This window comes from Eschscholzia californica, unplaced genomic scaffold (assembly GCF_041429995.1).
Source record: "Eschscholzia californica isolate CP2 unplaced genomic scaffold, dmEscCali1.0.p SCAF_5, whole genome shotgun sequence".
Classification (NCBI taxonomy): Eukaryota; Viridiplantae; Streptophyta; class Magnoliopsida; order Ranunculales; family Papaveraceae; genus Eschscholzia; species Eschscholzia californica.
In genome coordinates, this window is record NW_028238472.1 from 13465842 (window position 1) to 13537442 (window position 71601).

Genomic DNA, 71601 nt, shown 5'->3' on the forward strand with positions numbered 1-71601 from the left:
CCAAACATACCAGTTACTGTTGTCTCTGCATAAAGAAGTTTTTTTAAATTGAAGTTAATTAAATCTTATATTCGATCTACTACGTCGCAAGAAAGGTTAAATAAGCTAGTTACATTATCTACTGAAAAGGATATGATCGACCGTCTTGATTATTTGATGATTATTACTGAATCTGCATCTAAAAGTGCAAGAAGAACAAAATTTTAGAAATTGTAGTTACCAAGAAAACTATTGTGTTATATAAATATGGTAAAAAAAACTTACCTACAATTTTCCCTGTAATTATACATTTTATGATATGGTAGAATATAAAGATTACATTTTCAGACTTCGCTTCAGACCACCTAAATATCAGGGTCGGCCCTGGTCAGACCGTGAGGAGAAAAACAAAAATCAAACCTGCTACATCATCCTTTGGTCCGCCCTAAAAAATCGGGAGCATTTTAGCACGGGAAATGATAAAGTTACAAAAGATTTTGATAAAAAAAAAGGTTCCCAGCTGATGTGGCGGGTGTGATTTCAAACTTTGACCAAATCTAAGCCGTTAAGAGATGAAAATCACAACCGCCAGAGGAAATTTTTTTGTCAAAATCTTTTGTGATTCATATAGCAGGTCAAACTTTGATCTAGATCTAATTTTAAACCAAATATAAAAAACATATATTATTACTCATATTCAGAATCAGTATAACAAGAACTTAACAAAAAAAAGAATCAGTACAATATAGATAAGTACATCCTCACACCAATTTCCATGAAATAACAAGTATCCTAATAACAGACACAAACACAAGAAATCTATAACTTAGAATAAAACTGATTACTCCCCACCATAGACTGAAATCCTATCTTCAGGAAAGAAAGAACTAAATAGTACTAGTTTTTCCACTTTCCAAGCAATCATCGTTTCTTCAATGCAGGAACTTGTTATACTGCAACTGCTACTTTCCCTCACTGCCTCCAAAAGAAGAACATAGATTGGAATCATAGGCGAAAGTTTTCTTCAAACGTGGCTTCAGATTTGAAGGTTTTCAGGCGGCGAAAATAGCTGGATCAGAGAGACCCCAATCCATCATGAGGGGGAATTTTCTACTCATCTTCAATATCTGAATGGGTTCCTTAAATAGAAAGACTCAGTGTGAGAATAATCCCACATGGGAGAATGGGTAACTAGCAACCAAGAATATAACCTATAGGCCCTCTCCACTCATTGCCAATTGGTTTTGAGTGATGACCACAAACTTAACATGGTATCAGAGCTAGGCCCACACGTGATAGGCTTAAAAGCCACACGTGCTCCACGTCACCCGTAAAGAAAAAAACACACGTGTTAGGCTCAAAGAACGCCACACGTGAGGGGGCGTGCATTCAATCATGTTCTCTGCAAAACAAATTTTTATATGTCCACTTGTTGGCCAGTCCTCTTAAGTAATTCAAATGAGAAAAACAAAGAAGCACGATATTATGTACCTAATAATGTGTATGCAAGTAATGTGTTTTCAAGTAAAAATCATTTCTTTATGGGAAGAAAAACTCAGGTCATATGTATAACTGGCCTAGATGGTAATTACTTATAATAACGAGATAGGGAGAACAAAGAAGGATAATATTTCGACATTACGCCTAAAGGTTGATTAGAAATCAAAGTATCTAGGAAGATCTTGTGTTAGTTCATATTTATCTAATCAATTCTCAAGTATTCTATGACGGCTGACCGAATTAACAAGGAAGAATGAAGGCTCTTGAGCCTGTGAAAGTCAACAAGAAATTATCAAAGAAAAAGTCGACAATAATGGAACAACTTGACTGATTTATACTTTCGTAACACGGGTTTTTGACCATATAGTAAAATGAGTTAAAGATCTTCATAATGGCAAGCTATCACCATAAAGAGAAAAACCCAACCAAAACATATACATACATGATTTATTGCAAATCGTAACAAGTCACATCCTCCCACGGACTAGCAGTCCTTTTGCCGTTGTTCAGATATTTACTGCATATTAAAATTTTAATCAGTTAGTATCAAGAATAAAAACATTATTTTCTACTTCAAAGTCCAGACGATTCCTTCAATTTTTTAATGTGATTGGAATCCCTAGTTCCATTACTACAGGAATTAGGATTACACATACATCTCCAACATAGTATGGATACGACAGTTGTTGCCCCCTTTTAATTCAGAGGACTTACAGTTACAGTATAACCTCTAAGATTCCAAGTTCAAAACTTTCTTCTTCAACTATAGGCTACTTGTTAACACATCCATTACTGGAAGTTCACAACAATGTTTAAGAGAACTAGAAACATAGGCTTCCACTACTCTCTAAATCCAAATCGATATAGAGGACACAAGAATATTGACGAAGAGGCAATGTCCTTCACCTTTGGCTCATTGACCATAAACTGAGCCGTTTATCTACTAACGTTCTAAGCAGATAAGAACTGATAATTTCCAAACCAACTACCGAATAAATGGTCAAAGAAATTAACGAATAGCATTTCTATTATATATCAATAATTGAGTTAAACCAACCACAGCCAGTATCTGCTAAGAACTTCAACTGGATTAGCTAGTATATCGAAGGAAGTTAAAAAAAAATGAAGCAAGTAGTTATATACTACTTGCCTTATCTCTTAAAAATTCACAACGCAAAATTTGTTACCTTTTTCATTTCTACGACTAACCGAGAGTCCCACGTGCTATGGTTCACAAGGGGAAGAGTGTAAAGACTCCAAAAATTACAATATAAGTAGGGTGTTTTGCACTCTCCAAGAAGCCTTATCTATATTTTGTACGAGCAACAATATGGAATACATAAACAAGGTGGATTCAAATTGGGAATATAATATGAAAGCTTGAAGTCCGTTTTAAGAGGGCAATGTGCTGGCACGAGGTCCCTAGGCGCGAACCACCCTACCAAACTTTCTTTGCAGGAGTTCGAGCTCAACTCTTCGTCAAACATTTAGATAACAATAGCGATATAGAATTGAAGAAAACCCATCCAGACACAAATTGTACCCATCCACATACAGTTTCAAAATCCCATAAATCTCATGTCCCATTTCTACCATGTCGTCTTTTAGACAAATAGCTAAATTACATTTTCACGAGCAACCTACATTTCTGCCTAATATCTCATCAATAAAAAGACACAAAGGGGATCTCAAGAAAAAGAGATAAAACTTCAATCTTGATTTAGAAGGAAGACCTACGTTGTTTAAGGCATGCAGCAAAAGCAGTGGTTGAAAAGGGGATTGCATCACCTTGTTGAGACCTTCCTTGGGGTTTTCTTTACGCACTTTAGCACGCTTAGCTAGACTAGCCTCATTACAATACCCCTAGTCAACGTCATTGTTGTTGTTGAAGAAAAGTAGAAAACATTATTTAGAAGGAACGCTAACCTATTGCCATAAAAGTGAGAGAAAAGGCTTACCACGATTTTTAACAAAAAAATTTGAGATCTATACGCTCCAAGGCAAATGTATTTCTTCTCCGTTATCGTATTTCTTAAGAATCTACTTGAAAGCCTAATTTCTCTTGAAGAAATTCTAATCGATACTTACGACAAACATCGTAAGTCGTAACAAATATCACAGATGAATATCTCACACTACCATCTTTCATATTTGTAACCGTCTTGGTTGCCTTCTTGGCTTAATAACATATTTTGCCTTCATTCAAAAAAATAATATCTCAAACTACACTTTAATTGTCAATTGAAAAGATAGAAACATTCCTCAAGCCTCTCCTAAAAGTGACATAATCTGTAGTTTGAATGCACATAGGTTTTGAACATAGCGAGACTATTTGCTCTAGCACATCAACAGATTATTCGATGGGAAGGTTAGTATAGGCATTAGTAATACTAACAATTCAATTGTCATAAACTATTTGCTCTAGCATAATACATTCTACGTTTGAATTCCACTCCATATTGAATTGGTTTTTAATAAAACGCGGTATCAATTATCAAACCTCTAATTAGACTCAAACAATTTGAAATGTAAACCTATAACATTTTTTTTGAAGAGGGAACATTCAATTGATTAGGGAACAAAAACAATGGCACATAATACCTTTATAGACAAATGTTCAATAACTACCTGACCCATCTCATTTGTGCTTCCTCCAAATAAAAGAAAAAACCTAAGATAATGAAGAAAGGAAATGAGCATAAATTAGAACTGCATTCGAAGAGAATAAGAACCGACAAAACATTTATGCAACTTATGAATCTAAATTCGTATATTCTAATGTCTCCTGTTGGACTGAAACAAGACTTTAGGATGAAAATACTTAAACACATGCATTCACTTAAACATAATTGAGATAGTATTCCATGAAATACCCACCAAAATCTACACAAGAAAAGGCATATCATCCCAAAACTCATTTAAATTATTTATAAATGCTTAGTTTCGCGAGAGAATAAGGTTTACAACTTGAAAACACTCAACATCAACTCGTAAAGCCAACTTTAGTTGCGTGGTAACGTATGTGTTTCTGCAATGGGGAGACTAGATTTCGAATCTTACTGTATCCAAAATAAATTAATGGTGATACATATATATGGTTTTAATTTGAGAAAAAAAATATCACTAGTAAGTATTACCTTCTCTCTGTCACCTTTATCTTGTTCCCCAACAAGTTTTCATCATTTTAGCCCCATCTACGAAAAAAAACAAACAGTTACTAGTAACATAACTCTATAAATAACAAATCAAAGAAAAATATTTCAAAAAAACCCTAATTTTATGCAATATTTTTGTTCCCCTCATGGTTCAACAGCGAATAGTGACTCCCTTCTTTCAACCTCCAACTAGATGATACTTAAACAGACAGAAAGAGAGTGGGGAATTGGTGAGAGTGACGGGGAAGAGATTGAGATTCCGGCCACCACCGAAGACTGACAGAAAGAGAAATGAGCACACACCAACAACTGTATACCCTTATAACAATTGCTTGAGTGAGCCCCCTCTCTTCTGTCAATCTTTAAACAAAGGAGAAACAATCAGATCTGAACAACACAAACACCCCATTATATAGAGAACTCTCTCTATCTCTTCTAACTCATCTATTCAAGAAACAAAACTCTTGAAAGAAGAGGATGATGACTTATAACTAAACTAGGGTTTGTATATAATAAAACTGAAACCCCTTTTCACATCTTTTTACTTCTTCATTGTTTTTACAGTTGTAATTATAGACTCTTTCTCTCTATATCTGAAAAAATATCTTATCTCTATCTTTCACCACCACTAGCAGCAGTACTATAGATAGATCAAAGAGATTTACTTCATGCAAAAAAAGCAAACGACGTGTCGGTCTCACGTACCTTGTCTGTACTTGATCGAATCGAGATGTTTAGGGTTTGAAGGTGCCTTGGGACAGGAAGGAGTAGGACTCCATTTTTACTCTTGGTCTTCAAGGGGAAGACGAGTGTGGAGTGGGTAGGAGAGAGAAAGTCCAAGTCAAGAATTTAGGCTGGATAGGGACTGATCAGGTCATCGGGAAGTGGGATGAAATGTGTGGGCTTTCACCGGATTTGATTGATATACGGATTACCAACAACCGTTAGATTTCTTAAGTGGATAAGAATCTTTGATCCAACAGAAGATATTGCTGCTCACACCCATGCCTAGACAAGAGTGGCAAGATAAACTTGAAAATACAAAAGCAAAGAAAAAGAGAAAAAGCACTATCTCTTTGGAGGAAACCAGTGGCGAGGGTGGTGGTTAATGGATGGTGGTGGTAATGGATTATTTTTACTTTTTTTGATGAGATTGGTGGTAGTGGATTATGAGTGACTGAAATTTGTTCCGAAAGAGAGAATCTCAACCAGAAATAAAATATTATTAATATATTTTCTTTTGTAATATTCATTACGGTCCAATCCAAATGTTTTTAAGAGAAATATGTTTAAACTAAATATAGGTGTCATTCAGGTTTTGTTTGGCAAAACTAAAATAAGTTACTTTTTTACTTATTTAAATAGAAAAGTCAAAAAGTTAGTTTGGTACGTAAAAATTACCGACTTCATTTAAGTTAAAATTCGACTTTGTATTAAAGTTAAAACTTTTAGCTTTTAACTTCGAAGTAAAGTAATTTTTTTTTAAACATACATGAATTTTACTTGACGATTTCTTTTTGTCTATCTTCGCTCTACTACCACAACTAAACTTCTACCATACCATTCTACCCCCACCACCACCACAACAAGCATTGCACCTCCCCCACCACCCTACCTCAACTACCACCACCACACCTTAACCACCACCACCACCACCATACACCACAACACCTCGACAACAACCACCTCGTAGCTCCACCACCACCACGGTACATTCACTACCACCACCGCCACCACCACGGTACATTCACTACCACCACCACCACCATACCTTCACCGTCACGGTACCTTCATCACCACCACCACCATACCTCCATCATTACCAACTAAATATCTTATCCATCACCATACCACCACCACCATAGCTCCGTCACTATCACTCACGTACTTTATCCACCACCGTATCCCAACCACCACCGTACTTCCACCACCACCATCTCCACCATCATACCTCCACCACCACCCATACCTCCACCACCACCCATACCTCCACCACAACCACCACCATTGCCACCATCATACCTCTACCACTACCATCATCAAACCTCAACCACCACCACACCCCATAACCATACCTTCATCGAACCACCACTACTTCGTATACGAGAGTAATCGTGGAAATCATAAACAAATTCAATTAAAATCAAGTATCTCTATGAGAAAGAAAAATAAAATTATCAAAAGTAAATTGTTACCAAACTAATTTTTTGACTTATAAGTAACATTTTTGCAAAATATAATTTTGAAACTTTTTTACTTTTTTAAAGCAAAAGAACTTTTACTAGAAGCAAAAGTACTTCTACTTTTGGTTGACAAAGGACACCTTAACAACACTAAAATAAGTTATTTTTTTACTAATTTAAGTAGAAAACTAAAATAGTTAGTTTGGTAAAGTGAAAACTTCTGGTTCCACTTAAGTTAAAAGGGTGCCTCTATAGGCGCCTCCTCGAATTGCTATAGGGGCCTCCCACTGTTAGCGCCTTGCATACGGTTCTCTCCATCCCCGCGCCCCTCTTCTTCTTTTCTTCTTCAACTTCTTTCTCTCTCTACTTTCTTAAGTTTGGGTCTTCAAATCTGAAACTCAACCAACAAATATTAAGCAGAAAAAGATCCATTACGTCAATTTCTTTCTTGCTCTACTTTCTCTCTCAATTCTCAGTCCCAAAATCAATCAAAGATCAAACCTAACAAAATCCATTAATCTATTAACAAAAACTCATTAACCAATAAAAGATTAAACCTCATGAAGGATATAAAAAACTTAGACTTCTTTTCAGATCTTGAAGCTTAAAGGAAATACAAAAACCATTGATTATCAAACTTAAGATTCTAGATTTTGTTGAGATGATTAAACACTAGATAGGGGATGAAGAAACCAACCTAGATTTGGAGATGAAGAAACCAACCTAGATTTGGGGATTAAATATCAACTTCTTCCATTTTTTTTGCCTGAAATCGAAATTCAACTAAAATAATAACAAATGAAAATCAAACCCAACAAGAATCAGTAAATTATACTTTGAATCAGAAAAAAAATACAAAATGAGTAGCTGAATCGTTAAGTCTCTCTATATATATATATAAAATAATGGTGATATTTCATCCCTCAGTCTGAGACCTAATGCATGGTTTCGGACTGGGCCCCAGTCCGAACACAGTCAGCCTGGACAATCCGACTCATTTTGACTGGGCCAGTCTGAGATGAGGCTTTGGACCTCGGACTGATTCGCTCAAGGAGAGGCGCCTACAGTTGTCGGGCATTTGACCACGGTCAACCCCTTTGAGGAGGCGTCTGCAGCAATTTGGGGAGGCCCCTTTAGACGCGCCGAAGTTAAAATTTGAGTTTCTTTTATAACTCATACTATATTTTTAAATTTTGACTTTAAAGTTAAGTAATTTTTCTTCAACATATGCACAAATTTTACTTTACCAAATTTTTTTCTTGGTTTATTTCCGCTCCACCACCACAATTAAACTTCTCGCAAACCGTTGTACCACCACCAACCATCACTATACACCTCCAACACCACCACACCTCAAACCTCCACCTCAAACCTCCACCTCCACCTCCACCACCACAACCATAACACCTTTACTACCACCGTACCTCCACTACTACCACTGTATTTCAAGAACCACCACCACTACTCTATTTCAAGCACCACCACCATTTGTATCTCAACCACCACCATTATACATCCACTACCATTATCCCATACATCCACCACCACCATCACCACCATCGTACCTACACCAAAACCATCCCTATAATCATGAAAATCATAAAGAAATTTAATTGAAATCAAGTATCTTTACGAGAAAAAGAAAGAAAATACATTACCAAACTAACGTTTTGATTTTTTTACTTATAAGTAACATTTTTGCCAAGCACACTTGTAATAATTTTTTACTTTTTTAAAGCAAAATAACTTCTACTACAAACAAAAGAACTTTACTTTTGGTTGTCAAACGACACCTTAGAGAATAAATGTCATTATTTTGAAGAGCTATTTCCCTAGAGGGTCCCTACTTTGTGACCAGCTTCCCGCGAAGCCCCCTACTTTGTGACCAGCTTCTCGCGAAGCCCCCTACTTTATCAATAATACCGAGAGGGCCCCCTTTTCTGTTAAAATTAAGTGTCAGTTATTCCTCTCGTCCATCTCATCACCTTTTTCTACCACGCAACTCTCTCACCACATCACCATATTCCCAATAAGTCGCCGGCCGGCCAAAAATACCGGCGAACTTCATACTTAAAAAGAAATTCTCTCTCCTCTCTTTCTAAACACTCCGGCGAAGGGGTTTAGAGAGAGAGATAAGAGAAAAAAATAATTTTTTTTAAGTTGAAGGTTGCCGGCGTTTTGGCCGACCGACGACTCTGTCGGAGAAGACGATGATGTGGCGAGAGAGTTGACGTGGTAGATAGAGGCGATGAGATGGAAGAGAGAGGGTAACGGACACTTAACTTTAACGGAAAAGAGGGGGTCTTCTCGATATTATTGATAAAGTAGGGGGCTTTGCGGGAAGCTGGTCACAAAGTAAGGGTCTCTAGGGAAATAACCCTATTTTGAACAAAAAAAAATGTCATTATTGGTTAAAAACAAGCATACGGAATTTCTTTTTTGATTTTTTTTTTCAGCGGTCAATATATGGACAACCAAATATCTTATGTGGACAACTATTTTATATGGACAAATGGAAAATTTTTAAATCATATACGAACAATAATTTTTATCACTAATATATTTAACTCGTGCCCTTTAAAAATCAGATTTATATTTTAAGTCCTTCCATTTTATTTTTTCTTCCGTAAACCCTACGTTTTTTATTCTTCTTCATTAACGACAAATTTCGTAGAGAGGGAAATTTTGGAGACAATGTTAACCATGACGAGACCAAGAAAATCAAAAGAAATAGTTGAAAATTTTTACCAAAGAGAAAGATAACACATTATTCCAACATGAACTTTTATTTGAGATTTTTTCCATCAAATTTATTAGGTTTTGGTTTAAATCTTTCCCGAGTTTATAAACAAAACCAAGATTAGAAGATCCTAGACTAGAAATCGGTAAGAACCACTAATGTTATCTCTATAGCAAGGGATTTGCTTCTGTTTCGTGGAAAACCCACAAAAAAATATTAGATTTTTGTGGAAACCCCACGAAAAAATGCCAGATTTCCTCAAAATTGCATGAAAAAATCCCAAATTTTTCCTGGAAATCCCACAGTTGATCTCAACCGTGAATACGAGATAAACTCAAAGGAAATCCTAAACACGAAATAGTAGTTTCAGTACAACACTGTGGATCTCAATTGCCTCAATCTCACCGTTTATCACATTCGGTTCAAAACAACTTATAAAAGGCCATCAAATCACCTTCAACAAGTTAAGCTCATTACGCTCCGTAAGGACCAATTAATACTCAATACTTTAACTACAAAGAGCAATCTAACTGTCTTGAGCGTCAGAGAAATTTCTGAGCTCTTACAGGCTCCCCGAGGTTCCTAGGAGCTGGAGCTAATTGGTTAGGTCGCGAGAAGAAAGGAACACAAATTGAACCTGTTAATATATGCAAAACAGAAAAACTTTTTGTTGCTACTAATTCTCAATTAGTTCATAACCTGCCTACTATAACTCAGGCTGCACCTCCTTGGAAATGTCTATTTTTGTTGAAGTCTATTAAACAACTGATGGGACAATTTGTTGAGTGCTCTTTTGAGCATGCATACAGAGACACAAATAAAGTTGCTGACCACTTGGCCAAGAGAAAACTCAATGCACCTGAAGTAGTGTTGTTGCCACTGGATTTTGATGCCCGGATGCAAAGACTAATGAAGGAAGATAAGGAAGGAGTTCTTCAGATTAGAGTTAATAATGAGGGTCTTGTTGTATAGTTTTGATTCTTTCTTATCGTAGGACGGTTGAGTTGCCTTCGGGTATACTTTGTAATAGGCATTGTGTGAGACCTTGTGGGCTTTTGTTAGTTTTGTGTTTGTATGAGCAGGCCTTTGAGTTTTTGTATAGTCTTTTGAACTCTTTGTAATTGGGTCATGCACCCTTAGCCTGCTGATATTTGCGAAAAAAAACAGACCTGTTACATCATTCTTTGGTCCGTGGTCTGCCCTAAAAATCGGGGCCGTTTTAGCATTCATATATGTTCAAACTGAATTTCCTTACTATATCCATATAGCAGGTCAAACTTTGATCTAGATATAGTTTACACCAGATATACAAAAACATATATTATTACTCATATCCAGAATCAGTGTAATATAGATAAGTACATCCCCACACCAATTTCCATGAAATAACAAGTATCCTAATAACAGACACAAACACAAGAAATCTATAACTTAAAATAAAACCGATTATTCCCCTCCATAGACTGAAATACAATCTTCATGAAAGAAAGAACTAACCAGTACAAGTTCTTCCAGTTTCCAACCAACCGGCGTTTTTTCCATTCAGAAACTTCTTATAATGCTAGTCTGCTACTTTCCTTCACTATCTCAAAAAGAACTTAGATTGGAATCATAGGCGAAGGTTTTCTTCAAACTTTCCCTAAGATTCGAAGGCTTTTAAGCGGCGAAAATAGTTGGACCAGAGAGACCCCAATCCATCATGAGGGAGGTTTTTCAACTCATCTTCAGTATCTGATTGGGTTCCTAAAAAAAGGACTCAGACTAATCAGATTAGGATACATAAAGAAACAAACACTATCAAAATGCATAGTGCTGAATCAATGGTACTGATTCAAGCTACGAAGTCCAACCTTTTAAGTATAAAAAAAAAGCGAACCCTAAAAAACCCATTACATTTCAGTTTGAAGTCACTGACTAAAGTCGCTTGAACCCTAAAGAAGAGTCTTTTCATACTAATACCATTGGTTTTGCCGGTCGGAGTGTGAAGCGTAGAACATTATGGTGCATGCATTCAAGTTTTATAGTTCACATGTACCTGGCCAGTCCTCTTAAGTGATTCAAACGAGAAAAACAAAGAAGCACGATATGTACCTAATAATGTGTATGCAAGTAATGTGTTTTCAGGTAAAAGTCATTTCTTTATGGGAAGAAAAACTCAGGTCATATGTATATCTGGCGTAGATGGTAATTACATATAATAACGAGATAGGGAGAATAAAGAAGGATAATATTTCGACAAAATTTTAGAAGTTGATTAGAAATCAAAGTACCTAGGAAGATCTTGTGTTAGTTCATATTTATCTAATCAATTCTCAAATATTCTATGACGGCTGACGGAATTAACAAGGAAGAACGAAGGTTCTTGTGCCTGTGAAAGTCGACAATAATGGAACAACTTGACTGCTTTATACTTTTTGTAATACGGGTTTTAGAACCTTAAAGAGAAAATCCCAACAAAAAACATATACATACATGATTTATTGCAAATCCTAACAGATCACATCCTCCCACAGACTAGCAGTCCTTTTGCCGTTGTTCAGATATTTACAGCATATTAAAATTTTAATCAATTAGTATCAAGAATAACAACATTATTTTCTACTTCAAAGTCCAGACGACTCCTTCAATTTTTTAATGTGATTGGAATTCCTAGTTCGATTACTACAGGAATTAGGGTTGCACATATATCTCCAACATTGATATGGATACGAAAATCGTTGCCCCCTTTTAATTTGGAGGACTTGCCGTATAACCTCTATGAGTCCAAGTTCAAAATTTTCTTCTTCAACTATAGGCTACTTGTTAACCCATCTGTCACTGGAAGTTCACAACAATGTTTAAGGGAACTAGAACGATAGGCTTCCACTACTCTCTAAATGCAAATCGATATAGAGGACACAAGAATCTTGACGAAGAGGCAATGCCCTTCATGTTTGGCCCGTTGACCATAAACTGAGCCGTTTATCTACCAGCATTCTAAGCAGATAAGAACTGATAATTTCCAAACCAACTACCGAATAAATGGTCAAAGAAATTAACGAAAGGGATTTCCATTATATATCAATAATTGAGTTACCAACCGCAGCTTTTTCAGTTGGTGCACAAAGATAGAAAGGAACTTCAACTGCACTAGCTAGTATCTCGAAGGAATTAGAAGCAAGTAGTTATAGACTACTTGCCCTATCTCTTGAAACTTCACCAGGCCAAATTTGTTACCTTTTTCATTTGTTCGACTAACCGAGAGTACCATGTGCTATGGTTCACACGGGGAAGAGTGTAAAGACTCCAAAAATTACTATAAAAGTAGGGTGTTTTGCACTCTCCAAGAAGCCTCATCTAAATTTTGTACGAGCAACAATATGGAATATATAAACAAGGTGGATTGAAATTGGGAATATGATATGAAAGTTTAAAATCCATTTTAAGAGGACACGCATTGTGCTGGCACGAGCTCGCCATGCGCGATTCACTCTACCGAACTTTCTTTGCAGGAGTTCGAGCTCAACTCTTCGTCAAATATTTAGATAACAATACCGATATAGAATTAAAGAGAACCCATCCAGACCCAAATTGTACCCATCCATATACAGTTCCAAAATCCCATAAATCTTGTGTCCCATTTCTACCATCTCGCCTTTTAGACAAATAGCTAAATTATATTTTCACAAGCTACCTACATTGTTGCCTAATATCTCATCAATAAAAATAGATAAAGTGCATCTCAAGAAAAAGAGATAAAATTTTAATAAGGGTAATATATAAATCAAGAAAAATCTTCTTATGAATACCTCCAAGATATGAAAGGATTTAATACACTAATGATTTGGGTCGTTTCCATAGTTATGTTATTTCGATCCTTTTTAACTTCTGCTTAACCGGCGGCGGTAGTCGCTCCTATGACTTACCTTCCGCTGGAATCATAGTTATTTTTTTTTCTCCTTTATTTTTTTTCAAAATTTTAATTAGCTTAGTTCATACTTCTCAATAAATTTTATCAAGGTTTACCTTCGAAGTTTTTTTTTTATGTTTTTCAATAATATTCAATGGTGGCGACTCTAGCTACTAATATTATAGTATTCAACTGTGAATTTTAAGGTTTTTATTATCAAGAAAGAAAGTGCATCCACAATGACAAATCTTTTATGTGCTTGGAGTATATAATAATGATGGATAGGCTATTTATAATGGGAAAGGGATTCATGGATGCTTTGAGAGTTAAATTGGTGTTGAAATAAGTTTGAAGTTAATTCAATATTGGTGCAAGTTCGATATCCATAAAGGGAAGATTTCGCCGATCGATAATATCGGCTATAATTGTTATCGTTGTTTGGAGTGCAAGGTTGATGCCTCCCCGTTTGTATTTTTGCTTGCTTTATCAGCAAAAATTAGTTGTGTTTTTGCCGCGAGACTCTGAATCCGTTGTGATTAAGTTCATTAAGTGCAAAGGGTTTTGAATCTAGTATGGTTTAGCCCGTGTCTTTTAAATGGTCTCTGAATCCAGTGTGATTATGTCATGTTTGTTCGATATTACAGCCGTAATATTAATACCGATCTACACTAAATAAAAGTTTGTTCATCAATGTATTCCATGATTGCCTTACTGAAGAATTAGTAGAAGAATGGTTTCATCAAGTTTCGTCTCATGGATTTATTTTCCAAATTGAACTTTCTCTTTGATCCTCTGTTCAATTTGCGGGAGGGTAATAAAGATAATATATAAATCAAGGGAAATCTTCTTATGAATATCTCCAAGATACAAAAGGATTTGATAAACTAAGGATTTGGGTCATTTCCATAGTTATGTTATTTTTCCTTATTTGTTTCTATCTATTGTAGTGTTACTCTATTATACATAAACACGGAGGTATATGGTTTTCCTCACCCAAAACCTAAATCTTTCAAATTTCAATCTTGATTAAGAAGGAAGACCTAAACTGTTTAATGTATGCAGTGGTTAAAAAGGGGATGGCATCGCTTTGTTGAGGCCTCCCTAGGGTTTTTCTTTACACACTTCAGCACGATTAATTAGCTAGACTCGTCTCATTACTACTCAACTCCATTGTTGTTGAAGACAACATTATTAACGTGAATGCTAACCTGTTGCTATGAAAAGTGAGAGAAAAGCTTTATCACAATTTTTAACAAAAAATATTGAGATCTTCACGCTCAAGGCAAATGTATTTCTTCTCCGTTATTGTATTTCATAAGAATCTCCCCGAATGCCTAATTTCTCCTGAAGAAATTCTAATCGTTACTTACAACAAATATCGTAAGTCGCAACAAATATCATAGATGGATATCTCACACTACCATCTTTCATATTTGCAACCGTCTTGGTTGCCTTCTTGGCTTATTAACTTATTTGGCTTCATTCAAGAAAATAATATCTCAAACTACCCTTTTAATTGTCAATTCAGAAGATAGGAAACATTCCTAAAGCCTCTCCTCAACGTAACATAATTTGTAGTTTGAATGCACATAGGTTTTGAACATAGCAAGACTATTTGCTCTAGCGCATCAACACATTATTCGACGGGAAAGTTAGTATAGGCATTAGTAATACCAACAATTCAATCGTCATAAACTTCTAACCTAAATATTTCTTATTTAATTTTATTGTTTAGCATATTACACTCTATGTTTGAATTCCACTCCATATTCCATTGGTTTTTAGTAAAACGCGGTATCAAACCTCTAATTAGAACTTAAACAATTTGAAACGTAAACCTATAAAATCATAATAGATCAAAAATGTTGGAACATTCAATTGATTAGGAAACAAAAACAATGGCACATAATACCTTTATATATAAATGTTCAATAACTACCTGACCCGTCTCATTTGTGCTTCCTCCAAATAAAAGAAAAACCTAAGATAATGAAGAAAGGAAATGAGCATAAATTAGAACTGCTTTCAAAGAAATAAGATCCTAGAAAACATTTATGCAACTTATGAATCCGAATTCATATATTCTAATGTCTCATGTTGGACTGAAACAATACTTGAGGATGAAAATACTTAAAAACATGCATTCACTTAAACATAATTTAGATAATATTCCATGAAAACCCCACCAAAATCTACACAAGAAAAGGCAGATCTTCCCAAAACTCATCTAAATTATTTATAAATGCCTAGTTTCGCGAGAGAATAGGGTTTACAACTTAAAACTCAACATCAATGTGTGAAGGCAAATTTAGTTGGGTGGTAGTGTATGTGTTTGTGTTTTAGGAAAACTAGATTTCGAACCTTACTATATCCTAAAGAAACAAACAGTAAGTATTACCTTCTCCCTATCACCTTCATCTTGTTTCCCAACAAGTTTTCATCATCTTACCCCCATCTACAAAAACAACAAACAGTTACTAGTAACAAAGCTCTATAAAATAACAAATCAAAGATAAATATTTGGAAAAAACCCTAATTTTATGCAATATTTTTGTTTCCTCTCATGGTTCAACAGCAAATAGTGACTCCCTTCTTCAACCTCCTACTAGTTGATACTTAAGAAAGAGAGTGGGGAATTGGTGAGAGTGAAGAGATTGAGATTCCGAAGACTGACAGAAAGAGAAATGAGCACACACCAACAACTGTATACCCTTATAACAATTGGTTGTGTGAGCTCTTTCTCTTCTGTCAGTCTCTAAATAAAGGAGAAACAATCAGATCTGAACAACACAAACACCCCATTATATAGAAAATCTACTTTCTCTATCTCTTCTAAATCATCTTTTCAAGAAACAAAACCCTTTAAAGAAGAGGATGATGACTTATAACTAAACTAGGGTTTGTATATAAATAAACTGAAACCCCTCTTCAAATCTTTTTTTACTTTTTCATTATTTTTACAGTTGTAATTATAGACTTTTTCTCTCTATATCTGAAAAAAATATCTTATCTCTATCTTTCACCACCAACTAGCAGCAGTACTATTGATAGATCAAAGAGATTTACTTCATGCAAAAAAGCAAACGACGTGTCTGTACTTGATGGAATCCAGATGTTTAGGGTTTGAAGGTGCCTTGGGACAGGAAGGAGTAGGACTCCATTTTTACTCTTGGTCTTCAAGGGGGAGACGAGTGTGGGTAGGAGAGAGAAAGTCAGTCAAGAATTTAGGAAGGATAGGGACTGATCAGGTCATTGGGAAGCGGAAGAAATCTGTGGGCTTTCACCCGATTTGATTGATATAAGGATTACTCACAACCTTTAGATTTCTTAAGTGGATTAGAATCTTTGGATCCAACAGAAGATATTGCTGCTCACCAGAACCCATGCTAGACAAAAGAAAAGAAAAAGAGAAAAAGCACCATCTCTTTGGAGGAAACCAGTGGCGAGGGTGGTGGGAGATAGTTGTGAATGGATGGTGGTGGTGGTGGTGGTGGTGGTGGTGGATTATGGGTGACTGAAATTTGCTCCAAAAGAGAGAATCTCAACTAGGGAAAATATTTTATGTGAAGAACTATTTTATATGAACAAATGGAAAAATTAAAAATCGTATGCACACTTTTTATCACTAATATTTTATTCATGTCCTCTAAAACTTTAAGTCCTTCCATTTTTTTTTTTCCATAAATCTTAGACTTCTTCTTCTTCTTCATCACCAACAAAATTTGTAGAGAGAAATTTCAGAGACATTGTTGATCATGGCAAGACCAAGAAAATCAAAGGAAATAGTTGAAGAATCTTCCCAAAGAAAAAACCTTGATTTGAAAGAGAAAACCTTGATTTGAGATTTTTTTTTTTCCCTTAAATTTGTCACGTTTTGGTTTAAATCTTTCCCAAATTAGAAAACGCATAGAAACCACAAACATTATCTCTATAGCAAGATATTTGCTCGTGGGAACCCCGCGAAAAAATGCCAGATTTCGTGGGAATCCCACGGAAAGACAAATTTCAATCATAAAGATACGGTTTATTTAAAAAATAACTAACGTGGAAAAACATTATTCAATGACTATGACGATGGATTTGTCGACACTCTTGTTTGACATCATTTCTTTGAAGCTTTGAAATTGTCCTTCAAACTTGTTGTACCATGGATCATTATTTAGACCTTTCATCTTCTCATAATAATGCGATTGTAGACGGGAGGAATTGGACTCTGTGGATTGAGCTTAACTAAAACGTAGTGGTTATGATTGTGAGACACATTACTAATATGTCATTGAAGCAAGATTATTTGGGTTATGTTTTTTGAGAAACAAAAAAAGTTCTTTGGGTCTAGAAAAAGTTCTTTAAGTGGAGATTGAAGGATTTTATATTCCTCGTCCATCTAGGGGTTGAGAAATAAAATAGTGAAGTGGTAGAAGTTGTAGTTTACTTGTAGTAGTTGTAAAAGAATAAGATAAGAAGAATGACAATTAGATTTTCTATAGCATATGTTTATGGTCCTCAAGTTAATTATTGTTTTAATATTTAAGGTCTTACAGAGTTATCCTCCTATTAAAATCAAAGTCAATTATGTCAAACATAGTTGACTTGCATCGGACCCGAAATAGATGTTCACATAAGATATTTGGTTGTCCATATATTGGTCACCTTTCGTTCTAGGTCCAAAAAACATATTCCAAATTAAAACCAAAGAGGGAGTGTCCAAAGGCGCCTCCTACCTTGCTATAGGGGTCTCTCAAAAGGTTTTGATGCCCGTAGTCAAACCGCTTCCTTCTCCGACTGACAAGTCTGAGGCCCACAAAAAAGGTTATCACTTGGATTTTAGGATTATTCGCGAGCACAATTAGAGCTAATATTGAACATCAACATGGAGGCACATGGAGGAATAGATCTAGATCCCTTTTGGTGATTTCTTTTCATTTATCTTTTGTAATTCCATTTATTTTGTAATTTCAATGAATATTTCTTTAGATTCCATGTTTAGCTAATTCTTCATCTAGGGTTGTAGATGAAGCTCATATTTGATCTTTTTGAGACATGTTATTCAGTAATTAATCTTTTGGTTGTGTTTTAATGTCTATAAATACATGATTGTAAATGATTTTATCAAGAATATATCTGCAATTTAAATAGTTCATTATATCAAATTTCTAGTTATAACAAAAGAGGTTTAGTTGATTAAATGTTGTATTCAAAAGTCAATTTATGTATTGGATTTTAAAATCCTAGATCTTTTCTCATCTTGTTCCCTTTCTCTTTGGTTTGTTATTGTTTTCTCATTAAAATCATTTAAAAACGAATAAATTTTAAGAATATTTATGGATTATTTTGTAAGCAAATTGATTTATTTTTCTCTGTACCCAAAACACCACTCTCTATTATATCCGTAAATCTTTTAAAAAAAAATCGGAGATTCCATATGAACTTTTGTGAAAAATGGTTTTACAATCAATTTACCCAAATACCATACTTTACAAGTAAAATCCTTACTTATCAGAAACTTTTGGTTCTGTAATGGGTGTCCATGAGAGTTCTGAATTCTACTCATAATGGTAGATCCAAGGTGTACCAAACAGTGATGCCAAAGTGTCACCACACTACGGTCGTAAAGCTTCTAGTTTACTACAACATAAAATTTAACCGTTGTTATCTTTACAAGATACAATCCACAAAAAAGAGTCAACAATCTCGCTAGATTATGCTCATAGCCAGAAGCATTGGAAGTAATATATAAATATTCTTAGTTTCCTCGTTCCGATCAAGTAATGTGTAAATTACACCTTGACAAAAATATGACTTGTAATCAATAGGATCTTCCATAGCCAATTCTTGATAAATTTTCAATGCCTCCTCAAAATTCTTCTTAAGAAACTGTAATTGAGCAAATACAAACCTAATATCACGATCTTCGACCTTATCGTTGATTTCTATTTCATGTGGTAATATTATACTACCAGAACCCTCAATAACGCTAGATGAACCAACGATAACCTCAAGATCGCAAATTACTTGTTATTTTGAAAGATAGAGTTAGTAGTTCTGCATACCTTGTGTATCTATTATATAAAATAGAATGGTGAGTGTTGACTGGGACAAACTCAAAGACAAACTCAAGACAAACATTGAGATAAATCTAACCGTACGTTATCTCGTGATAAATCTTGACTCTCAATTTAACAAAGAAAATATACGCGTATAGCTCTAATTTATTGCTAATAACATTGACTATTTTAATTTAGCCATCCATTTTGTTTCTTCTACTACATTAACTTTTTGATTTCTCACCTACCTAAAAACAAAGATAATTCCTTCACCAACTCAAAATATAACAAAAACCGTCATCTTCAATGCTATTTATTCCTATTCATCCTCTTAAATGTCTTTCCCTCTCTCTACAAACATGGAATATCAAAGGTTGAATACAACTTTCAACAAAAAAAAAAAGTTGAATACAAAGGGGCTACAGTTACCAAACACTTCCTCTAAAACGATTCTTTCTACAATATTTTCCATTACTCCCCCTTTCTATAAAACCCACACCTCCTATTGAGTTTTCAGTCGTCATCCAAATTTGCTCTCAAGCAAGTCTCCCATATTGTTGTTATTATAAATATTGAGTTTCTCTAATCCAAATTTACAGTGATATCTCTAGAGTAAGATTTCTTTACTTTTGTTGTATTAATAGTTAATTGGTTTGTATGAATTGTTCTAACATAAAGTGATACGGTTTGTATCAATGGCTCATGCAAAACTACAATAGTTTTGGTTATATAGATCTCGAGTCCGAATTTTATTTGGTATCTGTTTTGTTTTTATGCGAAAGAAATAATTATGTTCATATTATCCTGCTCTCTGTTTTATTTTTATGCGAAAGAAATAATTATGTTCATATTATCCTGGTCACTGTTTTATTTTTATGCGAAGGAAATAATTATGTTCTTATTATCCCAACTTACTACTATAGCTCTTCCTTTCCTTCATATACCAATCTCAGTACTCGGCTACTTGTACTTGCAGGTTGTGCATCGAAGTAGGGATATTTGCTCTTAGTGAAAGGAGAGTTCATGTAACATACGAAGACTTCTATATGGCTATGCGGAAGGTGATGAAGAAAGAAATAGAGTACATGTCATTACATATTCTATAATTAATTAGTTTCTATCACTGTGTTCTGTGTTGCATTCTATGCGTGGAAATAAGAAAAAAGTTCTCAGTTTCTCTCTATATGATGTTGCGGGGTTACCCTATTTAGTAATTTGTACTCCCCAATTTATTTTAATGATTTCTAAAATTAAGGGTAAGATATCAAAATTGACCCTACAAATTCATGTCAACAACTTATCTAAAATATTTTCATTGGGAAATTCTTATAGGTTCATAATTTTATAATATTCTCCCTCCACTCGGTTGTGTTTGATATAGTATTCATCGTCACTGGAATATTTACCCATTAACATAATTATATTATATATCATTTCCTATTTCTATTATACATATTCTTCTTCCCCAAATTAATTGTTTTACAAAAAAACCTAATAAAAAATCAGGCCCATAATCTTTTCCTTTGTTCAATCCCTTTGATTCCAGAGGTCTAATAACAAAAAAAAGCCACTCGATCCAATAACCAAGTCCAAAATATGTTAAAAAGCGTAAAATTCTCCACAAAGGCCTTTGTGTTGGAGACGCATGCTAATTATATGGTTATTATTATGCATTATACATATTCTTCTTCCCCAAATTAATTGTTTTACAAGAAAACTTAATGAAAAATCAGGTCCATAATCTTTTCCCTTGTTCAATCCCTTTGATTCAAAAGGTCTAATAACGAAAAAAAAGCCACTCGATGCAATAACCAAGTCCAAAATATGTTTAAAAGCGTAAAATTCTCCACAAAGGCCTTTGTGTTGGAGACGCGTGCTAATTATATAGTTATTATTATGTACTTTACTGATTAGCAATTCAATATGTATTTTTTTTCTCTTTATCTCTTTATTTCTATATATAATTATTTCCTTCATCTTTCGATTGATATCTAATTCATTAAAGTTTGAATTTATATAATCAATAGTGAAGACACACAAGTTCACATTTTAAGATAACTAAGATAAAAATGTTTATTTTCGATGACTCTTTGTATATAACATATGAATGATAAGAAATCTTTAAAATAATTTTCTTACTTTACCAGTTCAATATTTAATTTCCAAAAATCGTTCGTGTCGTAGGTACGGGTTATACCTAGTAATAAATAAGACATAAGATAAGTTATAAAATATTTATACTACGTGAACTAATATTATACTATTTAAAATAAACAGAACAATATTTAAAATATAACATTATTTTGAAAAGCCTTAAGTTTGACTAAACACTTTGTCAATTTCTCCATCAAGTAATCATGCAAATTGTGCGGAAGATAAATGACCAAATCAACCATCTCTTTTACTTTCTGGGAACCAATCTTTTGGACTTTCACATAACATTCTTAGGTATTAAATGTACTTTGATATTTTTAGATATTTTAAACATCTATGTATATATTGGCACCCGAAGTGTCATTTTCTTAAACAGTGAAAAGTCGACCTCCGACCGCCTAATATCCGATAAATTCGAAAACACTTGGATGGTTTTGGACACTAGGACTTTTAAAACAACCCGCCCGACTAAACTCAAGAGCTCAAATGAACATGGAGAATCAAAGCCCTATTAATCCGACCAGGTGTAGATATAACCCATTATCCGGACCGATTCCCATCCCCCGACTTATGTCGGTAGAGTCAATAAACAGTGATTTTGAAGGAAGATCAAGTGCAACCAATTTCACATGGTGCTTTTGAGAGGGCAGCGGCTTTGGGGCATAAAAAATAATCTCTGGGGAATAAATTCTCTAAGGAATCCATGTTTTTATGTACATTCTCGGGGGAATATTATTTTTTTACCCAAAAATGTACTTGATTAAACATTGCCCCCTAATCTTCATCTTCTTTATCACCATCACCACCACAACTTTCCACTACCACCATTTTGACTACCATTTCCTCATCTTCTCTCTCCTTTCTTCTCATCTTTCACTTACTCTTACCCTCTCTCTCACTATCTCTCTCTCTCACTATCTCTCTTTATTGCTCTCCCTATCTATGTCTTTCGGTTTCTCGTTGTTTCTCTCTCAATCTTTCATTGTTTCTTGATTGATCTCTCATTGTTTTTCTCTATCTCACACACACACAGACATTATTCCGACAAAGGAAGTGTTCCCTTCGCCAGAAACAGACCTCGAAGAGGGTGTTTGGCGAAACCCTTCGAGTATTTCTTTGCCACGAAACATTTTGTGGACACAAAACGTTTTGTGACCCTGACCATTTCGTGGCTGCAAAATGTTTCGTGGCCAGAAACTCTATAATCTCCACAAAGAGATCTATACATACTGCAAGAGAGAGAGGACGAGATAGAGGTTGCGAGAAAGAAAGATAAGGACTGCTAGAAAAAAAATGAAAAAGTAATCTACAAGATATGTCTACAACGAGAGAGATGAGAGTGATCTACAGAGAGAAATCTAGAGTGAGAACGACAAAGAGATGGTGAGAGAGAGTGAAAGAGATGGTGAGAGAGAAAGAGAGAGGACGAGGGAGAGAAGATGAAGATTAGGGGGGCAATGTTTGATCAAGTGAATTTTTCGATTAAAAGAAGAATATGTTTTCTAAATCAATTTTTATTGACCAGTTCTTTATTCCCAGAGAATTTTCTTTATTCCCCAAAGCCGCAACCTTTGAGTGAGAGGAAGCTCTTTGGGTTCTAATGGAACTCTCCTCCACCTTTGAGTGAGAGGAAGCTCTTTGGGTTCTAATGGAACTCTCGTCCATCCCCTGTGACAGACACCAACTCTTTCCTAAAAGTCATACTGATTTTGGTTCATTTAAACCCGACAAAACAAACATGTAATATTTTAAACGAACAATGTGTTCTTAGAGAGGTAAATTCTTACTTCTTAGATGTAAGAACCGATTCAAGTCATACTGATTTTTGGTTCAATTAACACTACAAAACAAACATGTACTTTAAACGAACAATGTGTTCCTTAGAGAGGGGCAAATTCTTATTCCTTTGATGTAAGAACTGATTCACTAAACTATAAATTTCTGTCTCTCTCTAAACATCATTCATTCAAATTATCACAGCTTCTTAGTACCAAGTTTCTAATATAAAATGCGGAGGGTGGAGCCGGATTTTTTGCGTAATAGTAAGTAGATCAGTCGGTAATTACATCCTTCTCATTACTAAATAATATATAAAAGAAAAAGAAAAGTACAACTAAACCTACCAAATCCTGATTACAACAAGAATCAAGTGAATAAAACTAATTAGATAAATTTTTACAAAACTTCTGTAACTGAATAGTTAACAAGCAGGTCACCAAAAGGAGTAAGCTATATCACCGCAACTGTGTTCAACAACATTAATGGAATGATTAAGTGAACCAGGTAAGCGTGTAACGCAACGGAAGCTTCATGTGCAATGCACTTGGTCTGACATGGCTTAGGAAGACCTTCTACACCTGGACTGTGATATAACACCTATCTTTAAGTTTCAGTTGGATCTTTTGGGTAGGTTTGGCACCTAAAAAGGGCAGGTTAAGAAGACCGGTAGACATGTGGAACTAGCAGTGGGTGTGGTAATACCTAAATCAAGGACAATATGGTTGGTATCGGGGGTGTTACATCAGTGAAGTACACTAGAAACAAATAGAAAATATGCCAGAAAGTTGCAGAAAGAGAAACAGAAGGCATACTGATTAAAGTGCAGGTTCAACCGAGCTTGAGTTTACGAAGCTTCTTCGTAAAATTTCGGCTTGGGATGCTTGAAATGCTCTTCAATAACGATCCTTCTATTTGCTACTAAATAAAAAACATATCCATTCTCCTTCTGATCAATCTGAATTGCTATTTGAACTGATCTCTTCAGTTCATAACATACCTTATTCAATTCAGAAGTGGATAGAAGTTCGTGCTGATCAAACGGAAGACGGGCCACAAACAAGGAAATTATTTAATATTGGCATTCTTGATTCGAGTCTGTCCAAAAATTTCTGATTCTTTTTTTGGAGGACCGATCTTCACCTTTTCACTTTCACCTTTCTTCATTTTCTCAATATCTGCTCCGATCTGTGTTCTCTTCAGCATAGCTTGCTCATATTTTTCAAAATCCTTTTTTGGTGTACCTATATTGATTTTCTCACTCTCTGCTTCCTTCTGTGTTTGTTTCAACAAAGTCCGGTCAATTTCACCGGATTCCTTTTCCCTACTACCAATATTTATCTTCTCACTATCTTTTTCCTTTAGTGTTTTCTTCAATAAAACCTGTCCAAAATCTTCGGTTTCTTTTTTTGGAGTACCAACTTTCATCTTCTCACTCTCGGCTTCCTTCTGTGCTTTTCTCTTTTCAAGCTCTATTTGCTTGCAGTTCTCTTCATGAGCCTTCGCGAACATTTTTACAAAGTTGAGAAGAGTAGTTACAACTGCATCAAGAAAATTCCAACCGAAGATGATTAAAGATCTAAAAGGAACGAAATTGCGTAGTAGGTTTAAAAGTTGCTTTATACCTACTATTTTTAGCACTTATAAGTGATGATACTTCCAAAGTGCAATCACTCGTATGCAACCTCGTTTGTTTTTCATCACTCACTAGTAGTTGGGTTAGGGACCCAGACTCGCGTTGGGGGACTTACGCGTGACTCATGCCCGGACCAAGTCAAGTGACTCAGGAGTCACTTGGCTAAGGGATTCTTTCAATTAATTGGACTTACATAAACGTAATACTTCTTGTGAAAAAAGAGCTTCGCTTACTACGACTTTGAAGTTGACCCAGAGGGAAAAGGGGGGAAACAAAGAGGAGAAGAGAAAGGGGATTTATAGTCGATTTCTCACACTAGAGAGGGCCAGCTCAGGCGCGGCCTGGTGGGTCACTTGTCAGCCCGACTACTAGCCATACTCTAGGCATTTGAGGTGAATGATATACCCTTAGTGAGTAAAGAACTAGAGGCAGTGTAGGTACCTTGTTCGAAGGGACAACGTGCAGGATCTTCTCCAAAATAAAGGGCCAATGCATCTGCAGATCTACCCTGTAAAATTTCAGAAAGGGTTCAGGTAACTTATTCCTATATAAAAAACATCTTGATTGACGTTTAAAGCCCACAAAAGAAAGAAAAGACATACCACACCAGAATATAGTGATGCCAAAGACCTCACATCAGCTTCAGCGACGACAAGAAAATCATTCAAAGTCTAGAAAAAGGAACGAACTAGATCTGATTAGAGAGGAAAATGATTACATCGAGATTTGCAAATAGTTGTTATGGTATTGTTAGTTTCACATGACTAAATGAATTCACATTTCAATGTCATCTAATAATCAAAACAATAGTTCTCTTGAAAAATGGAGGATCCCTGAAATTATCAACTCTAGCATCTTAAATATAACAAACGTTAAATTTTAGCTTCAAACTGAATCTCTTGATACATGCAGGTTTTACTTTTATATCTTCCACTACGACCTAAGAAGCTTTTCACTCAAGGGTAAGGCAGTTTCTTCAACGAAAACCCAAAGCTGTTTTATGATATTTCTGTTGGGGTCCCTCCTTATAATTAAAGGACTCCTAGTTGGAATAGGATTTCCCTTATTCCTTGTTTGGGGAAAAAATAGAAACTTCTATTTTTTCAAGCCTAAAAAGGAATTCCTATTTCTATTGGTAAACCTCCTTATTTATTATTATAAATAGGGAATGAAAGGGAAGAGATTATACACAACAACTTCCAGAACAAAGAGAAGCCAGAGAAAGAGAGATTTCTGAAGTGATTCTTTCAAGAGAGATTGAAAGAGCAGAATATTGGTTTGAAGAAAAGAAGATTATTAATCTTGTGAAGCAATTTAGTTTGTGGTTATCTTCTTCAACCTTTAGTAATCTAGGATTTGTTCAAATCCTAAGGAGTAAGAGATTTTATTTCTTTGTTTCTTTGTTCAGTTTATCCACCATAGGTTTGGTGAAGAGTTGTCCAAGAGTGTTTCTACACATCTTGAAGAATTGTGTAACCCATTATTTAATTATAGTGGAAGATTTCTGGACTAGGTCCCGTGGTTTTTTACCTTCTAGTTTGGAGGGGTTTTTTGCCACGTTAAATAATCTTGGTGTCTCTACTTTTACTTTCGCATCGTTTATCTTCATATTCCTGAACAAGTTAATTAGGTTATTTTTCCCAACAAGTGGTACCAGAGCTAAGGTTGGATTTATTGTTCAAAAATATGGAAGTGAATACTAATCGCATGATTAGTTTAGATGGAGAAAACTACTTGATGTGGAAAGCAAAAATGGAAGATTTGTTATACTGCAAAGACCTAGCTGCACCCATTGAAAATCACGGTACAAAACCGATGAAGATAGATGAAGAAGACTGGAAGGTATTAGATCGTAAGGTTGTTGGATTTATTCGACAATGGGTAGAACCCAGTGTTTTTCATCATGTATCGACGGAGACTTCCGCTTATAGTCTATGGAGGAAATTAGAAGAATTGTATGATCAGAAGACAGCTGCCAAAAAGGCTTACTTGTTCAGAAAGCTAGGAAAATTACAATATAAAGAAGGAACCTCAATTGCTCAACACTTGAATGAGATGAAAAGTCTAGTAAACCAGCTTTCTGCAATGAAGTTAGTTTTGGATGATGAGTTGCAGGCCTTACTTCTTCTAAATTCTTTACCAGATAGTTGGGAGACATTGGTGGTGTCTCTTAGCAATTCTGCTCCTGATGGCATAATGCGTATGAATCACGTAACAGGTAGTTTGTTGAATGAAGAAACAAGAAGGAAATCATCGTCAGACGAGTCTCATTCAGAGGCACTTGTTACAGAAAGACGGGGGAGAGGTAAAAGTAGAAAACCTCATAACCGTGATAAGTCAAGGGGGAGATCAAAACCAAAGAAAGAAGTTAGATGTTTTGGTTGTGGAAAAATGGGTCATTACAAGAGTGATTGCAGGAAACCAAAGAAGGAAAATAAAAAGGATGATGAAAAACAAGATAATGTTGCGGCAGTTGCCTCAGGTGATGACATTATCTTACTCTCAGGTTGTGGAGACACTTGCTTAAGTATGACTGAGTCAGAACCAGAAACAACATGGTTGGTTGACTCAGGTGCTTCGTATCATGCTATTCCATGTAAGGATTTCTTTAACTCTTACAGAACTGGTGACCTTGGCAAAGTCAGGATGGGAAACTTAGGTTTCTCAAAAATCGTAGGAATTGGAGAAGTGAAAATCGAGACGAGCACAGGGAGTACATTGATTCTTAAGAAAGTGAGGCATATACCAGATCTTCGATATAACCTAATCTCTACCGGAGTATTAGATGATGAAGGGTACCACAGTCACTTTGGTGATGGAAAGTGGAAGCTCACAAAAGGGTCAATGGTGATAGCAAGAGGGAAGAAGTGTTGTACTTTATACAGAACTCAAGTAAAACTGTGTAAAGGAGAATTGAATGCAGTTGAAAAAGATTCTTCCACTGATCTTTGGCATAGAAGACTCGGGCACATGAGCGAGAAGGGACTTCAAATCCTTGCTAAACGACAAGACTTACCGAACATAAAAGGTATAAATTTAAACACTTGTTCTCATTGTTTAGTAGGAAAGCAACATAGAGTTTCCTTTCAAAGGAATGCATCTGAAAGAAAATCCAGTGTTTTGGAGCTTGTTTATTCTGACGTTTGTGGACCTTTAAAGGTCAAAACACTTGGTGGTGCTTTGTATTTTGTTACTTTTATAGATGATGCTTCCAGGAAAGTTTGGGCATATGCCATAAAGACCAAAGATCAGGTACTTGCAGTTTTCAAGAATTTCCACAACATGGTAGAACGGGAGACAGGAAAATCATTGAAGTGCATTCGCACTGACAATGGAGGAGAATACATCGGGTCGTTTGAAGAGTATTGCAAAACCCATGGTATTCGACATGAACAGACAGTTCCCAAAACTCCACAACAAAATGGTGTAGCAGAACGCATGAACCGCACGATTGTGGAGAGGATCAGATGTATGCTCTCAGAAGCAAAGCTGCCTAAAAGCTTCTGGGGTGAAGCAATGCGTACTGCATGTTATCTGATAAATTTATCACCTTCAGCACCATTAGATGGAGATGTAGCTGAGAGAGTGTGGGCTGGGAAAGAAGTCAGTTATGAACACTTAAGGGTGTTTGGTTGCAGGGCTTTTGTGCATATACCTAAAGATCAAAGAGCAAAGCTTGATGATAAAGCCAAGCAATGCATCTTTTTAGGGTATGCAGATGAGAAGTTCGGATACAGGTTATGGGATCCAGTCGATAAGAAGATTATTAGAAGTAGAGATGTGGTCTTTCTTGAAAATCAAACTATTGAGGACTTTGGGAAAGTTGAGAAGCATGAGAATCATAGTAATGATCTCATTGATCTAGATCCACATATCTCTTCTAAGGTTATGCATGATAATGCAGGTGAAGAACAAAATCATGAAGATGAAGCTCATGAAGATGTTCCTATGGGTGATGATGTTGAGCAGGAAATGGAAGTTCAACATGAACCACCAGTTGAATTGAGAAGATCGACTAGAGAGAAAGTACCATCTACCAAGTATCCTCCACACGAGTATGTGATGGTTACAGATAGTGGAGAACCACAGTGTTATGAAGAAGCCATAGATGATGAACACAAGAAGGAGTGGTTGAAAGCTATGCAAGATGAGATTGAATCATTGCATAAGAACAACACTTTTAAGTTGGTTGAAAAACCTAAGAATAAGAAAATTCTTAAAAATAAGTGGGTTTTCAAAATCAAGACCGAAGAAAGAAATTCACAACCACGGTATAAGGCACGCCTAGTGGTGAAAGGATTTGGGCAGAAGAAGGGTATTGATTTTGATGAGATTTTCTCTCCGGTGGTGAAGATGTCCTCTATACGGTTAGTATTGGGATTGGCTGCAAGTATGAACCTAGAAATTGAACAACTAGATGTCAAGACCGCTTTCCTTCATGGTGACTTGGAGGAAGATGTATATATGGAACAACCAACAGGGTTTGAAGTTAAAGGTAAGGAACACTTGGTTTGTAAGTTAGAGAAGAGTTTATATGGGCTGAAACAAGCACCAAGACAGTGGTACAAAAAGTTTGAATCATTCATGAAGGATCAAGGGTATCACAGGACGGCTTCAGATCATTGTGTTTTCGTTCATAAATTTCTTGATGGAGATTTGATTATACTTCTACTTTATGTTGATGATATGTTGATTGTTGGTCAGGATGCTAATAAAATTAGCAGGTTAAAGAAGGAACTAAACAAGTATTTCGATATGAAAGACTTGGGTCCAGCAAAACAAATTCTTGGCATGCATATCTCTCGTGATAGGAAAGCTGGAAAACTTTGGCTATCACAAGAAAGATACATTGAGAAGGTTCTAGAAAGGTTCAATATGGACAAAACAAAACCAGTGAGTTGTCCATTAGCCAGTCACTTCAAGTTGACTCGTGATCAGTGTCCATCAACCAGAAGTGAGAAAGAAGAAATGGAGAAAATTCCTTATGCTTCAGCTGTAGGAAGCTTGATGTATGCAATGGTGTGTACAAGACCGGACATTGCATTTGCAGTTGGAGTAGTAAGCAGATTTCTTGCTAATCCAGGCAAAGAGCATTGGTCAGCAGTGAAGTGGATTCTGAAGTATCTTAGAGGTACGTCTAAAGCTCGTATATGTTTTGGTAATGATAAGCCAGTATTAGTCGGTTACACAGATGCAGACATGGCAGGAGATGTAGACTCTAAAAGGTCCACATCAGGCTACTTATTTACACTTTCAGGAGGAGCAGTGTCATGGCAATCTAAATTACAAAAGTGTGTAGCTTTATCTACTACAGAGGCAGAATATATTGCCATTACAGAATGTTGCAAGGAGATGTTATGGATGAAGAGACTGTTAGAAGAACTTGGTATGAAACAAGATAATTATGTTATTCATTGCGACAGTCAGAGTGCCATCCACCTCAGTAAGAATTCTAGTTTCCATTCCAAGTCCAAGCATATAAATGTGAGATACCAGTGGATCCAAGATGTTCTTGAAGAAAAGGTGTTGAAGATCGAGAAAATCCATACTGAAGACAATGGTTCAGATATGATGACAAAACCATTACCCAAAGGCAAACATGAGCTATGTAGCAGTGTTGCAGGTTTGGGGATGGTAGGTCCCTCTTCATAAGTCGGGAGGGGGAGTTTGTTGGGGTCCCTCCTTATAATTAAAGGACTCCTAGTTGGAATAGGATTTCCCTTATTCCTTGTTTGGGGAAAAAATAGAAACTTCTATTTTTTCAAGCCTAAAAAGGAATTCCTATTTCTATTGGTAAACCTCCTTATTTATTATTATAAATAGGGAATGAAAGGGAAGAGATTATACACAACAACTTCCAGAACAAAGAGAAGCCAGAGAAAGAGAGATTTCTGAAGTGATTCTTTCAAGAGAGATTGAAAGAGCAGAATATTGGTTTGAAGAAAAGAAGATTATTAATCTTGTGAAGCAATTTAGTTTGTGGTTATCTTCTTCAACCTTTAGTAATCTAGGATTTGTTCAAATCCTAAGGAGTAAGAGATTTTATTTCTTTGTTTCTTTGTTCAGTTTATCCACCATAGGTTTGGTGAAGAGTTGTCCAAGAGTGTTTCTACACATCTTGAAGAATTGTGTAACCCATTATTTAATTATAGTGGAAGATTTCTGGACTAGGTCCCGTGGTTTTTTACCTTCTAGTTTGGAGGGGTTTTTTGCCACGTTAAATAATCTTGGTGTCTCTACTTTTACTTTCGCATCGTTTATCTTCATATTCCTGAACAAGTTAATTAGGTTATTTTTCCCAACAATTTCAACATGACCTAGGAAAATTTCGAACTTGGGACAAACAGTTCTTGGAAGAAAAGCTAACGCCAATTAGCCCTATGTAGTAAATTATAGCTACAACTTAACCAGCAAGCTCAGCTTATAAAAAGGCAATCGACCGATGATAAACGTAAGAAATCTAGAAAAGAAATCTAATTGTCATATAAAGTACCTTGCAAAATGTTTTGGACACAGGGCCGTCGTTTTCAGAGGCAGTCAGTTCCTGCTCAACCTTTTCTAATCCTCTGCTAATGGCTTGCATCTCCTCTGCCAAGTATTTTAATTGTATCTGCATGAAGAACAATTGGAGTTCACAGTTTCAGGAACCTTCTCTAACCTATTATTAACTGCCAAAACTTATATAGCACAAATACCTTTGATGCAGCCTCCAAGCTCACAAGATCTTTTTGAAAATCTAGAAGTTCTGGTAGTTTATCAGCAAGCACCTACATTCACGAAAATTGAGAAAACGAACTCTTTGCCTTCTAGAACCATACAATAAAAAAATTGGTTAACTGTTCCCGAGAATCTTCTTCTAAGTGAAATATTTCACGTAGACCTCACTTCTTTTTTCCTAGTTACCCATCAAACAAGCGCCAGTTGTTACTTGTGAGTTGTGTCCTAGAAAATGATAGAGATTGAAAGAACATAACCGTGACGTTCGGATTAAGTTCCACCCTTCCACGGTATTTCTGTACAACTCGTTGTGTAGTATTCTTCACATAGAGAAAAGGATACGCGACAGTTATGAATTTCTGCTGAATATGTCTGTAGTGTACATAGCTTTAAGTTGCAAAATCAGATTGAAATATGCTTTTGTGTAAATGGATAAGCATGTCCACGGTGCAAAACAATTGGCCCTCATATTGCACAATACAGGAGAAAGCACAAGGTAAAGTAAATGCCAAGAAAGTTAAAAAGGAAATAATACCTTGCAAAGATAATGCATGAGAGTCATCTTGTTGTTCCTAGCACGCGTATCTGTTAACTTAAGGAGGCTATCCAGTCTGAATCCGATTGCGGAACCTATAGTTATGAGAATATCAAATAGTAGACATGGCCAAACTCAACAACAAAGAAACTTACATTAACAAAAACAGATGTTGTGATATCACTCAGTGCATGACACAAAAGCATGTTCTTTTGACGAACACTTGACACAACTTCACAAAACAAATCATCTACGTACATAATATAAGCTGGGTGCTCACTATCAAACATTAAAAATGTTTATATTCATTTCTTGTCAATGATAGACAGATATGCTTGCACCAATAAACAGCAAAAGCAAATAGCTAAAATTTCCTGTTAAGAGCATACTTGATACAAGTTTATGATTCTAGTTTTCAGTAGCCTCCTTACTTGAACCACAATAAATAGCAGATATTGAAAATCACGCACGATTCACAAAAGATTAGTTTTCATCATAATATGTGTGTAATTATCTGAAAACGTCTTATTACTTGCTACCGTATATTAACACTAGATATTATTTTTATTCCATGTATTTTTACAATATTACTTAATAGCATATATCTAAATCTCTTGTGCTTTGTAATCAAACAAAACAAACACATTTGATGCATACAACCGCAATAATATGCCACAGTCACCAGACAAAAACCAACTCACCCCTTGCTGTTCCCTGGTTCAATGCATTTCCAAGAGAAAGAATTGTCTGCATGATTCTCTTCAACTTGGCTGAGTTCCTAATCTGATATACACATAGTCAAATGTGTAAAAAATATTCGTATTCGTAAACGAAACAAGCACATGAGTCATTATAAGCAAGCACAGAACATGGAAATGTGATGTAGCCTAGGGTTTTGTGTGTGAGGTGTCTTACTTTATCTTGTTTGTACTCATGTGGTATTTAAAGTGATTTAGAGATTGTTTAGTGAACTTCGAATATGGGGGTTGTCCACATTATTTACCAAGGACTGCACAAAATAAATTGAGCACCAAATAAGAAACTTCTAGAAACCTGGGCAGCATGTTTTCGCTTCTAAATATACTACCTCATGCTCCAAAAATGGGCTGACTACAATGAAGAGTGATGTGATCCTTTGAAGAGAACCCTTAGCCCATGTTTGGGGCGCGGGAATACGTGGGAATGGAATGTGATTCCTTGGAATCACAATCCTACTATTTGGCTTGCGAGAATGCAGGGGGAATCCTATTCCCAGAGGAATAGGATTGCTCCTAAATGGGGTAATAGCAAACTCATGGAGGGGGGTCGGTTTGTGATTTCCATTCCCGGGAATGATTTATTCTAATATTTATGGAAAAAATTGTCCTTAAGAAAATATTAGAATGACTTGTATTAAAATCGTCCTTCACATAATATCACACTAAAAGAATTAAAAACTTAGGATTTTAGCCACCACCATAGCAACTCTCTCTCGTTCGACCGTAACTGTCTCTCCCTCTCTCTAGTTTTTATCCTTCTCTATTGTTCTTTTTTCATTCCAATCGATTTCATAACATTTAAAACGAAAAAAAATTAGCCGAGACCTTTGTTTGTTTTAAATAAATTTTTAAATACTACTTAAATTGGTGTATCACATTACTATTTCATATTTACAAATTTGAATAGATAAGACTGATTAAAAGTATATAACAAAGTTGATGTTTTATTTATATAATCTAAGTAAAAAGATATAACAGGACTTTTACAAAAATTTACGTTCTTATTTCTATACGAACCAAACACCAAGTTAGGAATCGAATTCCTATTCCTTGTCAAACCAAACATTAAATTGAAATATTTTGATTCCCAGGAATCGCGTTAGGGGAATGCGAATCACATCCCATTCCCGCGCGCCAAACATGACCTTAGGGTTCAGGCTGCTGTCTTCTCCTCCCTTTCTTTGCTATGTTCTTTTATTCCTTTTCTTTCTCTTTTAGACCCTCCATCTCCTTTTAATTAGTCTTTCTTCTTCTTCTTCTTCTCATTATCCTTGGATTAGGATAATCTCTTACCTATTTGCTCATGTTTGGTTCTCCCACGATCATTAGTCATTTCTCTTCAAATAAGTAGTTTACCTTTTGTCTCTTGGTAGCCTTCTTTGCTATTTTCCCACCCCCTCTATTTTTCTTGCTTTCTTTGAACCCTCTATATCTATCCGTTCCTAGATTCTCTTCTTTAGGGTGATAGTACTTGTTTGTTGGAAGTAACTAATGTGTAGTGGATCATCAAGTTTTGATTTTAAGGTGTTCCTTGGCCAAGTTTATTAATATTCAATTCTATGAGTTTCTGAATTTTGTCTATCTACTTCGGGTTATTCACACACACATCTGCCTAGGTATTTTGTTTCCTAAATTGGCTCCCAATCTTTTCTCTTGCCTCAAAATGGCAGGAGTTATTTCCATCTTAATGGTAACCAATTTGCATACACATGATATTTAACTACAAACAAATTAGTTTGGATTATTCGTGACTTTCACGTTCAAAAACAACATTTACAAAGAACCTGATTTTAGTCCATGGCACAGTTCACAAACGAAAAGTAGAAGTCTCAAAAAATGATTAGACCACAGTAGAAGAAATTTCTTGCATTTAACGCTTTCGGAATGTAAAAGAAGCAAAAGATATACACTTGCCTCTTCGGAAGCAGAATTTACAACATTCAGGTTCTTTCTGAGGTCAGAAACCTGAAGAAGCCATAAATGATTTGACAATAAGAGAATAGTCAGAATAGAGACAGAAAAGGATGATTAGAATACTATCCCCTAACCTGGGAACCGAGCTGTATCTTAAATGAAAAAACTCTGAGCTTAGATTCCACTCGAGGTACTTTCATCAACTCTAAGAAAAACTGTTGCAGGTTAGACAAGGACGAACATCCGAATTAGTAAAGCTATCTCAAAGAAAACGTAATAATGGGGATCTCAGTTCGCAAGCCAGGATGCCTTGATAAAATCATGGGTTGAGTAGAAATTCCACTAACCTGCTCACATTTTCCTAAGTTTTCCTTGTCTCCGTTGTATCCCTAAAACATGAAGTGCAACTGTAAGATGAAGGGAACATGATACTGAACTTCATATATGCAGTAGGTTTTCATCCCAAATAGCAAATCAAATAAAATAACTGGAAACACAAATGAGGCTCTCATAGAATCATGATTTTGTAGAAATATTACATATAAATAATAATGTGAGAACATATACAATTACCTTTAGTAGATCCATTTCTTCTTTAGTTGGGCAAAACTTGATAAGATTATCAACCTGATCAACATCTAATGCAGAATCATCCAAGGCAAGCAAGAAACCCTGACAATGGTCCATCATAGAACAAGAATGAGAGGAGAAATAAATCATTCCTTATCACAATATCGCAAAATATAATGAAGTAACCTAGGAAATCTGCAAGAATACAGCATAAATGCACTGAAAACGGGTGTTAGGATAATGAGTTTCTTTGAAAAACATCAACTGTAAAAACTATTTATTAGGACATTTTATACGCCTCTAGTAAGTGTTAAAGGCGCCTCCTTCCCTCACAAATCCCCCTCAAATTTGCCTTGAGGGAGACACCTTTTAACACTTAGAGCATCATGAACTTCCCCTATTTATTTTCCCGTTTGAGTCGTCATTAGAAAAGCATAAAATTTCTTATTTGGTGGTAAAAGGAGAATCCACCTGCAATATCAGAAGAGCATCATGAACTTACCATCAAATCAGGCAATGGAATCTTAACCTTTGTAAGCATTATTTCACAATTATAAGCCCGTCTTAGATCAACCTGCAAGATAGATACATTAATAGAAATGGGTTCAAGTTCAAATATCGAGTCTCGACAATTTTTTCTATTATTAAAACATGATAGGAATGTCCAAAAACACAATTAGTCATTGAAAAAGACATAATGTAACGAGAGAGGCCCCCTAAGCCCCCATAAATGCCTTATCCAAAGTGTGAGTGTTTATTCAAGAAAAAGGACGAGAACTAACATTTCACTTTTCTAATCTTCAAGTTTTAGGCACATAGGCAGATTCTTATGAGAAGGGCACTTAGTCCCAAGTCGCTTAAGAAGCCCTTCCACACCTAGGTTACAACATAACACCTTGTCATACAAATTGAGCGCCTAGATTGAATAGGTGAGAAGCCTGGGGTGGTCTAGGGCTGGCCCGTGCCAATGAAAACCTTGTACCATGTCGTACTCCGCTAATGGGCCTGGATGGTGCCTAATGAAGGACAACATGGTGTTCAGACAGGTGTTACATCCTATGTTGTCAAAAGCGCGCCTTGGCGACGCTTAGTCGACCAAGGCGCAAGGTTGAAAGAAGTCTCGCCTCGCCTGAGAAAAATGGAGGCGAGAAGAGGCGACAAGAGCTAGGTTTTTTTGTTTTAGGGTTTGGAATGAGGAAGATGAAGTTCTGGTTGAAGAAAGAGGAGAGAAAGAGAAAAGAAGGGGTTTTAGGGTTTCTTTTCAATCCAAGGGCCACGATTAGATAAAAATCTAATGGTCAAAGTTTACTTTGGTCCAGATTTGGTCAAAGTAACCAAAAAATTAAAAAACCCTTGACCAAATCTGAACCATTTATATGATCTAATCCAAGGGCCAACACTTGATGAACCCTTTTAGGGTTTTATATATCTTTCATCCTCTTCAGCAACAAGTTTGATATCTGTTTTCCTTCGTCTTCTTCCTCATCTTCTCTTCTTCATCTTCTTCCACACTCGTGTTCTTCACCATTTTCAGCATCTTGAAGCGCTCGCCAAAGCGCGCTATGGCGAGCAAGGCGCAGGCGACACCTTCGTCGCCTCGCCTCGCCTCTCGCCTAATACAACATAGGTTACATCAAATGGTATCAGAATCTACGAAGGCTCTCTCCTAGGTGTTGGTGGATGATGAGAAACGGAAGTTTCATGTGTAACTTAAGAACTTCCAGACCTTCGTATACATAACACCTTGTTACAAATCTGCTAGGCCTTTTCGGTGGGTTTGGCGTCTAGGTTGCCTAGGTGGGAAGCCTGGGATGATCTAGGGCCGACACATGCCAAGCAAAACCTTGTAACATGTGGACCTAGGCTAGTGGGCTTGGGTGGTGCCTAAATGGAGGACGGCATGGCTGGTATTGAGATAGGTGGCCAACAAAAACTTCGATGTTTTGGCATTCAATAATTCTATGCATAACACATATGAAATAGATACCTCACCATATATTTCTATATATGTGAGTGCCCCCACCTCAGCCCTCCTTCATCGGCACCACCCTCTTTAATTTAAGACTCATTTGCCTGGTGGCCTGACCCGTGTTTGCCCATGACAACCTCGTCTCGAACCGGAAATTACTAGTTTCATCAGCATACACCTAGTTTTTGTTTCCACAGTAAATTTGACTACAAAATTCAGGGTCTAAAATACCAGAATGTTTCAGTCTCGTGTTCCTGGTGAAACAAACGAGACAGTCATGCATCAGGATTCAGGACTGTTCAAGTATGATTTTAGTTCTTCATGTCTCAGTTTTCTTAACCGCTGCATTCAGTGCAAATAAGGTTCTCAAACCTTTATTATCTACTAATGACAGTTTGGAACAAAAGTTCCATTCAAGTTGGTGAGATAAATCATATTTCATATATAAAAACCCTAAGTAACTGGGGTGGATGGAAGTAACATTATGATGCATAACTTGAAAGGAAAACTTAAATTACCAGTTGGACTTTATCTGGTTTCAAACCAACCGATACACGCCTATTTGATTTAGCACTTGAATTTCCGCGATCAGAATTTGGACCTGCTGCTGAGAAAAGACTCTCAAGTTCTGACATGTCAAACTCCGGACCCCTAACATACATGAACAAAACAGACACGAATTTCAGAAACTGTACGAATGACCATTTAAAAAATTATCTGATAAATAAACCATTGTTCACAAAATTAAAGAAATCTCAAAGAAGGACAACAAAATAAAGGATGAGAATATGGTACTTGGAAGCTTCATCAGTTTTTTGAGCTTCAGCCCACAAGCTTCCCTGCATTGCTCTTGTTAACTTTAACCAGTGCAATGGTTTGAGGGAAGTCTTTTTGGGTTGAGCAGACTGCTGATTTCTTGGACTAGTAGTATGTAATCCATGTCCCTTTGAGTTAAATGGAGCACTAAGAGGAGGTGCAGGGGTTGGAGGTCTAACAGAATTACTTGGTCCAATACTGCCTGCGGATAGAGACACTGGAGATGAACCACCAGCTTTTGAAAGCCCTTTGGCAAAAGGGGCTGGGGGGGGAGGTGCAGGAGGAAGTGGAGAAATGTGAGATGCTGGACCACTAGAACTTTTTGACACAGTACGGAGTAGAGGTGGTGGTGGTGGTGGTGGTGGAGTTGAAGCTGCAATACTAGAACTTGGGGAAGACCCAATCCTTAATGGGGGAGGTGGAGGAGGAGGAGCGCCAGTTGAAACATTGAACCTTTTTGTAGGCTGAGGAGGTGGAGGTGGGGGTGCACCAAATGGTTTCAACTGATCTGTAGCAAGTTTCGAATCAGTAGAGTGATGAGGTTGTTGTGGTGGTGGTGGTGGTGGTGGTGGTGGAGTGGGAGGAGGCGTATTCACAGAAGTTATTGGTGTAGAAGCTACCAACCGTCGCGGCGGTGGTGGTGGTGGTTCAGGTCCTGGTAGTGGTGCGACTGAAACAATCTTCTCGCCTTTAGATTTAGAAAGTGGAACAGAAAGTGAAGGAGGAGAAAAGGAAGGAGCAGCAGTTGCATGATCATGCAAGAGAGCAGTGATGCCGAGAGCTGAGGGTGCACTGTGATATCTCGACAGAGTCATAGGTGAACTTTGAGGAGATTTACTCTCCGAAACCGGAGAGGAAAGAGGTATTCGTTGAGAAATGATCTTAGATTGAGGGGTTAATTGAAGCCCAATCTGTAACTCTTCCGGTTGGACCATCTTTTTTGTCACAAGTGATTCTGAAGATGGTTTTATGGACTGTTTTTCCACAGGCGAAATTGGGGAATTCTTGATGAGATTTTCTAATGCCGGCTTCAATTTCTCTTTAACTTTGTCGGGACTCAAGCCACCAGAATCCAACTTTTCTTGGATACTGTTTGATGCTTTTATTTTCTGAAGGACATTTAGAGCAATATCTCCTTTTGGATCTAGCCAATCAACACTATTAAATATTTCATTGACCATAGAAAATGCTTCCATTGGCAGGCCATCCTTCTCTTCATAGACAGGCGACTCCACCATAATATGAGAATCAACAGAATCCATCTCAGAGAGTAAAACCTACACCCACACAGAAAACAGATTCTTTTCTCACTAATGATTAAAAGTTAAAGGTTCGAGGAGAGGGCAGTCGATGAGAGGTGTGAAAGAGGTACATACTTCTGCCCTAAAATCCTTAGGAAATCGATCTTTTGTGTTCCATAAGATATCGATTTGATCGCGGTTAAGCATCAAAATATTTGATCTAATGAAGGCCGTGTTAAACATGACCCTGAACATCATCTCTTCACGTTCTAAATCTTCATCCAAGCTAACGCATTCCAGCACAACATCACCTTGAATGTGACAATTGATGTCAATTTTAACTAGCTCACAATCTGCCTGAAACAAAAAACTTCAAGGCTCATAATAAAATAACTAAATGATCCAGATAAACATTTTAGCATTTCCTGTCCTCTATCATACAAGTGAGCTTTCAATGTCAGGAATGATCCTGCTGTAAATAAATGAACTGGTAACAGATTATAGAGAGAATGATCTACGAAAAAGTTAACTTGGTTTTGCTTCGACCATAGAGATCTTCTAGTCCACCGGAATTGGAAGACAACAAACATCGAAAGAAAAACGCAACATCATTAATAATAAAAGAGTTTGTCGCTCACCTGCTTGTAAAGACGAACTATCTTGCTGGTTTTTGGTGTCGAGAATAGAACTTTTGGAGTCCTATCCGCGGCAAGGAAGGGATCTTGTCCATATATCCTAAATATGGGCCGGCAACCTCCTTCCCCATTAAAGTCGGGAAGAATTCTGAGAATGACACAGTCTAATGTAAGCGCCCTGTCTAAAGGTGGCCATTCGAAAGCCACATTTCTCCTCGAGACATAATGCAGATACCTCACCTGCGAAGGCAAGGGATCTAATGGTGATAATAACTGCATAAGCTCATGAGGGGCTTGCTTGTATATCATATCCAAGGTTCTCTGTTCCCCTGTATACTGCTTTCTATAAACCAAGAGGGCAGCAAGCATGAAAGCCAAGACAGGCCACCCACCTCGTTCACAATGCATCAACAAAACATTATGATGCCCTAGTGATAGCCAGCTTTCACTTGATCTCATAAAATGATGAATCACCTCCATTGTCAGTACTGGGCAACCTTCATAGTGCCGAGGATAGTCCATAACGGTCATATCATACTCAGACAAAAAGCTTGCTATCTGACTTTGCCTCTCTCCTTCTCGAAAATTAAAAACCATGAAAGAAGCTTCAGGGAGGTGTTCTCGGAGTTTCTCTACAATGCTTCCCATATAGACTTTATAGTTGTCTTCTTCCAAGACATCCGTGGAAAAGCAACAATCGAACACTATATGAAGTAATTAAGTCATCAATCAAATAGATGCTTTTATATGAAATCCAAACAATAGGATATGCTATTCCCTAAATTTTGACGCATACCTAAATTCAATTTCCTCCAGATAACACACATACATTGTTCAATGAAAATAATAAGCAGAAATTTCTTCATGATATAATGATAACCAGAATTCATTAAGTAAATTAGCCATTGTTTACATCAGAATCTAAGAAGGATCACACATTATCAATGAATTTAGGCAAATTAACCTAAGAACCAAATCAAATTCATGTAAACATTGAATTAAGCTAAAAAAAATTGATTCGACCAAATAAAATCAAGGAACACGTACCATAAACTCTTTCAGAGATCTCAAGAAGACCATCCGGTGGTTTCCTGTAGAAAAACTTCCTAAACAACGCCATATTCAAGATCTAAACGATTTAACAACCACAAACCCTAGAATAGAAACACATTTAGGTCAAAATCAAATTGTAAGTTAAGTAAAAGATAGAACTTCCTCTATAAAATAGGAGATAAAATTCGAAAAATCATCATCATCATCAGGATAATCATGATTTTGAGCAGAGAGTGTAGATTCAGGAACCAGAAGTATAAATTTCGCGACAACTTTAAGGAATCGTTTATATTTCCATTTCTAATTCTCTCTTCTCCTTTACACTTCTTCTTATCTCTCTTTCTCTCTCACTAGTTCTGAAGAGTTCGCTTTTAATGGAAGTTTTGAATTCTTTAGGTTTTTCAGGTGGTTAAGAGAGACGGTTTGTTAAGATCGTCACTTTCTCTCTCTAAAAAGATACCATTTTTTTCCCTTCGTTTGTTTTCTGCGTTTATCTTTCTCTCTCTCTACTTCGTGTTTATTTTTTTTGTTGCAAATCTCTCTCTACTTTGTTAGGTTTGTTATTTGAATGATGATGTTTGAACCAAATATTCGTCAGATGGTCAAGTATTTACATAGCTTTGGGCACGTGTGTTTCAGGTGACACCCGACAAAATATTATAATAAAATGAATTAGCCAATTTTCTCTTTTTTGGATAAGATTGATTTTTTTTCTTTTACTTGTTTGATATCATTGAAGTAATTCTATAGAATCGTATTATTTATTCCGTGGAATTACGAACCCGATATTTGGTTGCAACTAATTTATGCGAATATAATATTAACAGAAAAGAATTTTCATTTATTTTTTATGTACTCTATATCGTCGAAGTATATTTTCATCTTTAAGTTGTCCAAATTACATTTTTATTCTTAAAAAAAATCAAAATTTTATCACTATGATATAAAATTATTTAACCTTGTGTCACTTTGCTAACGTGAGAGTAAGAATGTCAAGCTGTTAATAAAACAAGATAAAAATGTAAATTTGATAACGTATGGATAAAAAAAATTTACTTATATAAACATGTAAACTTGTTATTTTAATATAAAAGTGCAAACATACCATTTTTACAAACTGAAGGTAAGAATATCATTCAAACTATGTAAGGGTAAAAATGTCATTTTGATATTATACGAGGATAAAAATGTCATTTTGGCAACTTGGTAAACATGTCATTTGGTTAGAAGGACAAAAATATCATTTTCCCAACCTATATAATAAAACAGAAGGGAAAACGATGACTGAGACAAACATCCTTTTTTAATAAAGGATATTGTCTACAAGCCCTTCTCAAAATTTAAAATATAGTCTTTCGTAGAAATAAAGTTACCTATTCAAAAAACAAGAATCTTTTCCTTCTTATATATAAAAATTCTAATTTAAGAAAAAAAAAAACAAAATAAATTTCAAGGGTTAAAAAAAGAAATTAATACTCTCTTTCAATAAAATAATAACTAATTTAAGAGAAAAGAAACAAAAAAAATAATACAGAAAAATAATAACTAATAAATATCTCTCTCTCTCTCTCTCTCAATAAAATATAACAATAAATTTGATAACATTTGATTGATACAAGTGTCTGTGCCCTAGGGCACGGGATATACCCTAGTATATAAGTAAAAGTGTATATTGATAAATTTTATGGGTTAAAATGTCATTTTGAACATATACAGAGATAAATATTAGGTTTGAAGCATCCTATTATATTAAAATAATTTTATTTTGATTTTTGACTTTCCATGGAAACTAATTTTTAGGAGGGTAAGGAATTGAAAGTGGATTATTTCATGGAAATAGATTTTCGAGGGAATTAAAAGGGTTATTTCCCTAATGGCCCCCAACTTTGTGACCAGCCTCCCGCCTGGCCCCCTACTTTACGAGAAATACCCATATGGCCCCCTTCCGTTATAACACCGTTAGTTTCTTTCTTCCATTTCTTTTCTCTATCCTCCAGCATGTTTTCTCTCTCTGCCACCTCGTTAAAACCAGCCACATCACCGGCAGGGTCGCCGGCCGGCCAAATTTCCGGCCGGCGACCTTCAAACTTTTTTCTCTCTCTCTAAAAAAAAAATTTTAGATTCTCTCCTCTCTCTCTCTAAACTCCGGCGATGGGGGTTTCCTTCGCCGGAGTAGGTCGAACAGACCTGTTCAAGGTCGACCTTGACCTACTCCGGCGAAGGGAAACCCCCTTCGCCGGAGTTTAGAGAGAGAGAGAGGAGAATTTAAAAAAAAAAAAAATTAGAGAGAGAGAAAAAAAAGTTTGAAGGTTGCCGGCCGGAAATTTGGCCGGCCGACGACCCCGCCGGTGAAGACGATGAGGTGGCTGGTTATAACGAGGTGGCAGAGAGAGAAAACATGCTGGAGGAGAGAGAAAAGAAATGGAAGAGAGAGACTAATGGTGTTATAACGGAAGGGGGTCATATGGGTATTTCTCGTAAAGTAGGGGGTCAGGCGGGAAGTTGGGGGCCATTAGGGAAATAACCCGAATTAAAACCATGGAATTATACTTCATATCAAACGGTGGAAATACCTATTTACATGGAAATTCTTTTATTTTTATGGAAATAGTTGAGATATCAAACACACCGTGAAATATATTCCGTAAAAATAAGAGTTTTTTTCGTTTGGTTGTCATTTATTATTCCGTGAAATTACAAATTTTGTTATTAAAAGCTTTTACAAATATAATATTCAATTAAAAGCTTTTATTTACCCCTTATGTAGTTAAAATGACATTTTTACCTTTATCATTTTTAATCATATGTTGCCGCCAAAATTACATTTTTACCGTTGTATTGTCAAACTTACATTTTTATAACAATGTCACTTTGCTAACTTATAGATAAACAAGATATTTTACTAATATAAAAAGGTGTGAATATGCTGATACAAAAGGGTAAATGTTATTTTGACAACGTAGAGATAAACAAGATATTTTAGTAATATAAAAAGGTAAATATATCATTTTAATAATGAAAAGGTTAGATAAAAAATAAAAATAAAAAGGTTAAATGTACTATTTTTACAAGATAAATGTAAAAATGTCTTTCAGGTCACATAAGGGTAAAAATGACCTTTCCGTATCGAAAGAAGGTAAGAATGTTATTTTCACAACATGATAAAATTTTAGTTTGATATTATAAAAGGGTAAAAACGTAATTTTGACAACATAAGGTTAAAATATTATTTTGACAACAACAGGATAAATATGTCATTTTGGTATTATAGAAGGACAAAAATGTCATTGCCCAATATAGGTAATAGAACATTTTACTAATATTGGCGAGTAAAAATGTCACGTTGAACATATATGGAGAAACAATAACAGGTTTCAAGTATCCGAAGATATTAAAATATTTTTCTTTTGATTTCTGACTTTCCGTGGAAGCTAATTCCTTGGGAGGAACAAAGAATTAAAAGTAGAGGATTTCGTGAAAATAGATTATGTAGGGAATTAAAGTCATGGAATTATACTTGGTATCAAACGGTGGAAATACGGATGTTCTTTTATTTCCATGGAAATGAGTGATATTAAACACAGCCCTAAGAGTCATTACATGGTCTCGATATGTCATGAAAATATATTATCATAAATTGAATAAGTTTTATTACTATCATCACAAAAACATTTTGGACCCTAAGAGTCATATAAAGACCCTTAAAGCTATTCTATAGTGTCTGGAAGCTCATTCATTCCTACATCTACCTTACTTCATCTAAGTTCAGTAATCACGTATCTCTATTTCCATGAGAATTAACCTGAGACTTCTAGGATGCTGAGTGGGTGTACCACTGCACCAAGTGGTGGTGGAATGATTTGATATTTAATTTTCTCCATTTTATTCTAACGATTAGAACAATGTGAGTTACCGGCGAGAGAGAGCCGAAAAATCAAATATCTAATACTTTCGTCTGAGTCTGAAGAATCCCGTAGACATTCGAACCTGGACTATTTGCCCGCCTCCTAGATTTTAGTGTGTGGGTTAAGGTATTAGAAGCCATCGAAGGTCCGCCCTGCAGCCGAAAAGATTGGATAATATACCTGAATTCAGTCGGGCATTATCTTATAGGCACCCATCTTATATTGCTCATTCAGGTGGAGTTTGGCAAGCCAAGTACTGGTCAGCTTTCACCAAGTCAATAAGTCTATAGAACGACCGAAAAACACACAGGTCGATCCAAATCCAAATCACTGGGGAGGCGAATCCGAAAGAGGTCTGCCACCTAAGCCCTGAAACGGAGGTCGACACGAATTTTCTAAGCACCTTAAACATTGGTCTGGCTTCAAAGCAAACTGGGTCAGTCCTCTTAAGAGTTATTCTTTGGGTCCTAGAGCAGTAAGGGAGTTATGTGAAAATATGCTTGGCTACTTAAGCATGTCTTGCCGAAAGGCAAGGGAAAGGTGAATCTGAGCCAAGATTTACCTAATCTAAGGCCTGACTTGATTTGAAGTTGACACGAATTTCCTAGACGCCTTAACCTTTGGTCTGGCTTCGAAGCAAACCAGGTCAATCGTAAGAGCTATGCTTTGGGTCATAGAGCGGTAAGGGAGGTCTATGGAAATATGCTTGGCTCCTTAAGCATGTCTTACCTAAAGGCGAGGGAACGTGAATCTGAGCCAAGATTTACCTAATCTAAGCCCTGACTTGATCTGAGGTCTGGGGCAAAGATATCAACCAAATAAGCCTGATTTGTCCTAACTTCGAGAAACGCTTCAATAGGTCAACGAGACGCGAAAGATCAAAGCACGCCAAAACCCCATTTTTTATACACGATCCGCAAATCGTCAAAGAATCTGTCAGTGGGAGAGGATATGAACTGATAGGATATTATTAGCCGAACATACATTGACGTGTGACTCCATCTAAGTCAGTGCCTTATCAACGCATCATCATAGTCGATCATCATGCCCGATCAACCGAAGCTATACAAACATATCAGGGTCACCCTAATTAGGGATTAAAGGTTCACCTTCTAAACTCACACTGAATTCATTCTTTTTCAACTTAAAAAACACCTTATTGACTCGAGTGTCAGGGGGAATTTGAACTTTTTGCAGGTTATGTTTTCACAAATCGTACAAGGAAAAGTTCATCATGTGTTCGTTGAGAAGAAGCTGATTGAAGAAAACAGGAAGCAAGATAAAAACTAGAGAAGCTTCAAAGCGAACATGAGAAGGCCACCGCTGTAGCTTAATAAGAAGAAAGGGATGCCCCTTTGATCCCACGGCTAAAAATCAACTCAGAGAAAGAGGAACCTTATATTAGTCAGACATAACTGAATGAAGTTACGTGAGTCGAGATGAATATGAAAATTAGGAGATTTGGATCATGACTCCAAGTCTGAGTTAACTCGAGTTGAGTTAGTTCCCTATTTGTTTTTGTCAGGGTCACAGTATGTGAGGTTAATTTTACCTCCATTTGTCTTCGGTCTTTTTAATATAATTTGTTTTATGTATTACTACTCAATTGAGACTGCAAGGAGAAACTATACCACTTTAGATTTGGGTTTACGTGGCAGTGAAGTAGGGATTTGATGTATCACTACTCATTTGAGACTGCAAACAGAACAATGATATTCAATCCTTTCAATAGGTTCTTTCAGACAGGAACTCAATACCTTGGCCTTCGGCTGATTCTTTTCCATGACATTGTACTATCATTTCCCACCAAATAAAGGAGTTTTCTTTCCATCTTCGTCCTTTCATACCAAGACTGTATTTTTTATGATGTTTGATTGAACCTTCTGGATGAATTATGCAAATCCACTTTAATCTTGTTATCAGTACCTTGATGATGGCCTTTCGACTAATGTCATGTTTTTATTGGTGCTCGTCTATGCATACAAAAGTTTATTGTAACAAAAATTGCATATAAACCATGTTTGGATGAAACAAATAGATTCATATAATCCTAATAAACTTACAAACCCATTTTCCCATATCAACCCGAAGAAAAAAAAAAGAAGACATGATTCCTTTGCGTCTTGTTATTTATGCTTGAAGAGAAATTTGAGTGTTCAAGAGATAAGATTAACTTGAAATAGACTAAGATGAAAGTCACAAGCCCTACGATGGGAAAACAGTGAAAGTCTGAGTAATCTATCTGCAACAACCTGCAACAAAAGGATTGCAAAAATGAGCTATTAATGGAGAAAATAAATTAGTTTTGGAATTAGAGGTCTAAATACTCTAAATACTAAGGTACTGTCACAAATTGTTATAATAATACTCCTTACTATTGTCAAAGGGGAAACGATATTTAAAAGCGAAAATTTAGATCTCACCCGAGTGGAAGAAAAGCGAGTTCTGCTATGATTTAAGAAAAGAAGGCGATGAATAATTTTATGGCAGTAGTTCCTCAATTATACAACTACCATTCCAGTGACAAAACTTACATATAGATCCTATGTTTCTACCTATGCTACAGAAATCATTTATACTCGACCACAGGTAAAAGGTTGCATAAAGACCATGGGTGTTTGAGTGTTTGTGACGCCCAAGTCCCAGTTTCCACATCAGGTGCCATGAAACCAAAATATAGAGCATTTCTGTCACGGAATCATAACACAATAAATATGAAAGTCAAATAAATGGTAAACAAATACATCATAGAGCTCATAAGAAACCATAATCAGACTAACGATGAATAAATTGATTCATAACCTTTGAAGTGCTAACTAAATTAGTTGGTTAACAAAACTGAATGAAAATACCTCTCGTCTAAGAAAAACAAAACTCCAAAGAACTAGATATCTCGAAAGTAAAACCTACGAACGAAAATTCTGAGGAAAAAGCAAATCAACCTCTAGTTGGTAAATTACTTCTCCAACGAGAAGTATACGCCCCAATTAACCGCCTTATAATTGATGATTTAAGACCTTCAAACAGGATCCACGAGCAACACTTACCATGAGTGCACAATCAATACCTAAAAAACAAAATAGTTGGGTTAAAACCCGACTGCAATAGATTTTCACAAACCTAAAGTCCAGGTAGGCAAGCTTAATCCCCAACTAAGGAAGCATTGCTTTCATATTCATTATCGTCATTCCTCTGAAATTCAACGGTGACAACATTAAAAAACGAGATTTACCTCACGCTTATAGAAACTAATAATTTATGATCTTGATTATTAGGTTTTCAAGTTCTCGTATGTTAATCCAATACTAACCATCATATTAGAACGATGTTTCCTCTTTTTCCAATAGATATAAAATATCATGACTTTAACTAAGGTAAAGCTTTATAGCATCCAAACCTTGACATGGAAGTCAACACAAATTTATATCAAAAGACAAAATCATCAAATACTAGTTGGTATTTCAAACCTATACACAATAGACATTGGAGCTCATAATGATTTACAAACAAGTTCACCAAACATACCAAATCGACGAAACATGACAAGTCAAAAAGAGATGATGCTCATAGTAGATCCTCACGTAGATCCAACCTCAAACAAACAATAACAAAAATAATTAACAAATATAAACTCACCAGTAGAAGGTATCTACCTAGTAGATACATTGTCTAAAGAACATAAACCATGTGAATTAGCTAAATAAATTCGTTCAGTAGAGACTGTCTTGACACATTACGCAAAAATTATCATACATCCTCACCCAAAACTCCGATCAAGACACCGTTTGAAACATTGGAAAGTAGGCAAACATACCTTGTCAACCATATAAGAAACACAACCAAATTCGTCACATGTTATAACTAGATTTAATTTAAACTAGACCAAATTACAGTGAAGACTGTTTTGACACCTTGTACGAAGATTTGTCATTACTCCTCACTAAGGGCTCTGATTAATGCACCTTTTGAAGCAGTAGAAAGTAGACAAATAGAATTCTCCAAACATATAAGAAACACACCCAAATTCGTCACCTATCAATATTGGATTCAAAACTCCTCACTCGGAACTCCGATTAATGCACCGTTTGAAGCATTAGAAAGTAGGCAAACAGAACTCCAAAAATATAAGAAGCACATCCAAATTCGTCACCTACCAATACCAGATTCAATTTAAACTAGATCGAAATACAGTAGAGACAGTTTTGACACCTTGTACAAAAACTATCACAACTCCTCACCCAAAACTCCGACTAATGCACCGTTTGAAGCATTAGAAAGTAGACAGACATAACTTTCCAAACATACAAGAAACACACTCAAATTCGTCGCCAATCAATAAGAGATTCAATTTAAACTAGACTGAAATACGGTGGAGACTGTTCTCTATAGATATTTTATGAAGTTCTACACAAAACTAATATCTAAAACATTTAATTATTCTAGATAAAAACTATTTGATTAGCAATACTAAAACCTAGCATGGAATAGATTGAAAGAGTCTACAAAAGAATTAGGAGATAGGAAATCTACCTCTTTTGCCTTAGACGCCTTGAAGACCACAATCATGCCTCGATCTCTCTCCCTACAAAATTTTATCTCTTTTCTTCTTTATTTATCCTTCCTTCACTAAGGAGTGGTTGCACCACCTCCCTATTCTATATATTTTTTCAAAAGTGAAGAAGATTATGGTTTTTAAACCCACTAGTATTTCAACCGAACCAAACTGGCATTGAGTTTTGTTACTTCCGCCCAATTTGCTATATAAAAAAAAATAAGGGTGTTACAAGTATGTAGTCCACAAGAATGAACTTGTGTTTGCATCTTAGTTATAGGAAGATTATAACACCCATATTTTTTTATATACCAAATTGGGTGGAAATAACAAAACTTTAGGTCAGTTTGAGTTGGATGAAATACTAGTGGGTTTAAAAACCCTAATCCTCTTCACTTTTACAGAAAACATATAGAAGAAAGAGATGGTGCAGCCACTTCTTAGTAAAGGAATGATGAATAAAGAAGAAAAGAGGTAGAGATAGATTTCTTTAGAGGGAAAACAAAGCATGATTGTGGTCTTGAAGTCATCTAAGGCGAAAAGAGGTAGATTTCCTATCTCCTAATTCTTTTGTAAGCTCTTTCAATTTATTCCATGATAGGTTTAGTATTGTTAATCACATAATTTCTATAAAGAACGATTAAATGGTTTAGATATTAGTTTTATCTAGAATTCCATAAAATATCTATAGATGACAGTATTTCGGTCTAGATTAAAATCGAATCTGGTATTGATAGATGATGAATCTCGTGGTGATTCTTATATGGTTGGAAAGGTCTATTTGTCTACTTTCTAATAGGTCAAACGGTGCATTAGTTGGAGTTTCGAGTGAGGAGTTATGATAGTTTTCGTACAAGGTGTCAGAACAGTCCCTACTGTATTTCGGTCTCGATTAAAATCGAATCTAGTATTGATATATGATGAATCTCGATGTGATTCTTATATGGTTGGAAAGGTCGGTTTGTCTACTTTATAGTAGTTCAAACGGTGCATTAATTGGAGTTCTGAGGGAGGAGTTATGATCGTTTTCGTAGAAAGTGTGAGAAAAGTCTCAACTGTATTTCGGTCTAGATTAAAACCGGATCTGGTATTGATAGGTAATGAATTTAGGTTTATTTCTTACATTGTTGCAAAGGTTTATTCGTCTACTTTCCAATGATTCAAACATTGTATTAATTGGAGTTCCGTGTGAGTAGTTATGATAATCTTTGTGTAAGGTGTCAAGACAGTCTCCAATTGACGAATTTATTGAGATAATTCACATGGTTTCTATTCTTTGGGCAATGTATCTCCTAGGTAGATACCTTCTAGTGGTGAGTCTATATTTGTTAACTATTATTGTTATTTGTTTGTTTGAGTTTGCGATTCACGTGAAGATTTATTATGAGCATCATCTCTTTTGACTTGGCATGTGTTGTTGGCTTGAATTGTTTGGTGAACTTGTTTGTAATTCTTTATAAAAGTTAATGTTTGTTGTGTATTGGTCGGAGATTCCTGAACGAGGATTTGATGATTGTGTCTTTTTGGCATAATGTTTTGTCGACTTACATGTCAAGTTTGGGTTCAGTAAAGGCTTATCTTAGTTAAAGGTGTGATCTGTTTATATCTATTGAAAAGGAGAAAGATCGTAGTATTATGAGGGTTAGTATTGGATTAGAATACGAAAACTTTGAAAACCTAATAATCAAGAACATAAATTATTAGTTTCTACAAGTGTGAGGTAAAACTCGTTGGATGATGTTAGTTGTCACCGTTGAATTTCAGATAATGTCAATAATGAATATGAATGCAATGCTTCCTTGATTTGGGGATTGAGCTTGCCTACCCGGGACTTAGGCTTGTGGAAATCTACTGCAATTGCGTTTTCACTCAACCATCTTGCTTTTCAGGTATTGATTGTGCACTCATGGTAGGCATTGCTCGTGGATCCAGTTTGAAGGTCTCAAATCTTCAATTTCAAGGCGGTTAGCTTGAGATTTAGGATTTGGGGAGATACACCAGGGGTTGCCACTTGTTTGATCTTAGTACGTCAGACAAAGCTTTGTTCGTAGGTTTTGCTTTCGAGATAGGTAGTTCTTTGGAGTTTTTTTCCTACATTCGTAGCATTTTCATACAGTTTGTTTACTAACTGATGTAATTAGCTACTTCAAAGATTATGATTCAATTTATTCATCGTTAGTTTGATTTATGGTTTCTTATAAGCTCCATGAGGTATTTATTTGCCACAGCTTTGGCTTTCATATTAATTGTGTTGTGATTCCATGGCGAAATGCTCTAAATTTTGGTTTTCATGGCGGCCGATGTGGAAACTGAGACTTGGGGCGTGACATTATAACAGTTATATAACCAAGTCAAAAGGAGGGTTCTACAAATAACAATAACGGTTTGTTGCTGGAAAATGTAGTTACTTCTCTAACTAAATCTGATTTTGAGACAATGATTCAAACCAAGCAACATAATGCAATTGCTATCAGAAAAGAGTAATTTGGTTGGTTTTTCAACCTAAGTATCACAAAGCTTAAATCTCATGTATCAGATAAAAGACATACTTGGTTTAATTTTTTAAATAGAAAAAAGACGCAGGCATTTGGAATGACAAAAGAAGCAGATTGGACAGAACCTTTGAGAATAGACTTCCGAGCAATTGTCTGGCATTCTCATCACTAATGCTTCACCTTGCCGGTACAGATATCTCATGTTTTTCATTTATGATAAGGCAATAAAGCAACAGCTTCGCCCTCAAGTACAAGGGTCTGCCCATTCTTAAAGCATTTTGTTGAGAACTTTGATCTGTTCTTGAAAAAGCATTTCATTTGTTATTTACAAGGCGTAAAAAAACAGAAGGACGATTATGTAATAAGGAAAAGGTTCGAAAGACGTACATGTATCTGTTCTTATTTTCTCTGATATTAAGAGCCTGTATTTGAGCAACCACCTCTTCGTTAATGTAGACTGGAAGTTTAAAACTCAAGCTTTGAGAAATATACACAGCCCCAGGCTGCCAAAACCAATGTTAGGTATAACATATGCATGAAAGTATGGATATCCGTGTTCAAGACGAACATAACGTGTCAGACATGGTAAGTGGAAAGGGTGCGATTGGGGATACGCAATAGTTATCTAGTTATAAGGTACGTTATTGTTGACTTACAATTTCAATTAAGATCAACCAATGTTATTATAATACACAAAAGATGTTAACATGCATTAGGAAAAAATGCGTGCTAACACAATTATGTGCAAGAAGTAGAATCGTAGATATAAAACCTCACGTTATACCTACTGGAGTGATTACGAGTACTAGACAAGAGTGTATACTGATCCAAAATAAAATAAAAATAAGAACAGAAAATTTATGCACATAAAGAAAAATAAAATTTTCTGGAGAAGAAATTCAATCTTGGAGAAAAGGTAGTTTGACACCCGTTTAATAAAAGCGGGTAGTCTGGCAACCGTCAACGTAAAGCTAGATATGTAAATGGAGAGGGAAGGAGACATTGCAAGACTTCTCATAGTCGCTAAGTCGCAGTAATGGGTCACACAGTTAACAGCGGAGATGTTCGTAACAGGACTTGAATCTTGAGGCCTTTGTTGCACTAAAAGGGAGGCAAAACATCGAAACTGTATGAGGCCACTTTCGACCTTTGAAATAGAAACAATGTCACAACATAAGAGATCGGTAAACAAAAATGTTAAAAAAATGAGATTGTTGTTTAACAGTAGTCTATCGATAGCAATGACATTTTCATAAGTGAGTTCTTGAGAAATTCTCATATGAAATAGATTTGGAGGTTAATTCTGAAAATGCTCAAGAAAATTAAAAGATATCAAACAAAAGAAGTTGATTTGAGGGAAAAGACTACAGAGAAAGAGACTTACAAAATGAGAAGCAATGATTTGAGGGAAAAGACTAGCAACAAGCATCCCATGAACGATCCGATTTTGAAAACCAGCATCTTGAGCACACTTAGAATCAAAATGCAATGGGTTCATGTCATGGCTAAGTTTAGAGTAATTATTAACATCTAGATCTGTGAACTTCCGCGATTTTGTGTAAACATCTCCGATTTTTATAACACTAGGTTCACAAGATGAAGAACTGAACCTCAAGAACGGCATGAAGTTTGAAACCAAACGCTTGAGAAGAATCATCTCATGTAGATGAGATACTTTCATGATATCTCTCAAATTGAAAAACAAGAGCTCTCTACGAATCTGCAATTTAGAAAATTTAAACATATATAGAGATTAGCTATGGCTCCCGAAAGATTCCAACAATTAAAATCCCAAACTAAATATTTTTTTTTTGAAAAGTTAATGTTAAATCACAAACTAAATATGATGTTAAACCCAAAAAAAATAGTAAGATTCAAACCCTGGTGTCCCTGCCCCCAGTGGATATACAAACATGTCAACACGCAACTAAATTGGGTATCAGAACGAGATCCGATTTTGTTTATCATTTCGAAAATTTATCCAAATTTGCCATATGAAGTATGAATTCTCAAATGAAGATATGAAGCAAACAAGATTCAACCCAGACTACAAATTATTCTTTTTTTATAAGAGAATGAATTTGTGATCATTCTTCTTTTACTGAAGTATCTAATCAACATTTCTCGGAACGGGTTTTGTTCATTATTCTAATATGTTCATGAATTACTTTAGAAAGGCTTTCTAACCCATTAGAAACAATCTAAGGAACCCATTATATTTGTGAACGTGAGCAGGGCGGAACCAGGATTTCAAGTTAGCCGGGGCAGACTCTTAACTAAAAGTAATTCAAACCCAATAAGTAACAACTAACAAGTATAAAATCCGATCCTACACCCAAATTCTATATCCAAATCTTATACCCAAAGGACTTGTATGGTTGTATGTGTTTTATATATTACATAAACTAATCAAAACCTAAGAAGTAATAACTAATAAGTATAAACTTTACAATAAGGATAAACTCATTACTCCTAAACCTAATCTGATTTCAATGAAACTAAACTACTTAGGAATTGTAAAATAACCCCTAGAGAGAGAAACTAAAATAAACCCTAACCCAGATCTGATTTTTTTTTTCTATTTTAAAATTTATCATGACTTTAATTTCAATCCAACTCTCATAACACTTTAAATTAGAAGGTAGATAAATTCATAAACCCTATGAAAGTACATTATAGATTGAAGAGAATGAGTAAGAAGATCGAACCTTCAAATTTTAGAGAGTGAGCCTTCAAAAATCGAAGTCAAGAAATCAAGCTCTTCTCTCCAATGACTTTCCCTCTCCAAGAATAAAGAAACTCAAGGTTGAACACTTCCCCTCTCCAATGGAACCAGTTGAACGAAAAACAGAACCGTTTGAGAGAGGGAGAAATTCACCGGTATCAAATCCACGGTTGACCAAAGCTGGTGTTCGATGACGGTAGGTTTGTGATGCCGATTGGTGGAGGGACTGTATAAAGTACGGTTTTTGAGCATAAATTGGGGGGACTGATAGTACGGAATAGGTTTCTACGTTGAGGAGCAAAGTCAAGTTCACACCGTTTTTGTGATAAGAACTTGGATTGTATTTTAGATAAGAACTGTTATCTTTTATTTTATTCCTTCTTAGATGATTGATCATATAACAATATCAATTCTAGTTGTTCAGCATATAAAATTAAAATTAGATAGCACCCTTCTCCACATCTTATCGAAGTATGAAATAGATAAAGAAATCACTAACATATTCGAAACACTAGAGTGAGTGCCAACAAGGGAACTAGATGTGTGAAATGTGATGTTAAACACATCAGGTAATGAGGTCGTCCATTGCTTTAACCATGAATCATGTTGGTATACGAATTCCATTACACTGTCAGTCCAATTTGCTGACAAGCCAAAGAACAATTTAATCAATCGACGGAAAATCAATATGGTGATTTCATCAACCTCGATATAATTTGAATAAATCTAAACCATTTCTCTAGTTAGACCCTATTTCAGTCCAATTTCACCACAATTAGAGCAAATCTTTAAGCAAGTTGGAAACTTTGCAGCTTTTAATCGGCATTATACTGAGAAGAACTAATTTGAGCATATTTCAGACCAGTTAGGCCTTATTTCAGACCAATTTAACATTTTAACCTATCTAAGACCAATACAGAAAAAAAATCACCAAAATTAGGACAGATTTTAGCCAAATTGAGCCGATTTCACTAAAATCAAGGCAAATTTGAACATGTTTCAGAATAATTTAAACATATAAGGCAAAATCTAAGCAAAATCTGTATTATAACATATGTTATTAAAACAATCTTAGAAACTACCAAAATCCTCATATTAGAAATTAGAAAAATTCAACGAAGTTTTGATATGTAAGGAGAAAGATAGACAGATAACCTGGATCAACTTCTCTCAAACTCATACATGAGACAACTAGGGCAAAATTTAGGGAAAAATCAGATTAATTTCATTTTCAGTAAAGAGAAAGAGATACGAGAGACAGAAAGATGTCTAATCTTTGAACCTTACTCACCTCGATATAATGAAGCCCTAGTTGGTGACGATTTTCGGCCAAACCTTCCCAAAAACCGAGCTCCAAAAATCCCAAAAACCGAGCTCCAAAAATCCCAAAAACCCTAGCGATTTGATGATAGAGAGAAGTGAAGTGCTTTTGGAACAGAAGAACCCAAGTTGAACTCGTTGGGTAATGATTTGCGGCCAAAAATCGAGTTGAAATTCCACAAATTCGAGCCGATGCCTGCAACGAAGAACTCGGGGTAAACCCTAGCTTTTGGTCGAGATGTTTCTGATGAGAGAAAGTGGCCTTCATTTTTGTTTTTATTAATGGCCTTATCCCAAATTATTCAAACTCTAGGGACTAAATTAAAAGTTCGTTCCAAAACCCATGAACACACCAGTCCATGTCAGCAGCTATGCCCGGCTGGACGCGCCAACTCACCCGGCCGGGATTCCGGCCGGGCATAGCATCATTTTTGCTTTCCAAATTGCGATAGCCCTATCAACAAGTTTGAGTTAGGTACTTGTCATGTTTATCACACCGTTGATCTTTGATGTATCAATGACTCAGGTGCTGTTTGTTTTTCTCATTTTTCAGATCTGAAATCTGAATTGGGAAGATGTATCAATGACTCAGGTGCTGTTTGTTTTTCTCATTTTTCAGATCTGAAATCTGAATTGGATCCCAATTCAGATTTCAGACGTTTGTTTTTCTTATTGATGAAAATCTGAAATGTTGGCTGACTAGGTTAAACATCTGAATTAGCTGAAATAATGGTCACTTAATTCAGACTTTAAAACAAGTCTGAAAAGGAGGCCTAACTTCTGAAATGATGAAAATGACGAATATGCCCTCCAAAATAGAAATATTTCCAGCGTCTTCTTCATCCTCCCCCCACCACCTGATCCTTCTCTCTTTAGCTTTATCTCCCTCTTTCTCTCCATCGACACCACCAATACCTCTGACCTAGATTATTAACCCATTCGCTAATGGCAAACAGAGATCCGACAAGGATTCAGCTTCTCACACCTTTTATTAGAGAGATAGATCAGACAAAGGATGATCTTTCGACACTTCCGATTAGGGAGAGAGAGAGAGAGATCCGGCAAAGGTCGAGCTTTCCACCCCTTTCGATTAGAGAGAGAGATCCGAAGAAGGTTAATACCTTCGGCTATGGACAGAGAGAGATCCGACGAAGGTTACCTTCGGTTATAAAGAGAGAGAGAGAGAGATCCAGTGAGGGGTTTATACTTTCGATTAGAGAGATCTCCGGCGAGGATTCATCTTCCCACACATACGGTTATAGAGAGAGAAAGAGATCCGGTGATGGGTTTATACCTTGGGTTAGAGAGAGAGACAGGGGAAGAGGGAGTGTGGTTTTCCATTTTTTGAGATGAAAGAGAGAAACCCTAATTTATTCAGACAAGATGGAAGAAAAAGAAACCTTATATATGGTTGTTTGTCAAATATATTAGTGAAGGCCTGAAGGGTATAAACGTCAAAATTGTAATTCAGATTTAAGGATTCAGATGTAGAAAACAAACATCTAACTCGTAAAACAATTCAGCTAATCCAGATTCAGCTAATTCAGTTCAGCTAATTCAGTTCAGCTAATTCAGATTCAGCTAATTCAGATTTAGACCCTTATAAAAAAACAAACAGCACCTCAATGTCCTTTTTGACCTCCTGTTTTTGTGACTTTGACATAACGGGCCAAGTTACTTGTCAACTTAGGAATTTCCCAAAGCAAAACTCAGTTTGGATTTTTTTTTTTTTTTAACTGTGATACCATATATCAAAAACCAACATCCAATACAAGAAACGTAAAGGATAAAGGAACAAATAACAACAAATATAAAAAGGTACTACTGAGGTACCAATTCCTCATATGCAAGCAAATGAGGGGCCATATTGCAATTTCTGTTGCAATAGAAGGCTTCAGCTTGAATTTCTCTCTTTAAAACACGTAGATAGGAGATGTCATTCACTAGTCGCCACGGGATCAAAGCTTCACCATCGGATAGAAGGGTCACCATAACCCTCGAATCTCCCTCAATTTGGGTGTTATATAAATTCATTTCTTTTGCCATCTCCAACCCTAATCTGAAAGCCCTCATTTCACTATATAGAGCTGAGATTGAAGAGAACCTAATCGTTCTAGTAGCCAAAATCTCTCCATCACTATTTCTTATCACAGCAACCGCAACTCCTCCTTCAGTTCTATACGCACCGTCAACATTAATCTTGATAAATCACTGCGGTGGTGGTTGCCATTGTTGTACCTGCATCAACAAATCATTTGGAAAAACAGAGATAATATTATGGTTTCTTTGAAGCTCCTGTTTCGTCAGCCACCAAGTTCGTTGCAGATCAATTTGTTTGTTATTAAAATGGACTTCGTTTCTTTGCTTCCACCATTGCCAAAGCAGATAAGTATACAAAAACCAAATCTCGTTCGCTTCATCTCCTTTATTGAGAATATTTTTAATGTTTTCCACTGGATCTGTATCTAATAGCATCAAATCTTGATTATTAGTTAAAGAAATTAATGACATTAAGCAAGAACACGTACCAAAAAGATGCGAATGAGTTTCTGTTTCCCGATTATTGCACATTTTGCACTCTTGATTAATATATGAAATTCTTCTACCTATTGTAGATAGAGTTGCTAGCCCCTCATGCAATAACTTTCATATAAATAATTGAATTTTGGGATCCATATGTTTTTTGTTCCATAATTTTGTCCATGGAAAGTTAGAAAGATTTTCAAGAAGAGACAAGTTCCCTTTTATCATGGAGTAGTATGATTTCGACGAAAATTTCCCATTATTTGTTTCCTTCCATAGTATGTATCCTTCTGTTGGTGCTGTGTGATTAGTAAATTGTTTATAGCTTGGATAGTATCCTGATTAAAGTATTGTTGGAGAATGGCCTGATTCCATTGATATGTGGTAGAATTGATAAGATCAGATACTCTCTTAATATTTGATGGCAGTGGTTGAATCGATTATGGTTTATGAGTTTCAATTTCTGGTAACCATGGATCTAAAATAGGGATTTATGTTCCATTTCCAATTTGCCATATAATGTGATCTTTTAAAACATCCCTAACTTGTAGGATTGATCTCCAAAATGGTGATTGTCTAGATTTGTCATTTGTGGACCAAAAATCATCACTTCTTAAGTATTTTGCCTTTAAAATTTTCACCCATATTGCATCTTGGTTTGATATGAATCTCCACACCATTTTTGCTAATAAAGATTCATTGACTTCTGTTAATGATCTAATGCCCAATCCTCCCTGTTTTTTTGAACTAGTAATAATACTCCATTTGATGAAATGTAATTTGTGGTTTTCTAGTTCATGTCCCCACCAGAAACTTCTCTCTTCCCTCTCTAAATGACTGATTACTGCTTTTGGTACCTTTTGATAGCTAAAAGGATAAGTACAATACGATCCCAATACTGATTTCAGAAGTACTGTTTTCCCAGCTTGAGAGATTAAACCTTGTTTCCAACCTGCCAAAGACTTCCGAAATTTTTCCAATAACCAGGTATAAGACTCAACTTTATTACCTTTCTTTAGTATTAAATAGCCCAAATACTTAGCCTGAGATGACATTTTTGGTGCCTGTAACAGGGATATATATTGAGATTGCATCAAAGGAGGTACTCCTGATCCGAAGAAAATAGAAGACTTCTCAAAGTTCACTGATTGGCCTGAAAACTCTGCATACTCAGACATGATACGAAGAACAGCATTTAAATTGTTAAGATTAGCCTCTCCAAACAAAATTAGATCATCTGCAAAAAGTAGATGAGATATGGATGGGCATTGATCATTCAATTTGTAACCTATATAGATACATTGACTCTCGTAATGATGAATAAGTAAAGAGAGAGATTGAGAGGTGAGGATGAAAAGGTAGGGTGATAATGGACACCCTTGCCTTAGTCCTCTAGAAGCTGAGAAAGCCCCATACAGAGTACCATTAATCTGAACATTAAAATGGGCAGTCGAAACACAAGAAATAATGAGGTTAAGTATAGGTCCTGAAAGACCCGTCGCTTTGAGAACCTTAATCAAGAAAGACCAATTGACCCTATCATAGGCCTTGGCCATATCCATCTTGAGGGAAAAGCCTCATTTTTTGGCTTTAGACAAGTTCATAGAATGTATGATTTCATGGGTCACAACTACATTATCTAAAATTTGTCGATTAGGGACAAACGCGCTCTGGGTCCACATAATATTGTCTTCTAAGAAAGGTCTGATACGATTAGCAACTAATTTAGTGATGAATTTGTAAATAGAGTTGCATAAAGAAATAGGGCGAAACTCCGAGGCCATACTCGGATTTCTGACCTTAGGAATTAAGGCAATAGTAGTGGAGTTAAGAGTAGGATTAATAGAACCTGATCGGAAGACTGCCTGGATGTATTTGACGAGATCATCTCCTATAACGTCCCAATTATGTTGAAAAAAGATACAAGGTAGCCCGTCTGGACCCAGACTTTTCAAAGACCCCATCTCCATTACAACTGCCTTAATCTCCTCTGTTGTCGGGATCCTAGAGATGTAGCCCAGATTTTCGTCCGATAAAACTTTAAATGCATTTAAGATCTCTATGGGAGGCTCTCTTACAGGTTCCTCCGTAAACAAATTCTGAAAATAGTTTGTTATATCCTCTGCGATTTCATTAATATTAGTAGATATTCCCCCTGATTGTAGTTTCAATCTCGAAATTTGATTTCTCTGTCTTCGATGGGAAACCGAGACATGAAAGGCCTTAGTGTTTCTGTCTCCGTTCCGGACCCATTTGGATTTCGCCCGCTGTTCTAATTTGATCTCTCGACTTCTTCAAGATATAGTATTTCTTCTTGATAATTACTTTCAATTTCCAAAATGTCATCATTTGGAGTACAAGACTGAATGTGAAGAAGTCTCTGTTTAAGAAGCGTCAAACGATCCTTAATCATATTAAAGGCTCGTTTACTCCAATTTTTTGTATGCTTTTTTACTTGCATAATTCTATCATAAAAAGTACCATTGGTCCTGTCCCAATTATTCTTAAAACAGTCATTATATTCCGCATGCTTTGTCCAATACCACTCGAACCTTTCAATTTTATTAATAACTGTTGTTTCAACCGTCTGTTTTAACAATATAGGAGCATGATCACTTTAGTAACGAGGTAAGTGGAATAGCCCTGAGTCTGGATAATTTAGCAACCATTCGGTATTGCATAATGCTCTATCGAGTCTTTCTCGGGTAAGATGGTGTCTCGATTTATTATTAGTCCAAGTGAACGCCGGGCCATGAAAACCCAGGTCCATTAAACCTCCTTTATAAATAAATTCCTGGAATTTTGAAAGAAAAGGAATATTCGAGGAGCCACCCAATTTTTCCGAATGCGAACTCAAAGCGTTCATGTCGCCTATACAACAAAGAGGATTATTAATATTTGATATTCTGGACAACAAATTGTCCCAAAACACCGATCTGTCTTGAAGACGAGGAGGACCATACACAAGGAAAATGTCTCGATTCTCTTCAATTGATGAACCTATCAAAGTGATATGAATTAGATTAATAAAGGAAAAATTAATAGATAAATTAATAGCATCATTCCAAAGCAATAATAATCCTCCTCCCCTACCATGAGAAGGAACTTGGAAAGTTTTATTTAATCCTACATTACAATATGACGGCATATTATTCATATTATTCAACTTAGTTTCTGATAAAAATACAATATCTGGCCTAGTGGCCTTAAGGAACTGATAAAGAGAATTTTTTGTCGTGTCGTTCCCAAGTCCACGAGAATTCCAGGAGAAGATACTCATTCCTCCATCGGCTTTTCGGTAGCCGGAACCGTTGGAATTATAGTAGAAGTTGAAATCTGTCTCATCGACCTCTTTAACTGACGACGCATTCGTTCTTCACCCATCTTTGAACTTTCCCTTATCTCCACACTATGATTAATAGATGAATCCGAAACATTGTCTCCACTAATAGCATTTCCATGTGAACAGTTCACATATACTGGATTAGAGATAGGATTTGTATAATTTTGTTCATTAGACTTCGACACACGACTTCTCATAACCTGTATCAATTCATCCAACATGGAACCAAAATTAGTGTTGATGTTGGACTTGTTAGAGTCCATGTATCCATTAATATCCTGGTCATAAGGATTCGCCCCCAAAATACCCGGGAAATTGGAGTTATCAATTCCCTGAAAGGAACTTATCTCCCTTCCAAAAATTTTGACTTGGAAGGGGATTTTGTATTGGGGAGGATATTGTGGTTCTATGGCCAAGGAAACAAGAGCTTTTTGCTCCTCTGAAACAGGTAGTTTCAAAAGGTCACCAAATTGAACAATTATCGGGCATAAATTAATAGAGTGACCAATACGACCACAAGAGTTACAAAATCTTGGTAGTCTCTCCACCCTGATTTCAATAGAGAGAAGTTGAGTATTGGATGTCTTTAAATTAACCCTTGGCGGGAACTTCTCTGCAATGTTGAATTCAACCCTAACTCGTCCGAACAAAGACCACTTCGAAGCCTCTTCCTTTGTTACCGGTTTATAATTACCCAACTTACTGGCCAAACGATTCACGATAGTAGCATTAAGATGGCTGAGTGGTATGCCATGAAATTGTATCCAGAACCATGCGAAATCAAACCTATGATCCGCTGGAGCCTTATTCGCATCACATTCTTGAAGGATAATGAGTTCGTCCACCACCACCCAAGGGGATTTTTCTAAAGCCATATCCAATTCGGTTGATGTTGCAAATCGAATAACAAATATATTCTCCTTAATTTCTGTTAAACCGAATTTATTAGGACCAGAAATAACCCTAGACAACCTGTTCATAGCCACACCAATTTCAATTCTTTTGGGAGAAATAAACTTTAAAACCCCCGATTTGTTTAGCCCCGATTCCGCAATATCATTAAAATCAATTTCAACCGTATGAATAGGATGATCTTCTGTTGTCAATGCCCTGAATTTCTGGATGAATTGGTTGTTGACAGATTCCATAATAGTGTTATTTTTAGGTGGCAAAAACAAAGATCCTCAATTCTAGTATATCTCTAATGCAAAACTCTAAACTTGTTTTTAACTTACGTGGGATGGTTATTTTTTTAAAGAAAGAATTATTTATTTTAGAAGTACATGAAAACTTGATTTTTGTCAGTCCAAATCAAATATTGATGAATTGGACAATTAGAGATATCTCAAGAGGGCACGTTGAAAATAGAGTGTCCTCTTTGAGATGTCTCTATTCCACCTTCGACACGCCGTCTTTGAGATCTTAGTTGAGTTTTACATTTCAGAGGATTTAAAAAATAACTGTAAAAAAAATAAGTTATGTGGCACTCCGAGATTTCTATTGAGGATCTTTACTGTCCACTCAATACTAAAAACAAAATCACACATTTAAGAAACGAGACCTAAGCATTTTTTAATTTTTTTCGAGTGGTATATTGTACTGTAGATCATTTAGGAAAAAAATCTCAAATAAGACTTCACATATAGGACAATTTGAAATTTTTTGAGTTTTGCATTAGAGAAGTCGCAAGGGTAGGGCTGGGAAATGGTTCGAAAACCCGAGACCCAACCCTAATCGCTTGGTCCGTGAAGACCCATCGACTGAAAGAAGCCCGACTCAAGTTTACCCGCCCCGTGAATTCGGGTTATAGTGGTCGGGACTCGGTTAAGGCCTTTTACCCGAGTCCTGACCCAATAAGCCCGACCACCAAAGACTCGGTCAATTTTGCCCTGATACCCGAACCATTTAGATCGCTTGATGTTGGTCGCCCGATTGTCCGCCTGATAACCCGCGACTTAATTCTAAGATCCAATAGCTGAAGTATCATGTCTTTTAAGGAGAGACCTCAGCAGCTGGATCCGAAGAGGCGTCATATTAAAACCCTAAGACGCCCCTTCAACCCTACAGATATCCCCTCAACACTCCACTGAACCCTTTTACGCCTCTCCTTTCTCATCTTCTCTTTTCTTCATCTTCTGAACTCTGAAGCACAGAACCCTAACTCCTTTAGCCATATCTTTCTCTAATTCTGAAACATTTAAAGATTTTTTTTATAGTAGTAATTTTTTATTATTAGTTTATTGTTTATGTAAATTGTTTTTAGTTATTTCATTTTTGGCTTCTTACTTTGTGACCAGTTTATTTTTTGACCCTCTATTTTTTGTTAATTCAAAATCAGTGTCCTTTTATTAAAATGAATTCTATTTTGAACCCTAATTTGCTCTAAAAAAATTAGGATAACCAATATTTAAAAGGGGATCAATTTTGAATTTACAAAATCACTTTTACAAGAAGGATAATTATGAAAACAAAAAAGTTAACTATTAAAGTTAACTGACGGTGTTAACAAAAGGGGACTAATTTTGAATTTACGAAAAACAGGAAGGCAAAAAGGAAGTTGATCACAAAATAGGGGTCAAAAAGAAAATAACTCTCTTTTTAATGTTTGTTTGTAATTTTTGTATTGTAGTGTTAAAGTAAATATTGTGGCAACAATCCCTCATTGGTGGTGAGATGGAGTGCGGTGCTCCTCTTAAGAGGTTAAGCACCCTTCCCTAGTGAGACTTTTTAAAACCGTGAGTCCTATGTGTGTCAAAGCGGTAAGTGTCACTAGCAGCCCAGAAGGCTGGTCCGCACCATCCTATAACACGTTATCAGCATAATTCGTTCTACTATGATGTGGTCTTGGGAGTGTGTGTTGTGGCAACAATCCCACATTGGTGGTGAGATGGAGTGTGGTGTTCCTCTTAAGAGGTTAATCACCCGTCCCTAGTGAGACCTTTTAAAATCGTGAGGCCCAAGTGTGCCAAAGCGGACAGTATCACTAGCAGTCCGGAAACCTGGCCCGTACCATCCTATACCAGTAAATTATTATTTTTTATTTGCGAGCTCGTTCGGCACGTGACTGCCGAAGTCCGATGGGATTGTCGGGCTCTCATGGGTCGCAGGCACTGGAAATTCGAAAAAGATGACCGCTTGACAAGCCCGATGGTCATTAGTGGGCTTAAGATTTTCGAGCCCGATCGACCGACCCCGAAAAAATGCCGGCGGGTTCCCGACTCCGTCCAATTCCCACCCCTACACGATAAAGGTCCCCATAGAATTTCTCATCCTAAACCGGGCGTGTTTCAGCAATACTTCGATGCTCCACATTACAGTGAAAACAGTGTTCCAGTTGTCAATCTTCTGACTCGACTCATCTAACCGAAGATAGCCACGTTATTCAGACACCACGTGTCATAACTTCATTTGCCCAAATAGACTCCGAAAACGTGGCATGAGAATTCCCCGTTTCTTCCTGCTCTTTTCTTTTCTTCTCATGGAAAACTCACATTCAAAATGAGAAAAATCTAGAGAGAGAAAAACTCACACATAGAGTTAAACAAAATCAACCCTTTATAAGAAAAAGAGATAGAATTCCCTCAATTCATCAAAAAAAAAAAAAAATTAACTCACTGCGAGTTTTATTGCTCGGAAGAGCACCAAAATATTGAATCGTGGCTTCTTCATCATCAGTTCCCTCTCAGAATTTATCTCGAAGAAAACCTCCATCTTCTTCTTCTGCAGAAACCCTAGCTGATTCGGGACCTAGAATCGTGTATAGAGAATCGATCAAACATTCTCGGTCTGATCTTCCTTTCTGGCAAACAAATTGGTTTATAGCTTTTCTTCTTTTCATGGCAATTGCTTTCTTTTCTTTAGCTATTTTTCTCTTTCTGGGTATCGAATTCGATCAGATTTCTGCTGCTTCTCCTGCTTCAGCAACTAGCGAAGGTGTTGAGGTATGTTAATGTAGTAGTAAAAACCCTAATTTTTATTGTAATATGTACAATGGTCTTATAAATGTAAAGTTACAATCTTTTGGTTTTGTTTGAGCAGATTACTTATGGATCAGTACTTAAATTGATGCATGAGAAGACGAAATTTCGTCTTCATTCTCATGATGTACCGTACGGTTCTGGAAGTGGGCAACAATCTGTTACTGGTTTCCCCAACGTCGATGATTCTAATAGCTACTGGGTTTGGACTTAATCCTTGATCACTTGATGTTTGCTTCTCAATTTAGTTCATTTTAGGGTTTCGTTTTCTTAAATTGGTCATTTGGGGCTTCTTTATTTGCTTTCCTCTAGGGTTTTAGGTTTGTTGTTCTTAAATTGGCTCATTTGGGTGTTATTGATTTACCTTCTTTCAGATTGTAAGACCTCAACCTGATGCATCTGCCAAACAAGGTGACCCTATTAAGAGTGGTACCATTATCAGACTGCAACATATGAAAACTCGGAAATGGCTTCATAGCCACTTGCACGCGTCACCGATATCGGGCAATCTTGAGGTTAGCTACTACATATCTTTACCATTCTTCCCGTGTTCATTAAGCTCAAGATTAACTAATCATCGTTTCCGTTCGTCATTACGTGGAACTGTCACAAATATTAATGTTCACAGTTGTTTTATATTAGATATATTCGTTCTCAATCTGAAAGTAATCATTTTGACTCTATGTTGTTCCTAAATCCAAAGTTCACAGTTCTTTTATATAATTGCATATTTTGCATACAATATATCTATTAGGACCTAATGAATCCAAGTGATACTAGAGGTTTCATCAAGCGGCCCTGGATGTCTAACTTAAATCATGTAGATATGGAAAAAAACTATATCGTTAAATGCTAAAGCTTTGGTCATTATATCAGATCCAGGGCAGACTCGTGTTCAAGGGTGGGGAATGTAATAGTCCAACATTGCTTGGGAGAGCGTAAGGAGCCTGGGCAATGAGTGTGTAATCAAGCTTAGTTAGTGTTAAGGCCTTTTGGGTGTCCTCATGGTCGTGGATGGACCCTTCATCAAAATTAAAAACCCCGTACCTGTTGGGCTTGAGTTTGTGCTCAATCTTAGCAAGTGTCGAAGCCTTTCCGGTGGGTTGTGGAGCCTTCGCCAGGAATAAGACCCTGTACCTGTTGAGCTTGAGCCTTAGTGTCCAGAGCGGGGGTAATTTCGAAACTGCTAAGGGTTCAGACATATTCTGTTGTCAGATTGAATTCCATTGTGCTCAAAAGGGATTACAGGAACTAATCAAGTCCCAATAGCATTAAATATAGTAATCTAGGAAGAGTATGAAATGCTACAAATAAATGAATCCCAGTAGCATTACTGATTTAATATATGTAGTAATGTAGGTAGAGCATGAAATGTTACAAATTGACACCAGTGAAACTCTATGGGTCGGTCAGCTGGGGGATAATGGGTCCGATCATGCTCATGAGCTTCTCTAATGTTCATGCCCCGACAGAAACCGGTTCACATCAACATGCCACTTTTAGTTATACTTTATATGTTTTTCTTCTTGATGTCGAGTAGTGATACAGTGCAGGAAAGTTATGACATGAATATTTGACTTTATGGCCTTATGGAAATATTAGTTCTGATATACAACTTACGTTGAGCTAATTTCAGGTGAGCTGCTTTGGAGGGGAAGGGAATTCTGATACCGGAGATTATTGGAGGTGATGAGACCTGATTTCATTCATCTAAAACCAACTTTAATGCTCGTATTTTCTATCTCGGTATCTAAACTATGTTTCATTTATGTATTTTTAGGCTTGAGATTGAAGGGAAAGGAAAAACTTGGAGACAAGACCAGAGAATTAGGCTTCAACACGTCGATACAGTTGCTTACTTGCACAGTCATGACAAAAAGTACACCAGGATAGCTGGGGGCCAGCAAGAGGTAAAATGCATAAATCTGTCATTTTGCTGAACTTCTTGGAATATCGTTCAGTAATTTGCTAGTTTTTCTTAACCATTGTTTGAGTTTGACTCATCTGTGTCTAATAAAGTAGATTCGAGTCTGTACATATTCAGTTAGTCAGATTCATAGGGTTAGCAATTATAAAAATTTGAAATTTCAGTAGTTTTCATTCAGATCTTAAACTAAAATGCCGTGGATTGGCTTAAACTGATAGTGGGTTCTTTTGTGACAGGTTTGTGGCGTTAGAGAGAAACGTCCTGATAATATTTGGTTGGCAGCAGAAGGGGTATATCTTCCACTTACCGAGAGCAAAATTAGTTCGAGTTAGGACTCGAAGTAATAGTGTTGGCATAGTATGACTCAGTTCTAAGCCTGTATGTGTTTGTATCTCTGTTGAAAGAAAGAAATTATATCTGCCCGAAAATCACTAATCAGTTTTATTCTGCATCACCTCTTAGTCTTTCGCACAGTGTTTTCGTCTCTTCTTTTGTACTGTATGACTACTTCGAGTAATCTTGATCGATATTTCCTATAATTCTTTTTCCCTTGAACTTAGCATGAGCTCCTCTCCAAGATGAAGAATTGTTTTTCTTTTCTATTATGCAATAAAAATGTGGAAATACTAACTTAAGTAACCAGATATTAGGGAGAAACTAAAGAAAATTGCATTTTTGTGCAGTACGAATTTGGTTAGAAAATATGGCCAAAGAATACTTCTCTTTGTCCTCGCCCACTTCATTAGTTTCTCAACTGTGTTAAGTGGCCAAGTGCTTACCTGATTAAATTCTCACAAGAAACTGGTTGCGAAATGGGAGAGCCGACCGATTTGCTAGGTACCACCAAGTTCCAACGGTGCTCTTACTAGGTACCACCAAGTTCCAACGGGAAATGGGTGCTCTTACTAGGTACCACCAAGTTCCAACGGGAAATGGGAGAGCTGACCGATTTGCTAGGTACCACCAAGTTCCAACGGGAAATGGGTGCTCTTGCTAGGTACCACCAAGTATTTCGGGGAAGCATGAAGGGAGTACTACAGATAACAGACCCTTTCTTTTTATGAACTCATTGAATGAAGAGCTGCCCTTGTTGAGGGAATCAAGTGCCATGCCAGTACGGATGATCAGTTCAAAAACGATTGTTAATGACTCATTTTATTTTGGTTACAATTTGTTAATGACTCATTATACTTTCGTTACAATTTGTTAGGGTTTCCCCAATGAGAGGGAACCCTTCAAAAATAGGCGTATGCCGTTTAAAGCAGCGAGCACACGGTATTCTTTAGTAAAAGGCGAAAGAATAGTTCGCTTTGTGCTCACTGCACAGCTGCGTGAGTTTTGATTAGGAGGTAATAGGAGTTTATAGATCAAAGCTGAAACTCTGAGTCCAGTCTCCTTCTGATGTGGGACTATTATTTGATGCTTGTAGTCCCTGTTTTGATCTTTTCTTTTGTACGGTGTCTGTTTTATTATTAATCTAATCTTAGAACGAAATGGTGTTTGCTTTTAAGTTGCGAATTAAAATAGATTTGATGAATTCTTGGAAGGGAATAATTAAGTGTGGTTTTCATGAGTTAAGAGCATTTGCCATGCAAATCTAGAACAGCACAATTATTTACTTCTTCTACATAAATTCTTCCCTTAAACGGTTTTATGTTTGTGCTCATTAAAGTGTGGGAGCTTTGTTTCGAAATAAGCAAACTCCTTATCAAGAACTCTTCTGTTTAAGACTTTATCTTTTCGATAAATTGGGGTTTTCATGATGTGACTTCTACTAGTGGTACTCGCGGTAGTATGGTTGTGGTAGTTTTTCTCCCCTTAAAAACGATCCATGTGAATTAACTTTTGTGGATGTCTTACCATAATTTTTGCGATCTTTCAGTGCGTAAAACTAGATGCCTAAATGCCTTATTGTTGGGACAAGACAACAAGTCAGTACAAGCTAATCAAAATGTAAACACTCACCTATAGTTAACGGATACAAATGGAGCTCCTCTTGAGCTTTATTTGCCCGATCAAAACCCTTCTCACATATACCTAAGACGTCCTCACAATCAAGAAACACATGGTGATCTTTAGTAAATCGAGAAAGAACATCTTACCGCTCCGTGACATCCCCGTGAAAAGTAGAGCTAGCATACAGTCGAGAGAGGTGTAATAATTTTCTATGGGAGCAATGTGGGGTTGGAATTGGTAGAACACAAGAGGCCAAACGCTCCGAAATGTCTGTATTTGATGAAAACATGTTTTCCTCTTAAATGCCCAATGTCGTATAGAGAGTTTCAACCAAAAGGAAAGGCTTCCTCTAACATGTATGTATAGTAATGACCATTATTCTAAGCAACTCAGTGCTGTTAATTTTTTGAATCTTACTCTGTAAGAATCCAAAGTGAAGGAAGACAATAACAAATTCTGAAACAGAAAAAAGTGCTCATATTCTGTAAGAACCAGAACTCAGTTATCCTATAAAAACAGGAACCTTGAATGGTTAGTCTTCTCCGTATAGGCTAAAACTTACTAGATGTAAGTAGAAATTTCAGAGCCCTAGATTTAATGGACTTCATTCTTTCAGACCAAACACTTCCAAGCAGAAACTTCAAAACAGTAGATAAATATTGTGTTTATAAATTGTTAGGGCTTTCCAGTAAAGGAAAGCCTCCAAAAATAGGTGTATGCCGTTTGAAGCAGCGAGCACACGGTATTCTTTAGTAAAAGGCGAAAGAATAGTTCGCTTTGTGCTCACTACACGGCTCCATGAGTTTTGAAGAAGGAGGTAGTAGAAGTTTATAGATTGAGCTGAAAGCTTGAATTATTCTCCTGCTGATGTGGGACTATTATTTGTGTTCTGAGTATGTAATTTTAAAAGCACCCGATGTAATCCTCTCAATTTCCGTTAACGGCACCCGTTCTAATTGTTCTAATTTAATGTTAAGAACCAACCAAAAGATAAAGAACAGACGCAGAGAGAGGGAAAGAATATGGTGATTTTCATCTTTTGAATATGGTGATTTTCATCTTTTAACTTTTACCACATTTGCCACTAACTTGCCTTCTTAGATTTGGTTCGAATCCCTCCCAGGCACCAGAGTTGATAACTCCAAGAGTTATTTTCATGAGGTTTATACACTATAAATATAATAATGGGCAAGGGCAGAGCTAGCCAGGGTGGGGTGATCCCTGGCTGCAGCCAGTCAAATTGACTACTTGTAGAATATATGCGACAAAAATGACATTATTGAGGTGTGATTGTGGTTGAGATGTGACCGTGGTGGACGAAGTGTTGTGACGAAATCAATAAACCAACAAAATATGATCGAAATAAATAATCATACATAACACAAACAGACTTGCGTGGTTCGATTTGTGAAACCTACTCCACGGCGAACAGATTACACAAGGAATTCTTCAGAGAATGAATAAGATACATCTAAGACTTTTGTTTATATAGCCACAATAAATCTTTATCTCACCGACCCACCGCCTCATCGACTCTCTCTTTCTAATTATAAAATATACATGGGTACTCTTTACATAGATAATTGCCTCTACCGAAGTCCTCTCTAGGAGGTC

General features: G+C 36.3%; 3 protein-coding genes, 2 long non-coding RNA genes and 2 other non-coding genes across 17 annotated transcripts; 1 reads left to right on the plus strand and 6 right to left on the minus strand.

Annotated features, from left to right (window-relative positions):
• Window positions 1-636: 636 nt before the first annotated feature.
• LOC147537229 (uncharacterized) lies at window positions 637-5525 on the minus strand. 3 transcript variants are annotated; one of them, XR_015225672.1, is made up of 6 exons: window positions 5340-5525; window positions 4617-4673; window positions 4081-4150; window positions 3217-3405; window positions 1922-1996; window positions 637-1118 (listed from the first exon to the last, which is right to left on the minus strand). It is a non-coding gene; the product is annotated as an uncharacterized LOC147537229 (long non-coding RNA). The 3 variants fall into 3 exon arrangements; XR_015225670.1 differs by lacking the exon at window positions 3217-3405; XR_015225671.1 differs by lacking the exon at window positions 3217-3405 and having other exon boundaries at window positions 4108-4150; window positions 5340-5520.
• Window positions 5526-10864: 5339 nt separating this feature from the next.
• Window positions 10865-16707, minus strand: LOC147537230 (uncharacterized). The gene is made up of 4 exons (XR_015225673.1): window positions 16513-16707; window positions 15845-15901; window positions 15359-15427; window positions 10865-11300 (listed from the first exon to the last, which is right to left on the minus strand). It is a non-coding gene; the product is annotated as an uncharacterized LOC147537230 (long non-coding RNA).
• Window positions 16708-23524: 6817 nt separating this feature from the next.
• On the minus strand, window positions 23525-41896 carry LOC147537231 (formin-like protein 18). Of its 2 annotated transcripts, XM_086643983.1 has the most exons (18): window positions 41812-41896; window positions 41259-41770; window positions 40215-40915; window positions 39712-39933; window positions 38315-39612; window positions 38038-38170; window positions 36053-36124; window positions 35554-35652; window positions 35328-35369; window positions 35115-35195; window positions 34981-35031; window positions 33010-33091; window positions 32309-32403; window positions 31752-31823; window positions 31550-31666; window positions 25659-25727; window positions 25498-25564; window positions 23525-24961 (listed from the first exon to the last, which is right to left on the minus strand). In XM_086643983.1, the coding sequence occupies exons 2-18, from the start codon at window positions 41329-41331 to the stop codon at window positions 24489-24491; spliced, it is 3747 nt and encodes a 1248-aa protein (XP_086500109.1). In that variant the 5' UTR covers window positions 41332-41770; window positions 41812-41896; the 3' UTR covers window positions 23525-24488. The 2 variants fall into 2 exon arrangements, with proteins under 2 accessions (XP_086500109.1, XP_086500110.1); XM_086643984.1 differs by lacking the exon at window positions 41812-41896 and having other exon boundaries at window positions 41259-41804.
• Window positions 41897-47157: 5261 nt separating this feature from the next.
• On the minus strand, window positions 47158-56559 carry LOC147537232 (hydroxyacyl-thioester dehydratase type-like protein). 8 transcript variants are annotated; one of them, XR_015225752.1, is made up of 6 exons: window positions 56233-56557; window positions 53601-53936; window positions 52604-52673; window positions 52342-52511; window positions 48112-48236; window positions 47158-47421 (listed from the first exon to the last, which is right to left on the minus strand). XR_015225752.1 is itself a non-coding variant. In XM_086642250.1 (4 exons), the coding sequence occupies exons 1-4, from the start codon at window positions 56527-56529 to the stop codon at window positions 52393-52395; spliced, it is 822 nt and encodes a 273-aa protein (XP_086498376.1). In that variant the 5' UTR covers window positions 56530-56558; the 3' UTR covers window positions 52162-52392. The 8 variants fall into 8 exon arrangements, 3 of the variants coding, with proteins under 3 accessions (XP_086498376.1, XP_086498375.1, XP_086498374.1); XR_015225749.1 differs by having other exon boundaries at window positions 52604-52719; window positions 56233-56552; XR_015225750.1 differs by having other exon boundaries at window positions 47158-47856; window positions 52604-52719; window positions 56233-56552.
• An 8959-nt stretch (window positions 56560-65518) lies between these two features.
• Window positions 65519-68570, plus strand: LOC147537233 (stromal cell-derived factor 2-like protein). The gene is made up of 6 exons (XM_086642066.1): window positions 65519-66068; window positions 66166-66306; window positions 66479-66619; window positions 67741-67790; window positions 67885-68014; window positions 68268-68570. Exons 1-6 carry the CDS (start codon window positions 65964-65966, stop codon window positions 68361-68363), a joined length of 663 nt encoding a protein of 220 aa, XP_086498192.1. The 5' UTR covers window positions 65519-65963; the 3' UTR covers window positions 68364-68570.
• A 673-nt stretch (window positions 68571-69243) lies between these two features.
• Window positions 69244-69360, minus strand: LOC147537234 (U5 spliceosomal RNA). The gene has a single exon (XR_015226786.1). It is a non-coding gene; the product is annotated as a U5 spliceosomal RNA (small nuclear RNA).
• A 1306-nt stretch (window positions 69361-70666) lies between these two features.
• Window positions 70667-70783, minus strand: LOC147537235 (U5 spliceosomal RNA). The gene has a single exon (XR_015226785.1). It is a non-coding gene; the product is annotated as a U5 spliceosomal RNA (small nuclear RNA).
• Window positions 70784-71601: the final 818 nt, after the last annotated feature.

Bases quoted from the DNA above. Each gene is read 5' to 3' on its own strand.
- LOC147537232 (XM_086642248.1), bottom strand. From the start codon at position 56,529: ATGAAGGCCACTTTCTCTCATCAGAAACATCTCGACCAAAAGCTAGGG. The intron at 53,937-56,232 runs GTGAGTAAGGTT...TCTAAATTGCAG, and splicing joins TAGGGCTTCATTATATCGAG to ATTCGTAGAGAGCTCTTGTT. The intron at 53,364-53,600 runs GTAAGTCTCTTT...TCTATTTCAAAG, and splicing joins AAATCATTGCTTCTCATTTT to GTCGAAAGTGGCCTCATACA.
- LOC147537233 (XM_086642066.1), top strand. From the start codon at position 65,964: ATGGCAATTGCTTTCTTTTCTTTAGCTATTTTTCTCTTTCTGGGTATC. The intron at 66,620-67,740 runs GTTAGCTACTAC...AGCTAATTTCAG, and splicing joins CGATATCGGGCAATCTTGAG to GTGAGCTGCTTTGGAGGGGA. The intron at 68,015-68,267 runs GTAAAATGCATA...CTTTTGTGACAG, and splicing joins TAGCTGGGGGCCAGCAAGAG to GTTTGTGGCGTTAGAGAGAA.
- LOC147537231 (XM_086643983.1), bottom strand. From the start codon at position 41,331: ATGGCGTTGTTTAGGAAGTTTTTCTACAGGAAACCACCGGATGGTCTT. The intron at 31,667-31,751 runs GTATTTGTGCTA...TTCTTCATGCAG, and splicing joins GCTTGGAGGCTGCATCAAAG to ATACAATTAAAATACTTGGC. The intron at 24,962-25,497 runs GTACCTACACTG...TTCTTGATGCAG, and splicing joins ACGTTGTCCCTTCGAACAAG to TTGTAACTACTCTTCTCAAC.